General features: G+C 44.5%; 1 protein-coding gene and 1 pseudogene across 2 annotated transcripts; one reads left to right on the top strand and one right to left on the bottom strand.

The window, feature by feature from the left end:
* Positions 1-13513: 13513 nt before the first annotated feature.
* On the bottom strand, positions 13514-24067 carry ZFP37 (ZFP37 zinc finger protein). Of its 2 annotated transcripts, none has more exons than XM_058672723.1 (4): positions 23614-24067; positions 19154-19280; positions 18740-18874; positions 13514-15145 (listed from the first exon to the last, which is right to left on the bottom strand). In XM_058672723.1, the coding sequence occupies exons 1-4, from the start codon at positions 23962-23964 to the stop codon at positions 13596-13598; spliced, it is 2163 nt and encodes a 720-aa protein (XP_058528706.1). In that variant the 5' UTR covers positions 23965-24067; the 3' UTR covers positions 13514-13595. The 2 variants fall into 2 exon arrangements, with proteins under 2 accessions (XP_058528706.1, XP_058528707.1); XM_058672724.1 differs by having other exon boundaries at positions 23570-23687.
* A 2925-nt stretch (positions 24068-26992) lies between these two features.
* On the top strand, positions 26993-28229 carry LOC101526676 (coenzyme Q-binding protein COQ10 homolog B, mitochondrial-like; annotated as a pseudogene).
* Positions 28230-51670: the final 23441 nt, after the last annotated feature.

The following is a 51670-nucleotide window of genomic DNA, read 5'->3' as shown; positions in this document are numbered from 1 at the left end:
CCTGGAGCCTGGAGCCTCCTCCACACCAAAACCATTTACATTTCTCCCAGACAAAAATAATTCTCATGTTCTCAGTTTGTTACTACTTAGGAATTTCAGAGTCTGACCCTTCAACAACAGCAAATTGTAAAATCAACATAGTCACAGATGCCAGGAGAGTCTGGTGGCACAATGTGGGTTTGTTGGAGAGTGCTTTTGTGTAACTTGCAATGGACATATCTTTTTAAACTTTTCTCCCAATCCTTGTAACATTTTAAAGCCACTGGTTTCTGCGGTTGAACGTATGCTGGCAAGTGATAGCAAAAAAGATAGTTGGTTTTGGGTTTAGGGAAACCTAAGTACATTTTATGACTTCACAACCTTACCTCTGTGGGCCTCAGCTTCCTCAGAGGCATGACAATGATCATCTGAAAAGTTTAGAAAGTGCAAGAATACCCTGGGTCCCAGTAAATATTACTTTCTTTCTCTTTTCTGCTCAACAGTAGAGATGCACCTTGCACTTCTTGTGCCACCCTTTCTCTGGAGCTCCAGCAGGATGCCGGAGCTCTGTGTGACAATTCCTTCTGGTTTAGTTACCTTTGGCTTATGATTTTGGCAAAGTCCATCTTATTTCTGCATCTCAATTTAGCCTTTGCTACAAGTGAGATGGTACAGTGGTTCTTAACGATGGAGGGCAATAGTCCTTAGAGAAGGTTTGAAATTGGGGCAGAGAGAGCTTTTCTGCTTTTCATAGGACTTGGTGAGTGTTCTTGATACTTTATGTCTGGGCTCCAGGGAGGACAAAGATGCTCAGTGTGCAGTCCTGTCTCCTCAAGATGGGACTGTGCTGTCCAACAGGTCAGAAACACCGCCTTTGAGGTGTCCCTTTCTCCACGGGACTTCAGATGTCATTGTCTGAGAACAAGTTGATGCTTCACTGGTGCTTCCTTCAAAGCTTGGCAGATATACCAATGCACGAAAAAGCCTCTTAAGATACTTTACAATGTATTTTAAAATGTTATTCAAAAAACAGAGACTCAGAAAGACAGAAAATGTTATGGATAGAAGATAGATAGATGATAGATAGATAGATGATAGAGAGAGAGAGAGATAGATAGATAGATAGATAGATAGATAGATAGCAAGAACACTGCCAAAGTAGTGCTACGGGGTAAACTCATCGCAATTGGAGCTCATGTCAAGGCCCAAGAGAGGCGCCAAATACAGGAACTAAATACACACCTCCAGGAATTGGAAAAACAACAGCAGAAGAGCCCCACACACAATAGGAAGCAAGAAATCATCAAAACAAGGGAGGAAATTAATCAGATAGAAATAAAAAAAAACTATACGCAAAATCAATGAATCAAAAAGCTGGTTTTTTGAGAAGATAAACAAGATAGACACCCCACTGGCCCGACTGACAGGAAAAAACAAGAGAAAGCAAGAATTAACAGCATCAAACATGAAAAAGGCAACATAACAACAGACACCGCAACCATTAAGGACATAATTAGAAATTACTACAAAGCACTGTACTCCAACAAATCAGAAGACCACCAAGAAATGGAAAATTTCTTAGACCTCTACCACCTGCCCAAACTTAGCCCAGAGGCAACGAACGACCTGAACAAACCCGTAACTGAAGCAGAGATTGAATCAGTGATTAAAGACCTCCCAACAAAGAAAAGCCCAGGCCCAGATGGCTTCACTACAGAATTCTACAAAACATTCCGAACAGAACTAACCCAATCCTCTACAAACTCTTCAAAACAAAAGAAAAAGAAGCAACCCTTCCAAACTCATTCTATGAAGCCAACATTACCTTAATCCCAAAACCAGACAGAGATCTAACAGAGAAGGAAAACTACAGACCTATCTCTTTGATGAACATTGATGCTAAGATTCTCAACAAAATCCTAGCCAATAGAATTCAAAAACACATCAGACAGATCATTCATCCAGATCAAGTAGGATTCATCCCTGGAATGCAGGGATGGTTCAACATTCGGAAATCCATAAATGTGATACACCACATCCAAAAACTGAAAAACAAGAATCACATGATAGTATCAATAGATGCAGAAAAAGCTTTTGACAAAATCCAACACCACTTCCTGCTAAAAACCCTAACCAAGGTAGGCATAGATGGAAAAATCCACAACATAATTAAAGCCATATATGAAAAACCCAACGCCAGCATCATACTGAATGGAGAAAAACTGGAACCCTTCCCACTGAGATCTGGAACAAGACAGGGATGTCCACTTTCTCCACTACTATTCAACATAGTCCTAGAGGTACTCGCTGAGGCCATAAGATAAGAAAAAGAAATCAGAGGAATCCAAATGGGAAACGAAGAAGTCAAGCTCTCACTATACGCAGATGATATGATTCTTTATGTAGAAGAGCCAAGAGACTCAATACAGAGACTGCTAGAACTTATATGAGAGTTTGGTAGAGTGGCAGGGTACAAAATTAATGAACAAAAATCAACAGCCATAGTGTATGCGAACAGCCCCAAGATGGAAAAAGATTTAATCAGCAAGATACCATTCAAAATAACAGAGAAAAGTATGAAATATCTGGGAATAAATCTAACCAAAAATGTAAGAGACCTATTTGAAGAAAACTACAAACTACTTAAAAAAGAAATTGAACAAGACCTCGAAAGATGGAGTAACATCCCATGCTCCTGGATAGGTAAAATCAATATCATTAAAATGTCTATATGCCAAAAGCAATATATACATTCATATATACATTCAACGCGATCCCAATCAAATTGCCCAAAACATTCTTCATGGAACTGGAAACAATGATCCAAAGGTTCATCTGGAAACACAAAAAAACCACGGATAGCTAGAACCATCCTGAAGAACAGGAAGTTAGCAGGGGGAATCACAGTTCCGGACCTCTGGACATACTATAGGGCAGTGGTTATCAAAACAGCCTGGTACTGGCACAAAGATAGAGAGGAAGATCAACGGAGCAGAATAGAAACACCAGAAGGGAACCCAAACAGGTACAGCCAAATAATCTTTGACAAAAAGACAAATGACAATCCAGGCAAATGGGGAGGTCTGTTCAATAAATGCTGTTGGGACAACTGGTTAATAGCCTGCAGAAACAAAAAGATAGATCCACATCTTTCACCATACACTAAGATCAGATCTAAATGGATAACAGATCTAAACTTACATCCAGAAACCTTCAAACTTTTGGAAGAAAATGTTGGAAATACTCTGCAAGATCTAGGGGTAGGTCCCTACTTCCTAAGAAGGACACCAAAAACAATAGAAATCAAGACCAGAATAAACAAATGGGACCTCATCAAACTAAGAAGCTTCTGTACAGCAAGGGAAATAATCAATAAAGTAAAAAAGCAACCCACAGAATGGGAGAAGATCTTTGCACACTATGTAGGTGATAGAGGGCTAATCTCCAGAATATACAAAGAGCTACAAAACAGCCAAAACACCAAAACAAACAAGCCCCTCAAGAAATGGGCACGAGAAATGGGCAGACACTTCACAAAGGAACAAACCCAAATGGCAAATAAACATATGAAAAAATGCTGAAGTTCCCTGGCAATAAGGGAAATCCAAATTAAAACATCAATGAGGTACCACCTAACGCCAGTAAGACTGGCCCACATGAATAAAAGCACCAACAACACTTGTTGGCGAGGTTGCGGGGGGGGGGAAAAGGGAACCCTACTCCACTGCTGGTGGGGCTGCAGGCTGGTACAGCCTCTATGGAAATCAGTATGGAGAACATTTAAACAACTCAAAATCAACATACCATATGATCCAGCAATAGCACTCCTAGGAATATATCCAGAACACTTCTTTTATGAGAAACCAACATGCACCCCTATAATCATAGCAGCACAATCAATAATTGCAAAAACATGGAAGCAGCCAAAATGCCCTTCAGCAGAGGATTGGATAAGAAAGCTATGGTTCATCTACTCCATGGAATACTACTCAGCTATTAAAAAAAACAAAATGCAGTTCTTTGTGGCCAAATGGGCCAAACTGGAAACCATAATGCTAAGGGAAATGAGCCAATCCCAAAAGGTTAAATACCACATGTTTGCCTTAATTTAAGATGATATGATGTTATGTATAACATGTTATGTTATGTATGTTATATGTTGTGTATAAACTAAAATTGAAATGTGAATGGGGGGGTCACAGAAAGTGGTTAAGAACTCGCATTTATTTTTAACATATTGGTTACTCATTACTATGTCAATTAATTCCATAATGATGTAAATTTTTGCTGATGGTATGTTGGAGCTTTTAACTGACTGGGATGATACTCTGCTGGCTCTGTCTTCAGACCAGAGAGGGTATACCTAATAAGCCGTTGAACTTGACTGAACAATAAGATGTTGGACTCTATGTTTGGTATAGGCTTGCAATGGGGGAATCGCAACTGAACTTGAACTGTGGTTATGCAACAAGGTGGAGGAATCCACCATGGTGGGAGGGTTTGGGGAGGGGTGGGGAGAACCCAAGTACCTATGAAACTGTGTCACATAATACAATGTAATTAATGAATTAAAAATAATAATAAAAAAGATAGATAGCAAGATCTTCCATCTGTTGCTTCATTGCTCAACTGCCTGCCATATCCTGGAGATCGACCAATCTGAAACCACAAGCCAGAAACTCATTTTGGGTCTATCATGGGTTGGCAGGAACCCAGGAACTTGGATCCTCACTGTTTCCTGCCACAGAGTGTCTTAGAAGGAAGCTACGAATCAAAAGTAAAGTGTGGGACTTGAACCCAGGCACAGACATGGGATGTAGACTCCAGGCAGCATAATTACTGTGATAAACACTGGCACCAGGATGTCCTCTTTTGGTAAAAGAGAAGTATATTTTGAGGCTGGTGCCCTGGCACGGTACATGCAGCCTCTGCCTGGGATGCCAACATTTGGTATAGGCACTGGTTTGAGCTCTGGCTGCTCCATTTTTGATCCAGCTCCCTGCTAATGTATCTGGAAAAGCAGTGATAGATGACTAAAGTCCTTGGGATCTTGGACTCAAACGGGAGACTTGGAAGACACTCCAGGCTCCTGGCTTCAAACCAGTTCAGCTCCGGTTGTTGTAATTGTTTGAGGAGTGAACCAATGGATGAAAGATTGTCTGTCTGTCTCTGCCTGTCTCTCTCCCTCTCTCTCTCTGCCTGTCTGTCTCTACCTTTCAAATAAAAACAAATAAATCCTAAAAAAAACAAGACAAAAAGAAAAGAAAGTGCATTTTATCTCCTAACATTTTGGCAAGTGTCAGATAATTTTTTTTTCCTGAAACACAGCCCATTGGTGCTGACTCATTTTTGGCTAAAGGACAACTCTTTCTGCTCTGCCAGCCATACCAAGTAGATTCAGTTTTTACAGGAAGTACTCCAGGAAGCCTCTGGTCTTTATTGAGTGCCCAGACCTGGGGCAAAACAGGGCAGCCTTGAACTTACTGTGGGAAGACTTGGTTCCCTGTGCTAGTATGCTGTGTAGTTAAATGTTTGTCTTCCTCCAGCCTGATACAGTTTTCCTAATGATTGCCATTCCTTTGACTCATTCACTTAGGGAATTCTGCTTGGAGTGGGATTCTGCTCCTGGCTTTGGATCAGCTTAGCTCTGGCTGTTGCAGCCACTTGGGGAGTGAACCAAAGGATAGAAGATCTTCTCTGTCTCTTCTTCTCTCTGTAAATTCTGCCTTTCCAGCAAAAACAAATCTTGTTCAAAAAGGAAATACTAAATACAGTTATTATGACTTACTTATTCAACAAATATTTGCCAAGTATCTGTGTTTCTGGGTCACCCATTACTTAAGAGAAGTGTACAAAACATTTATAAGTCTTGCCTTTGTGGAGTTTGGATTGTGCATGGGGGTGGACAGTGCTGAACCAAAACAATACACTAACCATTGGAATCTGAGTGTCCTTATAATGGATGTAGTTAAGGATATTAAAGTGTAGCTATCATCTGGATATCTAGGTAGATCCTGAAGGCAGTCATCAGTATTGGTACAGGAGGGAAGCAAGAGGAGATATCTTTTTCTTTTCTTTTTAAAAATAATCTTACTTAGTTGATTAGGGCACAAAGGGTCAAGGGCTACAGGAAAGTGGTAATACCATTGTTGAGATATCTTTTTTAAAGATGTATTTGTTTTTATATGAAAGGCAGATTTACGGAAAGGAGAGACAGAAAGAAGTCTTCCACCTGCTGGTTCATTCCCCAAATAGCTGCAATAGCCAGAGCTAAGCCAATGTAAAACTGGAAGCCAGGAGCTTCTTCCAGGTCTCTCAGATTGGTGCAGGGTCGCAAGGCCTTGAGTCATCCTCTACTGCTTTCCCAGGCCATAGACAGTGAGCTGGATCAGAAGAGAAGCAAACGGGACATGAATCAGTACGCATATGGGATGCTGGTGCTTTAGGCAGAGGATTAGCCTGATACACAACCGTGCCAACCCAAAGGGAGATTTCATACATATGGAGGAGAAGAAAATGTGAAAATAGAGCTGAGAGAGTTTAGTAGATGCTGGCTTTCAAGACTGAAGGGCTGTGGCCACAATCCTAAGAATGTTGGCTGCCACCATTGTTGGATTAAGTCTTTCATAGATCTTCAGAGGAAGTGCAACCTTACCTACAGCTTGGTTTGGGCTCAGTGATACTGACTTTAGATGCCTGTCCCCCAAATAGTAGGAAAATAAATATGTTTGAAGCTACTGGGTTTGTGGTGATGTTACAGAAGCAACAGGGAGACAATTTAGAAGGAAATGAGAGCTTACAAGCTTACAATAATGGGAGAAATAAAAAAATGTCATAAAAACACTGAAATACAAGGATTTTCAACACAGCATTCCAGCTTAATTGGGGGAGAACAGTAACCCAACCTAGGGCAAAGACCATGCTTTGCTCATTGTTGCATGCTCTAGATTTAGTACTCAGTGCTCTAAATTTTAGTACTAGATTTAGCTACATAGATGCTAGTTGAGAGAATGTGGGTTACATGAACAAGTGAGGAATGAAACCAAGAGCAAAGGGAGGACCAAGAATTAATCAGATGAAGAAAATTGGCAAAGAGCTTTCCAGAAAGGGGCAAGAATGTAGGCACAAAGGTCTCACAATTAATAGGAGTATGAAATGGTCAGGAACTAGAGAAAGCCTGTATTGCTGGTACACAGAGGAGGAACGGCTAATAAAGTGAACTAGGGGTTAACAGCTTGCTGGGATGGTCATATTGAAGCCCCACAGACTGGGAAAGTTAAACAAAAGAAGCTCCCATTTACATAGTTCCAAGGGTTTCTCAGATCTTCGAAGCCCAAGATCCAGGTGTCCATGGGGTTGATTCCCCTCCAGTCTCTCTCCCAGGGATGGAATGGCCATCTTCTCCCTGTAGTCTTCCTTCTGTGCATGCCTGGGTCCTAATCTTTTCTCGTAAGGCCCACCTTCATGACCTCCTTATAACCCTAACTGTATCTTCAAGGACCTTATCTCCATATACAGTCACAGTGTTAGATGCTGGGCATTCGGGCTTGAACATATCCTTTGAGAGGCCGCCATGCAGAAGAGAACAGGCCAGAAGGTACTGGTCTCTGAGGGTGCTGTTGACGGTTTGGGTCTTTACAATGATGGGAAGCAGCTAGGAAGTTTTCAAAGCACAAGAGTAACACTAGAGGTGTGTCACTCATCTGGCAGCACTTGGAGAGCAGGTGTCAATGGGCACCCAGTGGGAACAAGGGAGAAGGTGCTGGGAGATAGCCCAGGAAGCTACTGCAATCTGCAGGCAGGAGATTTTGTTAGCCAGGGGAGAAGCGACTGGAGAAAAAGATTTCTAGATATAAATAAGATATGTGGAAATATATTAGCTATAGTGTTGAGAATCAGCTTGCTGTGGTGACAATCGAAACTGGGTTCACTTAGAATGCAAATGAAACTGAAGTAGTGTTAAAATTATTATAAAGAATGGATTTGTATGAAGCACATGCTTTGAAAAATATTGCAGTTTGTTCAAATACATTAGTTGTAAGCCTGAAATCTACATTTTGTTTACTATAAAACAGATATGTAGTCAGTTTTGTGCAAGGAAAAACACCGAGTTGTAAGATACTCACTGACTCAACATTCAGCGGCAGGTAGTGTAGCTCATCCAATTGCATGGTCTGAAAAGAATTTTTATTCAACAAATTTTTAATTTAACAAACTCAAAATTGAAAGAGACAGGAGATGGGCCAAACACTGTTGACAAATCCAACAAAATAAGCTCTAAAATACAGGACCATTGGTGTTGGTCTTACCTGGCTCCTACATGAGGACAGAACAGCAGCTGCCTCCCAGAGGCCTCTGTAACTATTCATGCTTGGATTTGTTCCAGCTCATCTGCAGGTGAAAAAGGAAGTTTGCTTCAACAGCTTGGAATGCACTTGAACTTGGAAGCGGGCAGGAGAACTTCATCCCTGTGCTTGGCTGACAGAATGCGATTCTTTTTTTATTTTTTATTAACTATTAATTATTTTGCATTATGTGGCAGATTCATAGGCTCTGGGGTTCCCCCCCACCCCTCCCCATGCCCCTCCCCCACGGTGGACCCCCCCCCACCCCGTTGCAGCTTTACAGTTCAAATTCAATCAAGATTCTTCCCTTGCAAACAGATGCTAAGCACATAGTCCGGCTGCTCATTGTCCAGATAGAATGTACAGCTTCTTGGGTAGACTATTTAGCTGCGATCGACCCCAAGTGGTTTTAATATTTCTCTAGATATGAATTACTACCAGTCTCGCCACTCCCATTTTGATGAGGTTGTTGTAGAGTTCACTGGTTGACACTGTCCATCATAGAGTCTTCATTCACCCGGTTTTCACTGCCAACATATGTCTGAGATGGTTGGTTGACCCGTTCTGTCCTCTGTCTTTTCTTGGCTAGAATGCGACTCTTTAAGATATTGGGAAAGTGCAGGGTTGCCCCCTACTGGCAGGTAAAGAGCTGCCTTGCGTTGCAACGGCACACGTAAAGTTTGGCAGGATCACTTTTGGTTTCCTTTTCTCCTTTGTGCATGGGAGGTGTGGGTTCTGTGATTTTCAACTGCTATCCTGGCTATAGCTGTCCACATAAATCTAATCTGCAATTATTAGCTGGAGAAACTGAGCAGAGTTCCTCATAGACCTGGTACACATGGCAGCTCATAAAAATGAAAGTCTGGCACTTCTATAATTTTGACAAACGGAGCCACAGGTATTGGCTCTAATTTTCATTTTATGGATTTCTGTACACAAGTGGGGCCTGTTTTTCTAGACAGCTCCCAGAGCACAAATATATAAATGGCAATGAATGAGATTCCTTCATTCTGCAGTTCAGAATCCTTAGTGTCTATCCCATACCCCGGACATATCCACTGCATTGACATCTCCAAGACCAGCCTTGGTACAAAAATGGAAAAGGAGTCACTGTCTTCATAGAGGCAGATGACATTGGTATCAACGGAAAGCTCACACAATGAGGGAAGGGAGCAAAATATGTGGCCTGCAGTGATCCACCAAGTACCCCTTGCCCAACTGTGTTGTAAATGTACAAGACCAGCAACTCCTGTGTGAAAAGGGCCTAAAATCCTGTTTCTGTGGTCAACAGACATGGGAGCTGAAGGAATACTGAAGAAAGAAGTTCCCTATTAAGACCCTGCTCATTCTAAGTGCCTAGGTTAGTTGTTTCTTTAATTGAAGTCACATTTTATTATTTGAATATTAAGTCTTTTTTTTTTTTTCTTTTTACTACATTCTAGATGTCAGGAATGATCAGTTGTGGAGGTTCTGGATGTTATAGGTTTCAGGAGAACATTAATCCTTTTTAAAAAAAATTAATCAATTAACTTCTGTAAACTAGAACCTCAAGACGGTCTCTGGGCAATAGCATACATGAAAGTTTAGCTCTTCTGTGCTTAGCTTGTGCTATGCATGTACAATTACATGCCAGCCAGAGACTTCAGCAGATTCCATGCACAGAATTTCAGTTACCCACTCTTATTTTAAAAATTATTTTATGCTTTTCTAACATTTTTTTTTTTATCAATTTGAAAGACAGAATTGTAGTGAGGAGAGACAGGGAGGTCTTTCATTCACCGTTTCACTCCTTTAATGTACGCAATGGCTAGAGCTGAACTGATCTGAATCTAGGAGCCTGAAGCTTCCTCTGGGTCTGCCACTTGGGTATAGGGACCCAAAGATTTGAGCCATCCTCTGCCACTCTTCTAAGCACATATAAGCAGGGAGTTGGTTCAGAAATGGAGCAGTGAGACAAACTGGAATCCATATGGGTTGCCAGTGCTGCAACCTACTATGCTAGGGTGCTGATCCCTTTAAAAGTATTGAGAGGACAGGAGGGAGGGGAAGAGTTAGAGGAGAGAGCAAATGAGGGAGCTAGCTTTCATCTGCTGACTCACTTCCCAAATGCTCACTGTGGCTAGGAGGTTGAAGCTGTGAGCTGCAAACGCAATTCAAGATTCCTCCCTGGCTGGGAGGAACCCAAGGCCTTGAGTCAAGACTTGCTGCCTCCCAAAATTCTTAGTTGCAAAAAGCTAGAATTAGGAACCAGAGCTGGGAGTCAAATTCCAATGTGAGATGTGAGCATCACAGCCGTTCTCTTCACTGTAAGGACAAATAATGCTCCCCATGTCCCCACCCCACCAAGAGGCCCACTCTGAGTCTCTCCTTTCCGGAATTCTTGATCTCCCTATCACCAACTTCCCAGTGGCTGTGATCGCCCTGAACTCCATCCTGTGATTTGTCATGTTTAAAAGGGTGCATATCCCTATCAAATGCTGCCTGTATTTCATACCAGCTTCAACCTTTCCTCAGGCCTAAAGCCATGAAAATGTGATATAACTTGCCATTCCCTTACTTCAAGTTTCAATTCTTTTTACTTAACTTGCCTGCCTTGTAAATTCTCTAATACCTTTTGGTAACAAAGATATGGGTGTAAGAGCAGGATTTTTTCCTTCTTGCTGACTATTTTCTATCTCTAACACTTAAAATAGTGCCTGGAAAAAAAAAAAATATATATATATATATATATATATATATATATATATATATATATATGATCAGATCATTTGGGGAAAAATGTGTTTCACATCTGTTAATATTTACACTATGAATATACATCCCTTTTATACTAAAACAATCAAAACAATTTGATAATTTATTAAATTCAAACTAATAGTGATGTAGAGCAATGATTATCACAAGTCTGGCTCCTTGGATCAGCAGTATCAATATTACCAGGGAACCTTAATAAAAATACAGTTGGGACATGGTGGGATAGCCTAGTGACTGAAGTCCTTGCCTTGCATGTACCAGGATCCCATATGGGCATCGGTTCGTGTTCCAGCTACTCCAGTTCCCTTCCAGCTCCCTCCTTGTGGCCTGGGAAAGAAGTTGAGGGTGGCCTAAAGCCTTGGGACCCTGCACCTTGGGACCACATGGGATATCCGGAAGAAGCTCTTTGCTCCTGGCTTCGGATTGGTTCAGCTCTAGCCACTGCAGCCACTTGGGGAGTGAACCAGCACATGGAGGATCATTCTGTTTCCCCATCTCTCTGTAACTATAACTTTCCAATAAAAATAAATAAAATTTTTAAAAGTTCCACAATTTAAAAAAATGCAAATGTTCAAATGCCACCCACAGGGTGTCTGATTCAGTGGGTGTGTGATTGGGCTCAGGAATAAAACTCCTACACTCTGTGTTCGAACAAATTCTTCATGCAAGCCTGAAGAAGCCTTTCTAGCATGCTGTTGGCAAGTATGTCACCTTTTCTATGATGTCCATGAGTTGATTTTTCAAAACACACAAGTACATTCATGTGTACAAACACACATGCCACTCCCAATATTTACTCAACAATTCTCTGAAATGAGGAAATCAGGAAGTAGAAACTTGAGAGGGAAACATTTGTAAAGATGTTGTATATTGCATAGTTGTTTAGTGCTCATCATTATTTTAAACTATGATCTAGGCAAAATATTTATTGAACAGAACTGAACAAGACTCAGCAAGTCCTGATGATGAAGCCATATATTTGTATCGAAGAATAAATAAGAACATGTAGTAAACTTGCTGTGAAAAATAGAAAAGGAAACATACATGCTAGATGACAAAATAAGCAAAACCATCTTTGTACTTATGTCTTTCTTTGTGGAGTAACAAGCATTTTAAAACAGTGAAGTATACTTCTTGTCTATAATTCAGGGACAGAAATAAAGTCCAGATAAACAATGTAAACAGGTTTAATGTGCAAATGTACAATGATTCATAGCATCTTACAGAATTCATGCTGAAGAATGTGTGACCAATTACGGGTTCACTCTAAAAGAATCCAGATTCGTTAGCAATGTAGGCTAATGAGCAAAAATGAAGAGTGGTGTTCACTCCTTGCAGTATACTTGAAACCTTTGATTAATGTGTTTTACCCTAGTCCTTTGTATATAAGATAAAATGAAGTAATTGTTCAGAATATCACTTTCATTCACCTCCAATCATAATTCATCTTTAATCTTTAAAAATGGGAAATAGAAACACATATTGTAGTTGGAACACATGGTGTGAATGAAAAAAGTGTTTGATAAAAGAGTCTTGGTAAATGAAGTACGAAGTTTAATATCACATAGTTCAAATTCACCATATCATTAACAAGCATGAAATAAGCATAGAAACCTTATTACCTTTTACTTTGTCACAACATTGTGGAGCAGGCTCAGTGACAACACTGAATAGTATTGAATTTATCAATATTAAAAAGTATTTTCAGTTGTGAAGCTAATACATGTGCACGAGTGTTTAAATTCCTAGACTCCCATCTTGTCCTCAACAAAAAACACCACTAAGTTTCTTTTGTACTTTTTCAAAATCTATTCATATACAAATGAGCACCACACATTTTGAAAACCTTCATGCTAAAATAAATGTATCTTTGAATCCCATTTCCTACCAACTTTCTGAAGTATTGAATGAAAGACAAATACACACATCCTTTTGTACACAAATGGCAATACACTGTATACACAATTCAGCAGTCAGCTTTTTCACACTTAATACATCTTGAACATCATTCTCTTAGCACATTTGCACCTTCAGCTCTGTTCATTTTCTTTCAATTTCACATCAATATTCCTACATAAATAATATTTTCATAATGTTTTCTGCTAATGCAGGAGGTAATATAGATACTAAGAAAGAGCTGGGTGATAATGTCAAAGACAGGACTTATATAAATGGCCATAGCCACTTATTCAAAGCAATAGACACACAAATTCAATTCCAAGACATGGTGTTTAAGTACACAACATCCAAGCAACTGAGGAATATGAATTTGCTTCATCATTGCTGTGATTACTCAGTCATAATTTTTTAAGTTTTATGGACAATTGCAATATGCAAATCACTTTAAGTATTTTAGAAAATATTTTCTATGAAAGGGCTGCAGAAATATCCATATTCAAATTCTCTCATGTAAGAGACAATCTGATTTTTTTGAAAAACTTTCTAATGCTCTTTACATTCAGATTATGTTTAAGGTTCAACAAAACTGTCAGCTCTAACAGTTTTATTGTATCAATGTCACTCAGGGGATTTCTCTCCCAAATGAGTTTTCACATGTTTGGTGAGTGATGCACTTTGTTTGAAGGCTTTCCCACACTCATTACATTCATAGGGCTTCTCCCCAGTGTGAGATCTCTGATGTATAACAAGTTGTGCCTTTGCACTGAAGGCTTTTCCACATTCATTACACTCAAAGGGTTTCTCCCCAGTGTGAGTTCTCTGGTGTACAATGAGGTGTGACTTCTGGCTGAAGGCTTTCCCACACTCTGTACACTCATAGGGCTTCTCCCCAGTATGAACTCGCTGATGCTGCGTAAGGCCTTCGATTTGCTTAAAGGCTTTCCCACATTGATTGCATTCAAAGGGACTTTCACCTGTATGCGTTCTCATATGGTAAGTGAGAGATGAGCTATGTCCAAAGGCTTTTCCACATTCATCACATTTGTAAGGCTTCTCCTTGGTATGAGTTCTTTGATGTATGATTAAGTGTGACTTCTTGCTGAAAGCTTTGCCACATTCACTGCATTCATGTGGTTTCTCACCTGTATGGATTCTCATGTGCTTCGTAAGAGATGAACTATACTTAAAGGCCTTTCCACATTCACTGCATTCATATGGTATTTCACCTGTGTGAGTTCTCACATGTTCAGTAAGAGAGGAGTTATACCTGAAGGATTTCCCACATTCCTTACATTCATAGGGCTTCTCACCTGTGTGAGATCTCACATGTTGGATGAGGTTTGAGCTATGTCTGAAGGTTTTCCCACACTCAGTGCACTCATAGGGCTTCTCTCCTGTGTGGATCCTCAGGTGGTCAGTTAGTGCATGTTTATGACCATGGGCTTTGCCACACTGGGTACACTCATATGGTTTTTCTCCAGTGTGTGTTCTCTGGTGTACAACAAGGTGTGATTTTTGGCTAAAGGCAATACCGCATTCATCACATTCATATGGTTTCTCTCCAGTGTGAATTCTCTGGTGATCAGTGAGTCCTTGTTTATGACTGAGAACCTTTCCACACTGGTCACATTCATAAAGCTTCACTGGAGTATCAGTTTTGTCATGCTTGGCAGATAGACTAAAGCTGGATAACTTCTCATGTTTCTTTCCAGCATGAATTTTGTCTCGCTTAGAATGGGATAAACTACGACTGCTTAATTTCTCATGTTTCTTACTAGGTTCAGGCTTGTCACATTTTTCAGATGGGTCATCATTGAGTACTTTCTCATGTTTCTTTCTAGACTGATTTTTGGGTTTTTTTGTATCACATATGCTATTGTTGAGTGATTTCTTGTGTTCTTTGGCCACAACAGGTTTCTTTTTTATACACTTTATTATATGACCAGGTAGGTCTAAATTCTGTTTTGAACTTTTTTCATGTGAATCAAGTTTATGCAGCCTCTTTTTCGAAGAAAGAAGTTTTGTGCTCATGTTCTTTAGTTCCACCAGTGAACCACATTCATTGCTTCTTTTTTTCAGGGTTTTCTTTTTCCGTGCAACTTCTCCATTGACTTTGTTATGAGATTCCTGGTTATTTTCTAGCTGATCATCATCTTGCTGGATTTCTTCTAAAATGAAATCCAATGAGACGCTCTAATTAATTTTTGTGCTCATATTTTGGAACAAAACTAAGAAAGAAATACCCTGTTGAGTCTTTAAGATTATTTTTGTTTTTAATTTTGAAAGGCAGAGTTACAGAGAGAATAAGAGATACAGAGAAAGATAGTTTTTAACCACTGGTTCTGTTCCCAAATGGCTGCAATGCCAGTGCTGGCCCGATCCAAGGCCAGGAGCCAGCAGCCAGGAGCCAGGAGCCAGGAGCCAGGAGCCAGAAACTTCCTCCAGGTCTCCCAATGGGAGCAGGAGTCTAAGGACTAGAGCCATCTTCTGCTGCTTTCCCAGGCCATAGTGGGGAGCTAGCTCAGAAGTAGGCAGCTAGGACATAAACTTGTGTCCATATACAATGCTAGCACCAGAGGCAGAAACTTAGTATACTATGTCCAGCCTCACGGTTGAATCTTTATTCAATCATAGTATCCCAAAGTAAAATATGCATCAAGGACAAATGTCCCTTATATTTTTGGACTTGGTGAAGGCAGGGGGTAAAATGTAGTAAAACAAGTAAAGGAAAATTGACAACAGCAATTAGAAACAGCTTTTATATGACCTTTCAATCTAGGATAGGAAATAAAACACAAATTTCAGTGAATAGGGAATGAGTGAAGTCAAAAGTCCTTATGGTTGTATCTGACACTTTTTGAGTTCTCCCTTCATCCCTGCCTGTTCCACTCTGGTAACTGGCTCCTACTGTACTATGTTACTCTAGCTCAAAGCATGATGTTCAATAAGATTCTTCATCCTAAAAATTTAGGTTCTAGCTAATCTCTACTTGGTGCTTACATTCAAAGATGATATAAGGCTGGTACCGATGAAGCCTTACCTTCTTTGTGCAAGCAGAAAGCTCACTACTACTAATATTGAAGCACATACAGAGAGAGAAGAATCTATTTACATAATTTCAGTTCTAATGGCTTCCTAATTTCTTGTCCTAGTCAGTGATGAAGTCTGCTTAAAATCTATGCTCTTTGGGCCCGGCACAGTGGCCTAGCGGCTAAAGTCCTCGCCTTGAACACCCCAGGATCCCATATGGGCACCGGTTCTAATCCCGGCAGCTCCACTTCCCATCCAGCTCCCTGCTTGTGGCCTGGGAAAGCAGTCGAGGACAGCCCAAAGATTTGGGACCCTGCATCCGCGTGGGAGATCCAGAAGAGGTTCCAGGTTCCCGGCTTCAGATCGGTGCAGCACCGGCAGTTGCGGCTCACTTGGGGAGTGAATCATTGGACGGAAGATCTTCCTCTCTGTCTCTCCTCTCTGTATATCTGACTTTGTAATAAAAATAAATAAATCTTTAAAAAAAATCTATGCTGTTTGGTTATAAAATACACACAAGTCCTTACCATAAGTTCCTCTTATTTACTTAAGTCAAAGTGAACTTTTACTATTGTATGTAAAAGAGCTGGGATAAATATATAGAGGAGCTAATAGGTGACTGTAGGAATCACCAGGAAAGGGTGTATCACTGCTACCACCCATGATCAACATCATAATGATATCCCTTTAGTTTAAAAAAAAAGTTTCTTTATGTTCCCTGATACTTTTCACAAGTGATAAAATTCATGGTAATTAGCTTCACAAACAATCTCTGCACTTACAGTACATGCATATGCTTTAATTTCCAACAGTTTGCTATGGGAATATAACTTTATTTTTATTAGGTCATTCCAATTGTCAATAATAAATTTTAAGCTTATTCCTAATTTCTCATTCTTTCCTCCACACATAACACAATTTTGAAATGTTTTCTCACAACCAATTTCCCTTTTCTGAGACACCATCCACACTGAAAGATGTAGGCAGCCATATTTGTACCATATGATCTGAACAATTGATTGGACAGTGATAAACACCAGGCCACAACTAGTCCAGTATTATTTCCCCCAAGAATTTGGAGTTGAAGTTCAAAAGGCTTTTTTTTTTAAGATATGTATGAATACTACATGAGTACAAGTCTATGAATTTTAAGAGTTAAGTCCGTCAGTTGGTGGGAGCCTGGCTCATTTACAAGGATGGAGAAACAGAAAAAAACTTCATAGTGAGATTCTAAAAGATGCAAAGAGAAAAACAGATCTAGAATTCCCTATGACACCATAAAGACAAAAAATGAGGCAAAAGAGAAACTAAAATGGAGAAACTAAATTATGGCATTTGAACAGAGAGCCAAAAAATAGTATTTTATGCAGGATAGTGGAGAGATCAGTTCTCATGTAGTAAAAGGTCAGTTTTTAGAAGTATGGGGGCCAGTGCCATGGTACAGCAGACTAAGCCTCAGCCAATGGAGCTGGCATTCTGTATGGGTACTGGTTCTTGTTCCGGCTGCTCCACTTCTGATCCAGATTACGACCTGGGGAAACCAACAGAGGATAGTCCAAGTCCTTGGTCCCCTACACCTACATAAGAGATCTGGAAGAAGTTCCTGGCTCCTAGATTTGGGCTGACTGAGCTCTGGCTGTGTGACCAGTTATGGAGTGAAACCCCAGATGGAATCTATCTTTCTCTCTCTCTTTTTTTTCATTCTCTCTATTACTCTGTCTTTCAAAAAAAAAGAAGCATGGCTATAGCAGGAAGCCTAAACAAGTAAAGTTGCTAGATGCATTTGGAAAAATGTAAGTGATGCAGCACCCTTAGAGAAGGAACATAGTAGGACCTGCTAGGCAGCATGACAAAGTTGGGTTTTCTAATACTCAAGGAAGGATCAGGGAAATTTTCTTTCTAGGGAAAACAAAGGGTATTTAGCTTAGCATTTAAGATGCCTATATCTGGGGTCTGAGTTCAATTCCCAGCTCTAGCTCATGACTTTAGCCTCCTGCCAGTGCAGATGCTAAAAGGCAACAGAGATATTTCAAATAATTGAGTTTCTGTTCCCAAATGAGGCACCTGGATTGAGTTCCCAGCTCGTGACTGTGACCTCCATCCAGTCTCAACCATTGCAGGTGTTTGAGGACTAAAATAGAAGATGGGGAACTCTGTGTGTCTGTGTGTGTGTATGTGTGAGACCCTAAAATACTGGATGTGTGATTTGCTCTTATTAATAAAGTTTGAACTGAGAAGGTATATACAACTTCTAAGTTATTCATGAGTTCTAATCACCCTCTCTTTGCTTTGCTATCAGACTAGAATCTTCTAGACAAGGAACACTATTTCAGTGTGGGTCCCCGGATGAAGATAATGTGGAACAGAGACACAGATCAAGCAAGAAATATGTCTTTCTTGTCATAAGACATTATGATGTAAGAGTAATTCCTTAATGGAACAAAACTTAGTCTATGCTGGTAGATACAACAGTTTAGCCAAACTCTCATGAACACTGGCTCCCTTCTATAATGAATCTCACATAAGAACCCCCAGTGTTGACAGGCTCAGATAAAGAAGAAAGATTGTAATCTCCTCTCCAAGACTAGAGAATCTTTCTCACAGGAGACCCTGATTATCTTCACTCCTACTTTCTGGCTAAGGAAGAAGGGCTTGCATTGGTTAAGAAGAATTTAACAGTAGATTATCCTTTGAAAAATCCCAAAGTTACCATCAAGAAACTAGGAACTTACTTCTGTCAGCTTTCGTTTTCTTGGATCTTGCTATTTTACTCAGACGATTTTGACTGGGTCTTTTCCCCCTTCCTAAACATGGCTCTTCTCCTTTTTCCAACTTGGAGATCATCTCTGGTTTGGAAGTTTGACACCCTGCTTAAGAAAAATAGTAGAAATTGGGTGTTAGAATAATCACCCTGAGAATCAAGCCCCAAGGCTTGTATTTCAGGGCCTTTAAAGGCTTACCTGTACAACACTTCTAAAGTTTCACAATGTGGATGCCCATGTCCCTCAACAGAATAGGTCTTATATTTTGGAAGTATGAAAAAGGTTAAATGTCTTTAATTCATGAAATCAAGGCGAGACTTTCAGGACTTCAGAGATGAGGTATAACAATGGACATATTTTATATTATGAAGTAGTTGTCCTCACCCATTGAAGTTAAGTTGCTATAATTCTCCAGCATTACATCCTTGTACAGGTTCTTCTGTGCAGGATTGAGCTGCTTCCATTCTTTCTGACTAAAGGCCATGGTGACATCTTTGAATGCTACTGATCCCTAGAACAAAAAAACTCTTGTTTAGTCTAATGTTTTCCACCTTCAGTGGATGTTTCAGACAAAGTAATGATTTGTTCTTACATCAATCATTCACTGTTGGTCATGATGCTTATTCTGTATTGAATTTCGCATGTTTTGAAAGAAACAATCCATATTATGGACTGTCCCTAATGTGAATTTGGTTACTTAAGAGGATAAAATCATACAGATATAAAATAGAAAGACAATAGCTCCCCAAAAAAAGAAACAAACAGATTAAATCTTTACTTTTGTGATAATAAATGGATGCTACAAGGCTGTATTTACAAAGTTCAGAGGTAGAATTGAAACCCTTAATTTTGACAGTAAGTTCTCCAAATCATTTATATTTGGAAGTAAAAAAAAAAAAGACATTTTAGGTATGTGAAACTGCAGAAAGTATACTGTGATATACATTTTTGCAAGGGTAGTTTCTGCCCATGGGCCCTTGCTCTTTTTAGCCCTAAGGTAGGCCATAGAAATTAGAATTTTTTCCTCCTCCACCTTTCCAAGAGAAACTAGCCATGAAAAAAAATTCTCTGGCCTACTTTGTATGATAATAGATAATACCCCTATTTCTCAGGGGGAAACGTGCTACAGAGAGAGAACAAGGAGAAACTGGATGGAGAGCCTTGCTGAGCACACACATGTAGAAAGGAAAACCAACTCAATCTGTTTCTTCCACTACAAATTCACAACACAGAGCACTTCCAGCATCCAATGTGTTGGGGCTTTTTTTGCTCTACGTCAGCAAGCATCAGGCAATGCTGCAGGTAGCAGGCCCCAAATGGACATCCTCTAATTCTACCTAGTGCTAACACAATCCTCCTGGAGATGTTGGTAGACTCCCCACAAGGTTGAAGGCTCACACCCCAGGATTGTACCTCTCCCGTTGGAAGCCAATAGTACCTCCTAGCTTGTTTTACTTGTCTTTCTGATTAACAAGCTATAAATTGTTCTTCCCACAATCCTCTCATCAGGTTTGATTAATTTGTCTGAGTGGCTCAAAGACTGTTTTACTGATTGATTATACAGGATATGAAGAGGAAGAAAAGCACTGAGTGAGATATAGGAGAAAGGGATGGAGCTTCCATACCTCCTCTCATGCCACCTTCCAGGAACCTCCGCATGCTCAGGTGTTCAAAAGCTCTCTGAACCCTACCCATTGGGATTTTTATAGGGCTTAGGCATGACTGAAACATGGCAGCTGTATAGAAATGCAAACGGACAACAGAAATTTGATCCAATGATCGTAGACTGGGTGGGAAAACCCAGCAAAGCCTGCATATTCAGGTTCTTTGTGGTCTAACTGTGGCATTTCTACCTTCCAAGTATGGAACAGAACCCATTCTGACACAGGTGGCTTGTCACCATCAGATATTTTCTGTATGACAGGCCCAAGACAGAAAGGGGAGCAAGCTTTGTCTACATGAACTGCCTTGAGGAAGACAAATTCTATTTTCTATAGCCCATCATGGGGAAAGAGTCACGAGTCAGGAGTCATGGGTGAAAACCAAAAAATGGAGGCCAGCTCAGCTGGCTAATCATCTGCCTGCAAGTGCTGGCATTCCATATGGGCGCTGGCTCATGTTCTTGCTGCTCTACTTTCCCTCCAGTTCTCAGCTTATGGCCTGCGAAGCAAAGGAGGATAACCCAAAGTCTTGGGACCCTGTACCCGCATGGGAGACCCAAAAGGACCACTTGATTCCTGGCTTCAAATTGGCTTAGCTCCAACCATTGTGGCCATTTTGAGAGTGAATCAGGAGATGGAATATCTTTCTCTCTGTAAATCTGAATTTCTAATAAAAACAAATCTTTTTTAATATTTTTTTTATTGCAAAGTCAGATATATAGAGAGGAGGAGAGACAGAGATGAAGATCTTCTATACAATGATTCACTCCCCAAGTGACCACAATGGCCGTTGCTGTGCCAATCCAAAGCCAGGAGCCCAGATCCTCCTCCGGGTCTCCTATGTGAGTGCAGGTTCCCAAAGCCTTGGGCCGTCCTCAACTGCTTTCCCAGGCCACAATCAGGGAGCTGGATGGGAAGTGGAGCTGCCAGGATTAGAACTGGTGCTTATATGGGATCCCAGTGCATTCAAGGCGAGGACTTTAGCTACTAGGCCACTGTGCCAGGCCCAAAAATAAATAAATCTTAAAATGGAAAAAAAACAAGAAAACCAAAAAATTTGTACCTTAATATCACATAGGATTTACTCATTCCATTTACTTCCATTAGGTCATATCCTTTTTGTCTAATCACATTTCTACACCATTGTTCGTGCTTCTGTCCTCCTATGCCATGAATTCTCCATAACTAGGAGGACGGGGTTCATTTTGGGTGGCTGACTGCACAGAGTTTTGCAGGAAGATGAAGAAAAACACTATCCAACTGGGTCCTCTGGTCAAAAGTCTAAATATAAATCTTGCTGCCTCATTTCCTTCATATTTACTATCAGTTGATCAGTAGGTCCTGTTGATTTACCTTCAATGTATTCTGAAATTGATTTTGTTTTAGTTTATGCTACAACCCTTTAATAAATTATTATCTGCTCCCTTCAGTTATTGCAATAAACCCCTAACTGACCTCCCTGTGCCTTGTGCCTTTGTAGTCTATCTTCCATAGAGCAGTCAGGGTGATCTTTTCAAGCATCAATTGGACCAGTCACTCCCTAGCTTAAACTCCAAGGTTTCTCACTGCAAGTAGAATAAAATCCAAATCCATATTTTAACCAATGAGATTCTACATGCTTTGGTCCCTTTTCATCACTCTGATTTCACATTCTTCTTTTCCTTTATTTTCTAATCACACCAATCCTGTTTACGGGGGGAATGTTAAAAATTATTTAAAGGGAGAGGAAAAAAATCAGAGGAAAGGGGGAGAGACATTCCCGTCTGCTGACACATCTCCCAAATGCCTGCATAGCCAGGGAGGGGACAGACTGAGGCTGTGAGCCTGAACTCAATCCAAGTCTCCCCCACGATTAGCAGGAACCCAATCACCTGAGACATCAGCTGCCACCTCCAAGAAGCTGCGTTAGGAACAAGCTGGAGTCGGGAGCCAGAGTCAGACACTGAACTCAGACACTACAACATGCAACGGGTATATCTTCCCCATGAGGCCAAATGCCCACTCCCCTTTCTAAAAGGGTATAGTTCACTCCCACTTCTGGACTTTTACAATTGACTTCCTTCTTCCTGGCACGCTCTGTCTTCGGATCTCTGTATGATTACCTCCCTGTCATGGTGTATGCCTCAACTCAACGGTCATTTTATTACTAAGATCTTTCCATGACTAAATTTCCCTGCCTACCGTCAGTCACTCTCTACTATATTCTTTTACTTTCTCCAAAAGCACATATTGGTGCTTATTTATTTTTATTAATTTTTTTCCTATTGCTAAAGCATAAAGACATTGAGGAATTGACTCTGACCCTGTTTTCTGGTATGCCCTTAGTTCTTAAAACACCTTCTGGCATAGAACAGCTACTCATTTTACTGTCAGGTCCTTTCGATTTATAATCACTGATACCCAAACATTCCTCAGTCAGTAACTTTTGCAAACTTCCCTCAATTACAGAACTCTAACAATTTCCTGATTACCATTTTCCACAGACTTCCAACCACGGATTCCTACAGAGCCCTGTCGCCAACCCCTGTAATCTCCCTCAAATCCTGATTTCCTCACGCTCCGAATCAAGAAATCATAGTAGATCCTTCATCATTAATCTCTATTAATCACTTAATCACTGAAAACACAGGACTCCTGGACACCACATCATCATCAATCTACAGCAGCCACCAATCACCTCTTCTCCTGTGATGACAAAATTACCCACCATCCCCAGAAACACCATAACTCTGCTAAGGGCACTTCCACAGACATCACTATCACTGACCCCATGTCTCAATCTGATCCCCACTCAAACTCTCAATCTGAGAACTCCCAATTCCAGCACTGCCCCTTTTTAACAATCCACTAATCACCAGACATCAGACGTTGGGCTCCCCTACAGACACTCAAGTCGCTTCTCAAAAGCCTCCATTTCTCCCCCGCAGCTTTCCAAACTCTCCACTCACTACATCACCGTCTCGGTAGGTTCTTTAAAGCCCCGATTTCCTACAGCTGCGTCAATCACCGATCCCACAGATCTCCCCGAACACCGACTCTCTCAGAGACATTCTCTCCCCAGCAGCGACTCCCCGCACCCGGTTCCTAGGTCGTTCTTCCACAGACTACGATAACTCTAACCACTAATCCCAATTAAAACCTTTGCTGAATGCCAGAATAGTCCCGCGCCATCATCATCCTTACAACATTGCTGTCCCCGGGCTCGGTCTCAGCCATCTCCTTCGGACGCAGGGCCTCTTCGACCATCCCCGGATTTCTCCTCAGGTCCACTGTCTTGGGCTTTGTCAAGAGCTGGTCGCAACACAGGCAGACATGGCGAACACCCGGGGCGCGACCGCAGAGGATCCCGCAACAGCAATGGCGGTACCCGTTAGTAATCGCCCCCTGGGCGCGGCCATTTTGAAGAAGGCCAGCCGTACAGCGGAGCCGAGGGGGCTTCTGGGACGCGATCTGGAGGCGGGGCTGACGGTGGTGGTCAGTCGCTGAGCAGTCCGAGCTTTGGTGGGCGCGAAGGGGCGGCGTGATGTTACACATGGCCGACAGGGGGCTGTACCTGATACCTCCACTACTGGAAAGATCGTTGACAGAATCTGGAATTGTGTGTGTTTGTTTTTTCCCTGAATAAGTCCGTGCGGTCAGCTGAATGCCTAACGATTGGAGGGAGAATGGGCGGAGTCTAGCCACAGGAAGTTAGTCTTGGAAATGCAGGATAATTCGTTTCTTTTATAGTATGAAGACAGTGAGAAAACATGAAGCAGCAAGATAAGCGAGCACACTCCACCTCGGTGAGAGCCTAGGTCTAAGGGAGAAGAGAATTTCAGTAGAATAATCACAGTTGCATCCAGTCATTTCCCCATATCCAAATTCACACGTTCACGAAATTCGCTGAACAATGAGTTGTTCAAACAGTGACACAAATAACCAACTAGTTATCTGTCAGTCTGCCGTGGTTGTGTCTGGTTGTTGTTTTTTTTTTTTTTTTTTTTTTTTTTCAATTTATTTTTTTAATGTATTTATGGGGTCCGGCAAAAGCCTAGTGGCTAAATTCTGGTTTGCATCTGCCAGGATCCCATATGGGTGCCAGTTTTTATCCCAGCTGTTTCACTTCCCATCCAGCTCCCTGTTTGTGGCCTGGAAAATCAGTAGAGGGTGACCCAAAGCTTTGGGACCCTTGAACCCACGTGAGAGACCTAGAAGAAGCTCCTTGCTCCCGCATTGCCGCAGCTCAGCTCTGGCCACTGTGGCCACTTGGGGAGTGAATCAGTGGACAGAAGATGTTTCTCTCCGTATATCTGACTTTCCAATAACAATAAATAAATCTTTTCTAAAAAATTCCTTTCGGGCCTGACACTATGGGTCAGTGGCTAAAGCCTCACTTTGCAAACACTAGGATTCCACAGAGATGCCAGTTCATGTCATGGCTGCTCCACTTCCCATCAGCTCTCTTCTTATGGCCTGGGAAAGCAGCAGATGATGGCCTAAAACCTTGGGACCCTTCACCCTGATAAGAGACCCGGAAGAAGCTCCTGGCTCCTGGCTTCAGATTGGCTCAGTTCTGGCCATTGTAGCAATCTGGGGAGTGAGCCAGCAGATAGAAGATCTTTCTCTGTTTCCCTTTCTCTCCATTAATATGATATGCCTTTCCAATAAAAAAAATAAGCAGAGAGATTTGTTTATTTGAAGAGCAGAAAGGGAGACAAAGAGATCTTCCGTCCTTTGGCTCTCTCTCCAAATGACTGTAACAGCACAGGCTGATCAGGCTGTAACAAGGAACCAGACGCTCTATATAGTCTTCTACATGTGTGACAGAGACCCTAGTATTTGGGCCATCAGCTACTGCTTTCTCAGATGCATTAACAGAGAGCTGGAATGGAACTGGAGCACTTGGGACTCAAGTTGACACTGCAATATGGATGCCAGTGTGGTAAGCAGTAGCTTATCGGGCTACACCACAATGCCGGTCCCTTGTCCCATGTGCCTGTTATTTTTGACCTCTCAACATTTTGTGTGATACAGTTCTTTTCTGAGCTCAGAGGAAAGATTTCCTTAGACTGCCTATCTGCAAGATAGTTTATAGTCCTGTTAATTGATTCTCTCCCTGCCCTCTACAATAATGCTTTCTTAGTCCCAAGGATAGCAATGACATGTTTTCCATTTATTCTAGCAATCCCAGGAATGCTTCTTCCTAGACCCTGACATCAACACCTAGCAAAATATGTTAGACATATCCTGGTACACAAAGTCCTAATATGACCCACATTCGGTCTACTCCCTGATTGGTTCTATATCCATTTGACTTGCCTCTTATTTGGCGAGTGGTGAGAATCTTAGATTATAGGATTATCACTTATGTGGGTAAATTCCAAATCAGTTGACTTTTACTTCATAAAAAAAATGTGGATTTTCCTGAATGTGTTTGAACTGATCAGGTAAGATTCTGAAAGAAACTAAACCTTCCCTAGAGTCAGAGATGTCAATGTGGGAAGGCCTGGGAAGAGGCTGCATGGAGGGGCCATGACAGCAGCCTCTGGGGGTTCACAGTGGGTTGGTTCTATGAAGTGACAAGAGCCTGAGTCCTACAGTTGCAAGAAAATGGCATCTGCCAACAAGCTGAGGGATAGTGGAAGCCTAAGTCTCCAGATTAGGCTGCAACTCAGCTAACATCTTGATTTTAAAATTCCTGAGACATGAACAGAGTACTCACCTGTACCTGTCAGCACTCTGTAGGAAAGCAGAGCCAGTGGGGTAAAGAGGTGTGAACACATGTATTGTGGGACTTGGCCCATTGGCCCATGAAACTGTAGAGGGCACAAAGTTCCTAACTGCAAAAATGGGAGGGATTACCTGCTACACCATAGCACCGGCCTTGTGTAATACTATTTTTAAAGGTGTCTGAAGTGTTTGAAAATTAGGATGAATTGTTGAGGGATTTTTCAGATTTTGTAGGCCATGGAAGTGGCAGAAAGCAAACCTGTGTCTCACAGGAGGAGATGGAATCACAGAGAGAAACTAGAGCAACTGGATAACAGCTCTAGCTCCACTTGCAAGCCCAGTTTTTCTGTTTTTCTTTTTTAAAGACTTATTTTTTAAAGACATTATTGGAAAGGCTGGTTTATACAGAGAAGGAGAGATAAAGTTCTTCCAATTGCTAGTTCACCTGCCAAATGGCTACAATGGCCAGAGCCGAGCAGATTTGAAGCCAGGAGCTTCTTCCAGATCTCCCATACAGGTGCCGGGTTCCAAGGTTTTAGGCCATCATCTGCTGCTTTCCCAGGCCATAAGTAGGGAGCTAGCTGGGACGTGGAGCAGCCGTGACATGAACTGGCATCCCTGTGGAGTCCTAGGGTTTGGAGGTAGATGATTAGTCAGTGAGTCATTGCACCGGGCCAAATTTCAGCTTTTCTCCTCCGGCTTTTCTAATTGTGGGCTCTAGTTGTGGGACCTGGATGGAGCTCCTAGATATTGGATTGAGTACTGTCACTGGGCTGTAGCAAAAACAGAACTTTTTTTTTCTGAGTAGGCACAACAAATTGAGATATTAAGCTCAATGGAGTTGTCAGAGCGAAGAGTCATAGATTGTTCAATGCAGGAAATGTATGATGTGGTGTCAGGAATGGAAGACTACCAACACTTTGTTCCTTGGTGCAAAAAATCGGATGTAATATCACGGAGATCTGGATAGTGTAAACCATGGTTAGAAACTGGGTTTCTACCTGTGCTGGAACGTTATACATCAGTTGTGACCTTGGTGAAACCACATTTGGTGAAGGCATCTTGTACTGATGGGAGACTTTTTAATCATTTGGAGACTTTTTAATCATTTGGAGACTAGTTGGCGATTCAGCCCAGGTCTTCCTGGATATCCAAGAACTTGTACCTTGGATTTTTCAATCTCTTTTGAATTTTGCTCACTCCTACACTCTCACCTTACCATGTTGTTTTTTGATGTAGTTGTAAAGCAGATGGTTGCTGCCTATGAAAGAAGAGCATGTAAGCTGTATCGTCCAGAAACAAATGTACCTCAGGAACTAATGCTTCATGAAGTTCATCACACATGAAGGAGCTCTGGTGTCACCTACTTGGACCTTTAGCCTGGGGGGTGCTTTTGTGAATGGTTTCCAGACGTCAGAAAGCATTTAGTACACCTAGCTTTGACTGTAAACTTGCGTGTAGAATACGACCCTACTTGTATATGGAATTATTTCTTCAATCATTATATAATTCGGAGTACTAAGTACAGCAGCATATTCTGCATTTAACTATGTTACTATTGCTAGAAAGATGTATCTCTTCTAAGCAGAAACTGAATAAGTAATTGTAATGAGTGAGTTGATATGCTCGGTCATTATGTATATATTAACCATATCATGTTTAAGTTATTAAATTCAGATTATTTATAACTTATATATGGAGCCTACCATATAGCTTAGGGGTTATCACCAAGTAAGTAAAAACTTTATCTTACAGTTACTGCTAATGAATTCTCCCTGGCACCTTTGGTATTTTAAATTATTATTATGGGTGTAGAAGATCATTTGGTGCTATAAGGAGATTGGCTCCAAATATGACAGTGAAAAAATTTTGGGGGGATGAGTGGTCCAGAGGTTTCAGCTGCTTTTCCAGTAGTCTGTAACCTTCTTCTGGGTATTTTGGTTGCTCTTTAGCAAATGCTAATATAGAACAGTAGGCAACAGATAAAGAAAAGTTGGTTGATGTGTTGCTGGCACTATGCATCCCTATTTTCTATTTATTGTGTGTATTCACTTTCAATAATGTATTTTCAAACTGGTATTTTTAAAGCAAATCAATGTAAGGACTGAAGTAGTCACCTAAAGTTAATTTGTTTATATATACTTAAAAAATGACTGATGTGGGGCCCAGTGCAGTGGCCTAGCGGCTAAAATCCTCACCCTGAACGTGCCAGGATCTCATGTAGGCGCCAGTTTTAATCCTGGCAGGTCCACTTCCCATCCAGCTCCCTGATTGTGGCCTGGGAAAGCAGTCAAGGACGGCCCAAGGCCTTGGGACCCTGCACTCGCATAGGAGACCCAGAGGAGGATCTGGGCTCCTGGCTTCGGATCAGCTCAGCTCTGATCATTGTGGCCACTTAGGGAGTGAATCATTGGATGGCAGATCGTCATCTCTCTCTCTCCTCCTCTCTGTATATCTGACTTTGTAATAAAAATCAATAAATCTTTAAAAAAAAAAAAAAGGACTGATACAGCATAGCAAGTTAAGCTTCTGCTGTAATACAGGCATCCAATGTGGGCACAAGTACAACTCCTGGATGTTCCCTCTCTGATTTAACTCTCAGAAAATAGGGAAAGTAAACAGAAGGTGACTGAACTTGGGCATAAGAATCCACATGGGGGCCCGGAAGAAGCCCCACTTTCCTAGCACACCTATCCCACAACTTGCCCTTGCAAGGATTTGGAAGTGTGAAAAATCAGAGACAACACTCTCCTCCTCTCTTGCTACCTAAATAACTTTGGCTTTCTTTTTTTTCCTAAGATTTATTTTTTTAATTGGAAAGTCAGATACACAGAGAGGAAGATCTTCTGTGGGCTGATTCACTCCCTGAGTGGCCACAATGACCAAAGCTGAGCTGATCCGAAGCCAGGAGCCAGGAACTTCTTCTGGGTTTCCCACACAAGTGCATGATACCAAGGCTTTGGGCTGTTCTCGACTGCTCTCCTAGGCCACAAGCAAGGAGGTGGATGGGCAGTGGGGCTGCTGGGACATAAACTGGTGCTGATGTGGGACCCCAGTATGTGCAACATGAGGACTTTCACCAGTAGGCTGCCGTGCCAGGGCCTAAAAGTTTGTTTTTCAAGTGAAAAAGTAAACAATTTTTAATGCCATGGGCCAAAACATACATGTTGTGGCTGGTAAACTTGCTGACTGTTGTAACACAAATGCGTCATCTAATAGCAGTGCAGGCTCCATGAGTGCAAATGTGTGCTCACTGGTGGTTTTTTTTTTTTCATAGATTTATTTTTTATTGGAAAATCAAATTCACAGAGAGAAGGAGAAGGAAAAAGAAAGCTCTTTCACCTGCTGTTTCACTCCAAAGTGACCACAACAGAGCTGAGCCAAACTGACGCCAGGAGTCTGTTGCAAGTCTCCCACATAGGTACAGGGTCCCAAAGCCTTGGGAAGTCCTCTACTGCTTTCCTAGGCCACAAATGGAACTGGAAGGGAAGTGGAACAGCTGGGATACGAACAGGCACCCGTATGGGATCATGGCACATGAAAGGCTAGGATTTTAGCCTCTAGGGTACCATGCCATGCCCATGTGTTCTCAGTGCTAAATGAATGTGTGAATAGACATAGTATATATGACACCCAAGCCAAGCAAATTGCAACAAAGAGAAGAATGCTGAAGCCATGTTAAAGAAGGGTTCAAATAAGAAAGATGCGATCAGGAAAAGGAATTGATGTACAGGGTCACACATTGGAATGTTAAGAATATTAATTGTTCCGGGCCCGGCGGCATGGCCCAGCGGCTAAAGTCCTCGCCTTGAAAGCCCTGGGATCCCATATGGGCGCCGGTTCTAATCCCGGCAGCTCCACTTCCCATCCAGCTCCCTGCTTGTGGCCTGGGAAAGCAGGAGAGGACGGCCCAATGCATTGGGACCCTGCACCCGCGTGGGAGACCCGGAAGAGGTTCCAGGTTCCCGGCTTCAGATCGGCGCGCACCGGCCCGTTGCGGCTCACTTGGGGAGTGAATCATCGGATGGAAGATCTTCCTCTCTGTCTCTCCTCCTCTCTGTATATCTGACTTTGTAACAAACTGAATAAATCTTTAAAAAAAAAAAGAATATTAATTGTTCCACATGGAGGAATAATGACCATGGAATAAAGGAACATGCTACATTTTGAACATTAAAATTTTCCCCCAAATAATCTTGTGTGTTCCATGGACATCACAGTGGACATCAGGTAGGTTCCAGATGGTCAAATAAATAAATTACCCGCAAGAGGAGAATCAAGATGGTAGAATAGGGTAAAGGCACCACGTTTAAACAGATGGAGAAACATTACCCAACTAGTGTGAAGCAGACAGGGCAGATTCCAGGAAATAAGAGAGGACAGAACAACAACAGAGGGGTACCTGGAGACTGACAGACAGAGGAAAGCAGCAGACACAACGGTGTGGTGTTGCACTGACTGATACTCCAGCGGCATTCAGCTAATGAGCAATCTGAACTCCAGCAGCAGCCTGAACTCCACCAACAACAAGGTGGGAAGGGACTTTGACCAGGAGCTCAGGAGGTAAACCCAGACAAAGAACTGCCCATTCTGCTGGTATGTTTGATTTGACCAAGAACAGAAACAGAGCAACAGAACCAAGACAGGCAGAGGGGAACAGGATGGATCTCACAGAGCAGTCCAGCCTCTAGAGCTGTTATCAGGAGCTATTTTGTTTAAGGAGTTAAAGTATTGCGCATGTGCTCAGCTGGGAGTGAACTCCTTTCTGGCTCAGTGAACTGCAAAAACGTGACATTCTACAGATTCTGCCCAAGACAGGTTCTGGTAGCCCTCAGATCTGATGGCCAGCAGATCAAGAGCTCTAGCAGTGGCAGATCAGGTGCCATTTCATAGAGTGTGGCAAAGACTTTAAGACTACAGGAATGGTCCCAGCGCGATAGCATAATGGTTAAGGTCCTCACCTTGAACGCCCCAGGATCTCATATAGGCGCCGGTTCTAATCCCGGCAGCTCCACTTCCCATCTAGCTCCCTACTTGTGGCCTGGGAAAGCAGTTGAGGACGGCCTAAAGCCTTGGGACCCTGCAACCGTGTGGGAGACCTGAAAGAAATTCCTGGCTTCAGATCGGCACAGCACCAGCCGTTGCGGCCACTTGAGGAGGGAATCATCGGATGAAGATCTTCCTCTCTGTCTCTGCTCTCTGTACATCTGCCTTTCCAATAAAATAAATAAATCTTAAAAAAAAAAAAAAAAGAAGAAGACTACAGGGACACCAGTGAGCTGCACATGTGCTGAGCTTGGGGAGAACTCACTGAGCTAATTGCATTGCACTGGTCCCACAGGATAATAATACTGACTATGGCATCATAAGGGTCAAAATAGACCCATGTGACCCTCAGACCTAAGGGCCAGTAGGTTCCGGCACGATCACCACTACCAACAACGCAGCTATATAGGATCCCTGGTGTCTCCCTAATCCTGGGACCTGCTCCAACCAGAAACAGAAGAAAGGTTGTACAGACAGTGGTGTACAGCCTCAGCATGGCACCACAAGAGATGGAGAGTGCTGAGTCAAAAGTTGGGGTCACCAGAACCATGGTGCAAATCTGACGTAAGAAGCCAGACATGGAACTCGCTGGAGGGAGTGGCACAATTGGCTGCAAGCAAAGAAACATGTACAAACTGCAAGAAGTAAAATCCAGCTGTAGACCTGTGGGTGACAGAGCTTAGAAACCTACCCCAAGGAGAAAACTCTGCTACCCAAAAGTACAATGACCAAGAGCAAAAGAAGAGACAAAGGCACCATGAATATTCCTGAAAACTCCCCTGCAAAGGAACAAAAGCCTTTGCCAACCTCAGAGTTCAGTGGAAGATATTGAGCAAATGGGGGACACAGAATTCAAAACATTTGTTTTAAAGCTCCTGATCAACAATGAGAAGCACATGCAAAGCAAGAGTTCAAGGAATTTAAGGGGTAAGTTACACATGAATTAGCAGAAATGAATAAAATGAAAGCTGATATATCAGAAATGAAGAATACTGTGGAGCAAATTAAAAGTACAATGGAGAGTCTCCAAAGTAGAATGATGAAGCAAGCAGAAGAATCTGAAAGATTAGAAGATATTTCCTGTCATCAGGGGGAAACAAACAAAAAACTGGAAGCAGAGTTAGATCGAGCTAAAAAAAGCATTCAAGAATTGAAAGACACTATGAAGAGGCCAAATATAAGAGTTATGGGAGTCCCAGAAGGTGCAAAAAGAGAAACTGGTTTTACAAATATATTTAATGAAGTAATAAAGGAAAATTCCCCTTATCTAGAGAAAGAATTGGGAAACAACATCCAGGAGGGGCACAGAACTCCCAACAGGCTTGACCAAAAATGATCTTCAGCACGACATATGATCTTCAAACTCTCTTCAATTGAACATAAGGAAAAGATCCTTAAAAGTGCTTTAGTGTATTTACTTGCATTAATGCATGACTTAAACTCACTAGTTGGGACACAATTTTCCTTGTTCTTTTGCCTCTCTCTCCTGGTTCTCTCTTACTCATTCCGTTTATTTGCAGTGTTTAGTGTCTACTTGCCTAAGTCGACACCTGCAGACTCGGAGAGAGCCTCCCACTGCCCGTGCTTCCTCTCAAGCATGGGGTGTGGCTTTCTGCACCTACCTCCCCTTCATCAACATCTTTCCAAACTTAGCGAGTCTTCTTAAGAAATTATTATTGAAAAGTGCATAAATGGGAGAGGCCAGATGGTGGCACTATAGAACATCATGGCTGAAGGTGCCCAGAGATGAAGACTGCTTATTTATGTACACATGTAATGCAAATTTCAATATTCTATAGTCTAAAAATGATCATGCAATGGAACTAAACAGAATGCTTAAAAACAAAAACAAAAACAAAAGAAACCTTAAATTTTAGGTGTTTTTTTAAATCCCTGTTTATAGGAATTTTTGTAGAATATTTGTCAGTGATTAATATCTCTATTTATAGCCTTGAAAAAATTGTGTTACATATTATATTACTATAGGACAACAGAGTGATTCAAGTGAGATAATTCAAAAGGCTTAAACTCCAAAATTATTTAATCTTTGTTGCCAAATTGTTTAATTTTGATTTAAGAAAATCAGAGACCTTCTTTGCCTTAAAAGTATGCACCAATAAGCAGATAATACAAACAAGAAAAAGATGCCAGCTGGAGAGTTAGCGACAGGGAACCCCAAGATCCAGATGCGGGTGGATCCACTGTCTGCCGAGGACCCTTCATAGTCTTCAACTTCTCTCACTTTGCGTGATGGTAGTGAATAGTAAGCTTCCCGTTTTTTCAAGAGCATTGACCCATTCAGAAGGACTCTGTTTTTAATCACTGGGAGACATCACCTCTTTTTTTATTATTATTTTCATTTGATTTACACACCAGTGCTGAATGTCAGTGCCCTTACAATGATTTCATAAAGACTCGTCACATGTTTGCTTGAAGTTCATTTTAAAAAATCAGTGTTGTTTTACGAAAGAATAACAAACATGAAATATCCATGTTCATAATCTTATGGGAAGAATAAAGACAACCAACATTCCAGTCATTTCCAAGAAGCCACAGTCATTCTGCCTTTGTTTACCAGGGCAGCTCTGTCAGGACTGGATATCCCTGAATTCTCAAATCCTACTCTTAACCTTCTGCTGTGCTGTTTCTGTCTGGGAGGGGTAATACCACTGAGTGCTGAGACATTGTGTTGAGGTGGCTTTAGAAAACAATGTGGCAATACTAGCCTGTAGGCTTGAGTGTTTTCACCAACCTCTGCACAAGTCAGCCAGTCCTGCTATTGCCTCCACCAGGGGGCGGCCTTTAGAGGCTTGTCTGGCATTGAAGTGTCCTAAGAACTATCATTTCTTTTGGATGCCCTCGGAGGCCAAGTACTCTGAGGTCACCCACCCCCAACCGGAGCTTCCGCAGGGGATGGAAGAAGTCCAAACACTACCGTGCAGAAACCAACGTCATCAGAAAGACAACCAGAAGCCCTGAGCGGTCCGCAGAAACAGAAGAACAATAAACATCCTTCGGGACCAGGGAGGAGAGCTTTCTCTGGTCCGAGCCTGGATCCACCGCTGGACCCCCACTCTCCCTCGCAATGACCATCGGGATCGCTCCGAAAACCCCTCATAGCAAACAAACAATCAGACAAACTAAAAAAACCTAAAATAGATAGACAAACAACAAAAAGTAGAGCTTGGAATCTGACAAGAAAGAGCTGGCGCGGATTGGCTCATGCCTCGCTGGGTGGGACACAAAGATTAGTCACTCCTCACCATGGTGTTGAGGATTTTCCTGCACCACCCCCCCAAGAAAATGTTCTGCACCTTAATTGTGGACAAATGTCTTGTTAGAGTTACAAGCCAGTCTAGATTATCCTAAAATCTGCCAAGATCAGCAAAATTATACTATAACACAACAAATGGCTAAATACTAAAATGAAATAGACACGAGACAGCTGAATGGTACCTTAGAGCCATTTTAAGGTATATAGCAGCCGGTCCTGTATATAAACTAAAATTGAAATGTCAATGAGCTAATCATAGGTTGTGGTTAAGAACTTGCTTTTTTTTTTTTTTAACATACTGGTACTCAAAACCATGTCAATTCCATAATGTTGCAAATTGCTCTTGATGTTATATTGGGACTCTTAATTGACTGGGATGATATTCTACCAGCTCTAACTTCGGACCAGAAATGGTCTCCCCAAGAAACTGTTCAACCCATCTGGACAATAAGTAGCTGGACTCTATGCTTGGTATATGTTTGCAAGGAAAGAATCTTGATTGAATTTGAACTGTAATACCGCATCAAGGTGGAGGAATCCACCGGGGGGAAGGGGCGTGGGGAGGGGTGGCAGGATTCCCAGAGCCTATGAAACTGTCACATAATGCAAAATCATTAATGAAAAAAAAAGAGAAAAAAAGTGCACGTGAAAAAAAATCAATTGACATATAAAGGAATGCCAATTAAACTCCCAGGAGATCTCTCACAGCAAACTCTACAGGCAGGAAGAGAATAGAGCAACATACTACAGATTCTAAAAGCAAAAATTGTCAGCCCAGGAAAACTAACACTCAAATATTTCATTTGTGTTTGAAATGAAAGAAAATTCTTCCACAGCCAGGAAAAGTGAAAAGAATTTGCCTCTTCCAAGCCTGCCCTACAAATGATACGTCAAGATGTTCTCTTGACAGAGAAGAGGAATAGCACCCACCAAAACCAAAGGCAAGTGGGAAGAACATCCCAGTAAAATAACAAAAGACTAAATGAATAACCCATTGCTAAAATGACAGTACTAAATTACCACACATTCATGTTAACCCTGAATATAAATGGCTTAAACTCATCAATCAAATATCATAGAGTAGTAGAATAGATTGAAATAATAAAACCCATCTATTTCTTGTCTACAGGAGACATAGCTCAGAAACAAATATCAGGGAAAATATGGTCATGGATTTTGATTTTTTTTGATGGCTTCATCTCTTCAAAACACTTTCTTATTAAATTCTTCACTGGCTCATAGCTCATACAGTAGTATCACTTTTTTTCAAGAAGGTTCTTGATTTTCTTTTTCATATCTTTCGTGAAACATTAGCCATCCAGTAGCATGATATTTAAATCCATGGTGCTGTCAATTTCTTTTTTCTTCCTGTAGTTCATTTTATTTTGTGGCTTTTCATTTAAAGGGATGTATAGTAACTGTGAAGGGAGACGACCATATTGAGAAACATGTTGTTTAACTTCATGGTGTTTTAAAGGAATGCCTATTTTTCTTACTGTTTTAAAGAAATGTCTATGTTCCATATTGTTGTTGATTTTGTATTGTGGCTATTCATTAAAGGGGAGGTATAATAACTGTGTAACAGAGACTATCATATCCAGATGTAAGGATACAATGCAGTATGCAGCTCTACCTCAACACCAAAGAAGGACTCGCAACAAAAATGTTTACAGTATCTTGACGATAAGAAGCTGGACTATGCCTTTGTCCAGGTCTACAATAATGGATATATGACTGTGCATGAAGAACTATACTATACTAATGATATAGGACAACTCAGTAAGAGAAGAGGAAATTGGGAAGGTAATAAGGAAAAGTACAGGGCCTAGGGAATTGTATCATTAAATTATACTAATGAAAAGAATAACATTTTTAAATAATATTTTATTTTATTTTTGAATTGTGTGGTACAATTATGCACAAACTGAGATTACCCCCGAAACAAACACCAACGACAAATTTTCCCCAAATTATTGCAATGATGTATGTCATCATAAAAAACAAACAAACAAACAAAAAAACTTCCTTATGGTTACACAGCATCTCCCTGCATTGGGCGCTCGCCACCCTCGACAGCCTAATGCAGTGGCAGGCCTGGTCTGCTCCCGCGGCTCCTGCGTGGCCTTAGGGGCACGCGGGAGGCAACTCACAGTCACTCTGACCTTTGCAAGGCGCATGGAATGCAAAGAAGTGGAGGGCGCCAAGCCGCCTGGAGAAGCCAATGCCCGCGGCCCCTCCACCACTCAGAACCAGTCACATTCTGGAAGATGCAACCAGAGGCTGCTATCTAGGTCGATCCATGCAAGAGATCCTTGGTTGCACTGTGATGACTTTGTCTGTGTGGGAATGTCTTCCTGTGATGCACCCTGAGACCTTCTGCAGGTTAACTGGGATGTGCATGGCGCCAACAACGCTGTTGGGGGGGTCAGTTGCACTGTTGAGAGGGAAACATGTTCCTTTATTCCACGAGCCAATAAATGTGCTGAACCTTCCAATGTGTCACTCTGTGCATCCATTTCTTTTCCTAATCCCACCTTCCTCACTTGAAGCCCTCTTTCGTATGACCTGAGCATTCGTGACTCTGTGCCAAGTTGCTTGGCTTGGGTGCCATGCACATGCTGGCTGATCATACATTCACTGCGATGGAGTGCCTGCCTGCACACACACACACACACACACACACACACACACACACACGTATACACACACACACACACACACACACACACACACAGGTGCCCCTGCACCACAATCAGATGGGCTACTTCCATCATAGATCTGGAAAGCTCATCTCTGAGATAGCATTATCACACACAGATTCCCAAAGCATCTTTCCCAACTCAGGAGGGAGGACATTTGGTACTTGAGGAAGGAGTCCAAGATTTGTTGAGACCTGGTTGCTCTCCAAGGCAACTAGCTTTGCTAGGGTTCCAGAATCTTCCCGCAGCAGGTGGCTTCCACTTCCATTTCAGTTGCTGGTCTCTCAGTCATGGGTCAGACGTTCATCCAAACCGTCCTTCCTTCAGGAAAACTTGCTGAGTTTCTAAGGCTAGCTTGCTCTCCTAGGACCACGTCTTTTTTTTTATTCTCTTTTTTCCTTCCAAGCTCCAGCCCTCTTTCTCCTCTTACATTCATCAGGTGCTGTCCTTTGAACTCGATTTGGGTGTCCCAATCAGGGAGACTCGAAATCCCACAGGGATTTCTTATAGAACTGCCTGCCTGGGCTCGCCACCTTTTCCTTTCCGGCCCTTGCATGTGTTGTACACCTCTCGGAAGAACAAGGCCGATGTCCTAGGAATGGATGGAGACCGTTTCTGTCTTTTACTTTATCCTTTGAGGCTTTTTTGACATTTTATTATTATTATCATTTTATGATACAGTTCCATAGGCTCCTGGTATTTCCTTATCCCAGCCCCAATTGCCCCCTCCCCCGCCTAGTTCCTCTATATCATTACTGAAGTATAGTTCTTCATATATGGTCATATGTCCATCATTGCGGGCATGGACAATCACAGAGAGTCCAGCGTCCTCTTGTGAAGATAGAGTAAACAGTTTCATTGAGAGTCCATCTTTGTCTGGAAGTAAGAATGCATACTGCATCGTATGCTCACATCTAGTGTGTTAGTCTCCGTTTCACAGCTACTATACATCCCCTTAAATGAAAAGTCACAAAACAAAATCAACAACAGGAAGGAAAAAGAAATTAGCAACACCATGAAGTTAAATAACATGCTACTAAATGACTAACGTGTAGCTGAAGAAATGAAAATCAAGAACCTTCTTGAAGAAAATGATGCTGCTGTATGAGCTATGAGTCATTGAGTGATTTAATCAGAAGAGAGTGTTTTGAAGAGATGAAACTAAGGGAAAACATCAAATCCCATGTGATACAGTTTCCACTGATTTTTGTTGGTGAAGTGTGTCTCTTCTAGACAACCGATAGATGAGGTTTGTTTTTTAATCCAGTCTACTAATCTATGACGTTTGATTGAGCTTAAGCCATTTACATTCAGGGTTAATAGGTATGGGTGGTACTTTGGTCCTGTCATTTTAGGAATGGGGTGTTCACTGGTTTAGTCTTGTGTTGTCATTTTACTGGGATGTTCTTCCCACTTGCCTTTGGTTTGGTTGAGTGCCATTCCTCTTCTCTGTCAAGAGAACTTCTTGACGTATCATTTGTAGGGCAGGTTTGGAAGAGGCAAATTCTTTTCACTTTTCCTGGCTGTGGAAGAGTTTTCTTTCATTTTCGAAGACAAAAGAAAACTTTGCTGGATATGTTATCCTAGGCCGACAATTTTTTCTTTTAGAATCTGGAATACGTCACTCCATTCTCTTCTTGCCTGTAGAGTTTGCTGTGAGAGATCTCCTGTGAGCTTCATTGGTATTCCTTTATATGTCAACTGATTTTTTTTTCACGTGCACATTTCAGGATCTTTTCCTTATGTTCAATTGAAGAGAGCTTGATGATCATGTGTCTTGGTGGTGAAGATCGCTTTCGGTCAAGCCTGTTGGGAGTTCTGTGCCCCTCCTGGATGATGTTTCCCAATTCTTTCTCTAGATTAGGGGAATTTTCCTTTATTACTTCATTAAATATATTTGTAAAGCCAGTTTCTCTTTCTGCACCTTCTGGGACTCCCATAACTCTTATATTTGGCCTCTTCATAGTGTCTTTCAATTCCTGAATGCTTTTGTTGGCCTGATCCAGCTCTGCTTCCAGCTTCTCCGTGTTTGCTTCTCCCTGATGACGGGAAATATCTGCCAGTCCTGAGATTCTTTCTTCTGCTTGCTTCACTCTACTTTGGAGACTCTCCACTGTACTTTTAATTTGCTCTACTGTGTTCTTCATTTCTGATTTGCTTTACTGCTTCCTTAAATTCTTTGAACTTTAGTATGTGCTTCTCATTGTTGATCCGAAGCTTTAAAATGAGTTTTCTGAATTCTGTGTCCCCCATTTTCTCGATGTCTTCCTCAGTGAACTGTGAGGTTGGCAAAGGTTTCTGCTCCTTTGCAGGGGAGTTTTCAGGGATATTCTTGGTGCCTTCGTCTCTTCTTTTGCTCTTGGTCATTGTGCTTCTGGGTAGCAGAGTCTTCTCCTTGGGGTAGGTTTCTAAGCTCTGTCACCCACAGGTCTACAGTTGGATTTTACTTCTTGCAGTTGGTACACAACTCTTTGCTTGCAGCCAATTGTGCCACTCCCTCCAGCGAGTTCCAGGTCTGGGTTTTCCAGGAAGAACTGCGTAGCCCCAACTCCTGGCTCACCACTCTCCACCTCCTGTGATACCGAGCTGAGGTCGTACCGTTGTCTCTGCAATCTTTCTCGCACTCTCAGTTGGAGCAGGTCCCAGGATTAGGGAGACGCCAGGTGTCCTATGTAGCTAGGTTGTTGGTGGCGCTGATCTTGCTGGAACCTGTTGGACTTTAGGTCTGGGTGCCACACGGACCTATTTTGACCGGTACAATGCCACAGTCAGTATTATTTTGCTGCAAGACCAGTGCAATCCACAGAACTCAGTGAGTTCTCATGGGCTCAGCACATGCGCAATTCACTGTAGTCCCCTGCGGTCCTAAAGCGTTTGCCACAGTGTACAAAATGGCGCCTGACGTACCAGTACTAGAGTGCTTGATCTGCTGGCCGTCAGATCTGAGGGCTCCCCAGACCTGTCTTGGGTAGAACCTGTAGAATGCCACGTTGATGCAGTTCACTGAGTCAGAAATGAGTTCACTCCCACCTCAGCGAATGCTCAGTCCTTTCCCTTGCCTTTGTCTGCTTATGCGAAATGGCGCCCAATTCGGCTCCAGGGGGCTGACTGGGCTGTGAAATCCACGCTGTTCTGTCACACTGCCCGTCTGGGATCTGCTGCTCTGTCTCTGCTCCTGGTCAAATCAAACGGACCAGCAGGATGGACGGTTCTTTGTCTGGGTTCACCTCCCAAGCTCCCAGTGAAAGTCCCTTCCCACCTGGTGGTTGGTGAAGTTCCAGCTGCTCATGGAGATCAGATAGCCCATTAGCTGAATGCCGTTGGAGTATCAGTCACTGCAACACCACACCGTTGTGTCCACTGCGTCCCTGCGTCTGTCAGTCTCCAGGTACCCCTCTGCTGTTGCTCTGTCCTCTCCTATTTCCTAGAATGTGTTCTCTCTGCTTCATCCTGATTAAATGCTTCTCCGTCCGTTTAAACATGTCCTTATCCTATTCCGCCATCTTGATTCTCCCCTATCCTTCGAGATTTAAATGCTTGTTTGTAAATGGTTATAAACATCAACATATAGACAGATTTAAATACGCAAGTAACTACATATGTGTACACAAACACACATACGGAAGAGTTGCCGAGGGAGATAAGAGGAAGGGAGAGGGATTGGTTGATTGATCGACTTGGTCTGCTGGCACACCTCCAAGAAACTTGCGTGAGCCAGAAATGTCTTCATTCCCTTGACCAAAGAGCTCTCTGGTCCCCAGCAGAGAGTTCTCAGGTGCACTGACCAGAAGCACGCACACACAGAGACCAGTCAAACCAAGAGCCACCAAGGCACCCCCTACCTCCCCCACGCAGACTCCAGAGCAATGCTCTTCTGGCACATGCACACAGCCTAGAGCACACTGTCCCTTGCTTCAGCACCCAGGAGTCACCAAGGCTTAGACAACAAGAAGAAATGCCCCAGAGCAAGGCTTAGACTCACACACACAGACAAGCCCAATGTAATCCCTTCTCTCTGCCTCTCTGCCTCTCTGCCTCTCTGAAGAAGGCGGTGCCCTCCTCAGCAATCCCAGGATGCATACCACAAGAGGGCGGGCCCAGCACCTATATAATCCTGCTCTGCTCCCTGTTCAGGTCACTCACTCCCAGGCAGCTGGAGCCCTGCTGTCGACATGCTGGAAGCACAGGGAGCTCCAACAGGCAGGAGCCCTGGCCAGGGGCACTCACACGGGACCAGTGGCCCCTGCACAGGCTCGGAAAGCCTCACTGCAAAGGGACATCCATCCATGCAAGAGAAGGGAGAAGATGGGTCTCCCTTGGAAACACAAATGAATGCCGCCAAACCTGAACCTGAACCCGAAATTCAGCCCGGGGCCAGCTCTCAGAGAAGAACAGGTGGGATTCTAGCTGCTTGTGGCCAACCCTTGGAGGTGGCGTTTGGTTGTGTGGCCAGGGAACACAGCCTTCTACAGGGATGGTGAGGGTGGAGGGGTGAAGGGATGGGGTGGGGGAGGGGATGGGGGGGTGGGGGGAGGGGATGGGGGGGTGGGAGGCACTTTCCAAAAGGGCTTTGGAAAGGGACCTCAAAGATCACCTGGTTGGCTCCCCGAAGCTTTGGCAAGGCGCTGGTTGAATGTTTGGGCCATGTCATTTGCACGAACTTTCTGCAGGATTCTCACAGGCATGGAAGTCAAACACTTGTGAGCAGCTCCAAGAGCTCTCTTGAATGCCATTGGCCACAGGCTTTGGGACACCCTGCTGAGGGAGGGCTGAGGCAGGCAAGCAGGCAGCAGGTGTCTTGGCCTGAGAAAGGGGAGAGGAGAAGCCAAGGCACAGAGGAAAGCTGGCGGAGGCAGCTGAAGGCGTGTTTGCTGGAGCTTGCCCGTGGCCCTGGAAGCTGACCACAAGTCCCCTCCTCACCCTCCTGGTCCCCAAGGAAGGCTGAGCCTTGGGGAGCTGAGCCTGGCCTGTGGAGCCCTGGAGAGCGGGTGGGGGTAGGGGTGGGGGCAACTGGGGTGGAGCCAGCTCTGACTGCAGTGGCTGCTGGAACAGGACCTTTGCCTTCCCTCCCTCAGAGACGGCCAGACCAGACAGCCGGGGAACCAGGATGCCAGGGAGCCAGCGAGCAGGGTTAGGGTGCAGGCGGGCACTCGCACTCACTGCTACCTCATCTCCCCCACAGCCACTTCTAAGCAGCCTGAGAAGGTCACAGCCCTCCGGAGCGAGGCCAGGGGCAGGAAACGCAGGAGAAGCCCCAGTGGTTGCTCTGGGCACCAGCAGGACCAACCAAGTGGTGCCCGCCGCCAAGACCGCCAGCAGGGAGCGCAACCCGCGGCCTCAGGGCGAGGCAAGCACCTGTGGCGGTTTCCCTGCAGAGGAGGTAGGTTTCGCGCTGGGCTGCACTGGGCAGGCGTTTGGAGACTTGGGACTCCCGGGCTGGGGAGTCCTCAGGGGGAGAGTCTGATCCTGGTGGAGGGGCTCCCGCCATGCGGGGCCCAGCAGAGGACTCCAGGGCTTGAAGGGGACGCCAGAGCTGGACGCCAGAGGATTGCTGCGGGGATCCGCGGGAGGCGGTTGAGTCCGGCGGGCAGGGCGTGCCCTGGGAAATGAACGCGCTGGTGCGCACGAACTCCCTGGACTGACCGCTTGCCATGCGCACACATTCCCTTGTGCGCAGTGTCTGCACGCAGGCATTGGCCGCTCCGCGACCACGACACTCAGAGCAGATCGCCGCCGCCAGAGAAGATTCCCGGCTCGGCACGCCGCCCCCGCCGCCACCACTACCGAAGCCACAGAGATCACCCCGAGGAGCGGCTGTCGTCGTCCCCAAAGCGTCTCCGCCACTGCCACCCATACCAGCCACCAAGAGCCGGCTCGCCTCCGCAGTGCCCGGTGCTTGCAGGGCTCTCCGAACACCTGGGCGCGCTCCAGGTGGCTCTGGAGGAACTGCAGGTTCCAGGCGGCGCCTTCCTGCAGCTGCCCGGCCGCCCCGGAGCCCAGGCCAGCGCCCAGCCCAGTGCAGAGCCCAGCCCCTCGCAGCGCGCCTGGCTCTCCTGGCAGCTGGCACATGCCGGAGCCTCCCTGCATTGGGCGCTGGCCACCCTCGACAGCCTAATGCAGTGGCAGGCCTGGTCTGCTCCCGCGGCTCCTGCGTGGCCTTAGGGGCACGCGGGAGGCAACTCACGTCATGCCAGGGCCCAGAGACCAGCTGCAGTCACTCTGACCTTTGCAAGGCGCATGGAATGCAAAGAAATGGAGGGCGCCAAGCCGCCTGGAGAAGCCAATGCCCGCGGCCCCTCCACCACTCAGAACCAGTCACATTCTGGAAGATGCAACCAGAGGCTGCTATCTAGGTCGATCCATGCAAGAGATCCTTGGTTGCACTGTGATGACTTTGTCTGTGTGGGAATGTCTTCCTGTGATGCACCCTGAGACCTTCTGCAGGTTAACTGGGATGTGCATGGCGCCAACAACGCTCTTGGGGGGTCAGTTGCACTGTTGAGAGGGAAACATGTTCCTTTATTCCACGAGCCAATAAATGTCCTGAACCTTCCAATGTGTCACTCTGTGCATCCATTTCTTTTCCTAATCCCACCTTCCTCACTTGAAGCCCTCTTTCGTATGACCTGAGCATTCGTGACTCTGTGCCAAGCTGCTTGGCTTGGGTGCCATGCACATGCTGGCTGACCATACATTCACTGCGATTGAGTGCCTGCCTGCCTGAACACACACACACACACACACACACGTACACACACACACACACACACACACACACACACACACACACACAGGTGCCCCTGCACCACAATCAGATGGGCTACTTCCATCATAGATCTGGAAAGCTCATCTCTGAGATGGCATTATCACACACAGATTCCCAAAGCATCTTTCCCAACTCAGGAGGGAGGACATTTGGTACCTGAGGAAGGAGTCCAAGGTTTGTTGAGACCTGGTTGCTCTCCAAGGCAACTAGCTTTGCTAGGGTTCCAGAATCTTCCCGCAGCAGGTGGCTTCCACTTCCATTTCAGTTGCTGGTCTCTCAGTCATGGGTCAGACGTTCATCCAAACCGTCTTTCCTTCAGGAAAACTTGCTGAGTTTCTAAGGCTAGCTTGCTCTCCTAGGACCACGTCTTTTTTTTTATTCTCTTTTTTCCTTCCAAGCTCCAGCCCTCTTTCTCCTCTTACATTCATCAGGTGCTGTCCTTTGAACTCGATTTGGGTGTCCCAATCAGGGAGACTCGAAATCCCACAGGGATTTCTTATAGAACTGCCTGCCTGGGCTCGCCACCTTTTCCTTTCCGGCCCTTGCATGTGTTGTACACCTCTCGGAAGAACAAGGCCGATGTCCTAGGAATGGATGGAGACCGTTTCTGTCTTTTACTTTATCCTTTGAGGCTTTTTTTTGACATTTTATTATTATTACTATCATTTTATGATACAGTTCCATAGGCTCCTGGTATTTCCTTATCCCAGCCCCAATTGCCCCCTCCCCCGCCTAGTTCCTCTATATCATTACTGAAGTATAGTTCTTCATATATGGTCATATGTCCATCATTGCGGGCATTGACAATCACAGAGAGTCCAGCGTCCTCTTGTGAAGATAGAGTAAACAGTTTCATTGAGAGTCCATCTTTGTCTGGAAGTAAGAATGCATACTGCATCGTATGCTCACATCTAGTGTGTTAGTCTCCGTTTCACAGTTACCGTACATCCCCTTGAGTGAAAAGTCATAATACAAAATCAACAAGAGGAAGGAAAATAGAAATTTACAATGCCATGAAGTTAAATAACATGTCAGTAGATGTAACAGTCTCCATTACACAGCTACTATACATCCCCTTAAATGAAAAGTCACAAAACAAAATCAACAACAGGAAGGAAAAAGAAATTAGCAACACCATGAAGTTAAATAACATGCTACTAAATGACTAACGTGTAGCTGAAGAAATGAAAATCAAGAACCTTCTTGAAGAAAATGATGCTGCTGTATGAGCTATGAGTCATTGAATGATTTAATCAGAAGAGAGTGTTTTGAAGAGATGAAACTAAGGGAAAACATCAAATCCCATGTGATACAGTTTCCACTGATTTTTGTTGGTGAAGTGTGTCTCTTCTAGACAACCGATAGATGAGGTTTGTTTTTTAATCCAGTCTACTAATCTATGACGTTTGATTGAGCTTAAGCCATTTACATTCAGGGTTAATAGGTATGGGTGGTACTTTGGTCCTGTCATTTTAGGAATGGGGTGTTCACTGGTTTAGTCTTGTGTTGTCATTTTACTGGGATGTTCTTCCCACTTGCCTTTGGTTTGGTTGAGTGCCATTCCTCTTCTCTGTCAAGAGAACTTCTTGACGTATCATTTGTAGGGCAGGTTTGGAAGAGGCAAATTCTTTTCACTTTTCCTGGCTGTGGAAGAGTTTTCTTTCATTTTCGAAGACAAAAGAAAACTTTGCTGGATATGTTATCCTAGGCCGACAATTTTTTTCCTTTTAGAATCTGGAATACGTCACTCCATTCTCTTCTTGCCTGTAGAGTTTGCTGTGAGAGATCTCCTGTGAGCTTCATTGGTATTCCTTTATATGTCAACTGATTTTTTTTTCACGTGCACATTTCAGGATCTTTTCCTTATGTTCAGTTGAAGAGAGCTTGATGATCATGTGTCTTGGTGGTGAAGATCGCTTTTGGTCAAGCTTGTTGGGAGTTCTGTGCCCCTCCTGGATGATGTTTCCCAATTCTTTCTCTAGATTAGGGGAATTTTCCTTTATTACTTCATTAAATATATTTGTAAAGCCAGTTTCTCTTTCTGCACCTTCTGGGACTCCCATAACTCTTATATTTGGCCTCTTCATAGTGTCTTTCAATTCCTGAATGCTTTTGTTGGCCTGATCCAGCTCTGCTTCCAGCTTCTCCGTGTTTGCTTCTCCCTGATGACGGGAAATATCTGCCAGTCCTGAGATTCTTTCTTCTGCTTGCTTCACTCTACTTTGGAGACTCTCCACTGTACTTTTAATTTGCTCTACTGTGTTCTTCATTTCTGATTTGCTTTACTGCTTCCTTAAATTCTTTGAACTTTTGTATGTGCTTCTCATTGTTGATCAGAAGCTTTAAAATGAGTTTTCTGAATTCTGTGTCCCCCATTTTCTCGATGTCTTCCTCAGTGAACTGTGAGGTTGGCAAAGGTTTCTGCTCCTTTGCAGGGGAGTTTTCAGGGATATTCATGGTGCCTTTGTCTCTTCTTTTGCTCTTGGTCATTGTGCTTCTGGGTAGCAGAGTCTTCTCCTTGGGGTAGGTTTCTAAGCTCTGTCACCCACAGGTCTACAGTTGGATTTTACTTCTTGCAGTTGGTACACAACTCTTTGCTTGCAGCCAATTGTGCCACTCCCTCCAGCGAGTTCCAGGTCTGGGTTTTCCAGGAAGAACTGCGTAGCCCCAACTCCTGGCTCACCACTCTCCACCTCCTGTGATACCGAGCTGAGGTCGTACCGTTGTCTCTGCAATCTTTCTCGCACTCTCAGTTGGAGCAGGTCCCAGGATTAGGGAGACGCCAGGTGTCCTATGTAGCTAGGTTGTTGGTGGCGCTGATCTTGCTGGAACCTGTTGGACTTTAGGTCTGGGTGCCACACGGACCTATTTTGACCGGTACAATGCCACAGTCAGTATTATTTTGCTGCAAGACCAGTGCAATCCACAGAACTCAGTGAGTTCTCATGGGCTCAGCACATGCGCAATTCACTGTAGTCCCCTGCGGTCCTAAAGCGTTTGCCACAGTGTACAAAATGGCGCCTGACGTACCAGTACTAGAGTGCTTGATCTGCTGGCCGTCAGATCTGAGGGCTCCCCAGACCTGTCTTGGGTAGAACCTGTAGAATGCCACGTTGATGCAGTTCACTGAGTCAGAAATGAGTTCACTCCCACCTCAGCGAATGCTCAGTCCTTTCCCTTGCCTTTGTCTGCTTATGCGAAATGGCGCCCAATTCGGCTCCAGGGAGCTGACTGGGCTGTGAAATCCACGCTGTTCTCTCACACTGCCCGCCTGGGATCTGCTGCTCTGTCTCTGCTCCTGGTCAAATCAAACGGACCAGCAGGATGGACGGTTCTTTGTCTGGGTTCACCTCCCAAGCTCCCAGTGAAAGTCCCTTCCCACCTGGTGGTTGGTGAAGTTCCAGCTGCTCATGGAGATCAGATCGCCCATTAGCTGAATGCCGTTGGAGTATCAGTCACTGTAACACCACACCGTTGTGTCCACTGCATCCCTGCGTCTGTCAGTCTCCAGGTACCCCTCTGCTGTTGCTCTGTCCTCTCCTATTTCCTAGAATGTGTTCTCTCTGCTTCATCCTGATTAAATGCTTCTCCGTCCGTTTAAACATGTCCTTATCCTATTCCGCCATCTTGATTCTCCCCTATCCTTCGAGATTTAAATGCTTGTTTGTAAATGGTTATAAACATCAACATATAGACAGATTTAAATACGCAAGTAACTACATATGTGTACACAAACACACATACGGAAGAGTTGCCGAGGGAGATAAGAGGAAGGGAGAGGGATTGGTTGATTGATCGACTTGGTCTGCTGACACACCTCCAAGAAACTTGCGTGAGCCAGAAATGTCTTCATTCCCTTGACCAAAGAGCTCTCTGGTCCCCAGCAGAGAGTTCTCAGGTGCACTGACCAGAAGCACGCACACACAGAGACCAGTCAAACCAAGAGCCACCAAGGCACCCCCTACCTCCCCCACGCAGACTCCAGAGCAATGCTCTTCTGGCACATGCACACAGCCTAGAGCACACTGTCCCTTGCTTCAGCACCCAGGAGTCACCAAGGCTTAGACAACAAGAAGAAATGCCCCAGAGCAAGGCTTAGACTCACACACACAGACAAGCCCAATGTAATCCCTTCTCTCTGCCTCTCTGCCTCTCTGCCTCTCTGAAGAAGGCGGTGCCCTCCTCAGCAATCCCAGGATGCATACCACAAGAGGGCGGGCCCAGCACCTATATAATCCTGCTCTGCTCCCTGTTCAGGTCACTCACTCCCAGGCAGCTGGAGCCCTGCTGTCGACATGCTGGAAGCACAGGGAGCTCCAACAGGCAGGAGCCCTGGCCAGGGGCACTCACACGGGACCAGTGGCCCCTGCACAGGCTCGGAAAGCCTCACTGCAAATGGACATCCATCCATGCAAGAGAAGGGAGAAGATGGGTCTCCCTTGGAAACACAAATGAATGCCGCCAAACCTGAACCTGAACCCGAAATTCAGCCCGGGGCCAGCTCTCAGAGAAGAACAGGTGGGATTCTAGCTGCTTGTGGCCAACCCTTGGAGGTGGCGTTTGGTTGTGTGGCCAGGGAACACAGCCTTCTACAGGGATGGTGAGGGTGGAGGGGTGAAGGGATGGGGTGGGGGAGGGGATGGGGGGGTGGGGGGAGAGGATGGGGGGGTGGGAGGCACTTTCCAAAAGGGCTTTGGAAAGGGACCTCAAAGATCACCTGGTTGGCTCCCCGAAGCTTTGGCAAGGCGCTGGTTGAATGTTTGGGCCATGTCATTTGCACGAACTTTCTGCAGGATTCTCACAGGCATGGAAGTCAAACACTTGTGAGCAGCTCCAAGAGCTCTCTTGAATGCCATTGGCCACAGGCTTTGGGACACCCTGCTGAGGGAGGGCTGAGGCAGGCAAGCAGGCAGCAGGTGTCTTGGCCTGAGAAAGGGGAGAGGAGAAGCCAAGGCACAGAGGAAAGCTGGCGGAGGCAGCTGAAGGCGTGTTTGCTGGAGCTTGCCCGTGGCCCTGGAAGCTGACCACAAGTCCCCTCCTCACCCTCCTGGTCCCCAAGGAAGGCTGAGCCTTGGGGAGCTGAGCCTGGCCTGTGGAGCCCTGGAGAGCGGGTGGGGGTAGGGGTGGGGGCAACTGGGGTGGAGCCAGCTCTGACTGCAGTGGCTGCTGGAACAGGACCTTTGCCTTCCCTCCCTCAGAGACGGCCAGACCAGACAGCCGGGGAACCAGGATGCCAGGGAGCCAGCGAGCAGGGTTAGGGTGCAGGCGGGCACTCGCACTCACTGCTACCTCATCTCCCCCACAGCCACTTCTAAGCAGCCTGAGAAGGTCACAGCCCTCCGGAGCGAGGCCAGGGGCAGGAAACGCAGGAGAAGCCCCAGTGGTTGCTCTGGGCACCAGCAGGACCAACCAAGTGGTGCCCGCCGCCAAGACCGCCAGCAGGGAGCGCAACCCGCGGCCTCAGGGCGAGGCAAGCACCTGTGGCGGTTTCCCTGCAGAGGAGGTAGGTTTCGCGCTGGGCTGCACTGGGCAGGCGTTTGGAGACTTGGGACTCCCGGGCTGGGGAGTCCTCAGGGGGAGAGTCTGATCCTGGTGGAGGGGCTCCCGCCATGCGGGGCCCAGCAGAGGACTCCAGGGCTTGAAGGGGACGCCAGAGCTGGACGCCAGAGGATTGCTGCGGGGATCCGCGGGAGGCGGTTGAGTCCGGCGGGCAGGGCGTGCCCTGGGAAATGAACGCGCTGGTGCGCACGAACTCCCTGGACTGACCGCTTGCCATGCGCACACATTCCCTTGTGCGCAGTGTCTGCACGCAGGCATTGGCCGCTCCGCGACCACGACACTCAGAGCAGATCGCCGCCGCCAGAGAAGATTCCCGGCTCGGCACGCCGCCCCCGCCGCCACCACTACCGAAGCCACAGAGATCACCCCGAGGAGCGGCTGTCGTCGTCCCCAAAGCGTCTCCGCCACTGCCACCCATACCAGCCACCAAGAGCCGGCTCGCCTCCGCAGTGCCCGGTGCTTGCAGGGCTCTCCGAACACCTGGGCGCGCTCCAGGTGGCTCTGGAGGAACTGCAGGTTCCAGGCGGCGCCTTCCTGCAGCTGCCCGGCCGCCCCGGAGCCCAGGCCAGCGCCCAGCCCAGTGCAGAGCCCAGCCCCTCGCAGCGCGCCTGGCTCTCCTGGCAGCTGGCACATGCCGGAGCCTCCCTGCATTGGGCGCTGGCCACCCTCGACAGCCTAATGCAGTGGCAGGCCTGGTCTGCTCCCGCGGCTCCTGCGTGGCCTTAGGGGCACGCGGGAGGCAACTCACGTCATGCCAGGGCCCAGAGACCAGCTGCAGTCACTCTGACCTTTGCAAGGCGCATGGAATGCAAAGAAATGGAGGGCGCCAAGCCGCCTGGAGAAGCCAATGCCCGCGGCCCCTCCACCACTCAGAACCAGTCACATTCTGGAAGATGCAACCAGAGGCTGCTATCTAGGTCGATCCATGCAAGAGATCCTTGGTTGCACTGTGATGACTTTGTCTGTGTGGGAATGTCTTCCTGTGATGCACCCTGAGACCTTCTGCAGGTTAACTGGGATGTGCATGGCGCCAACAACGCTCTTGGGGGGTCAGTTGCACTGTTGAGAGGGAAACATGTTCCTTTATTCCACGAGCCAATAAATGTCCTGAACCTTCCAATGTGTCACTCTGTGCATCCATTTCTTTTCCTAATCCCACCTTCCTCACTTGAAGCCCTCTTTCGTATGACCTGAGCATTCGTGACTCTGTGCCAAGTTGCTTGGCTTGGGTGCCATGCACATGCTGGCTGATCATACATTCACTGCGATTGAGTGCCTGCCTGCCTGCACACACACACACACACACACACACACACACACACGTATACACACACACACACACACACACACACACACACACACAGGTGCCCCTGCACCACAATCAGATGGGCTACTTCCATCATAGATCTGGAAAGCTCATCTCTGAGATGGCATTATCACACACAGATTCCCAAAGCATCTTTCCCAACTCAGGAGGGAGGACATTTGGTACCTGAGGAAGGAGTCCAAGGTTTGTTGAGACCTGGTTGCTCTCCAAGGCAACTAGCTTTGCTAGGGTTCCAGAATCTTCCCGCAGCAGGTGGCTTCCACTTCCATTTCAGTTGCTGGTCTCTCAGTCATGGGTCAGACGTTCATCCAAACTGTCCTTCCTTCAGGAAAACTTGCTGAGTTTCTAAGGCTAGCTTGCTCTCCTAGGACCACGTCTTTTTTTTTATTCTCTTTTTTCCTTCCAAGCTCCAGCCCTCTTTCTCCTCTTACATTCATCAGGTGCTGTCCTTTGAACTCGATTTGGGTGTCCCAATCAGGGAGACTCGAAATCCCACAGGGATTTCTTATAGAACTGCCTGCCTGGGCTCGCCACCTTTTCCTTTCCGGCCCTTGCATGTGTTGTACACCTCTCGGAAGAACAAGGCCGATGTCCTAGGAATGGATGGAGACTGTTCCTGTCTTTTACTTTATCCTTCGAGATTTAATTGCTTGTTTGTAAATGGTTATAAACATCAATATATAGACAGATTTAAATTCGCAAGTAACTACATATGTGTACACAAACACACATACGGAAGAGTTGCCGAGGGAGATAAGAGGAAGGGAGAGGGATTGGTTGATTGATCAACTTGGTCTGCTGGCACACCTCCAAGAAACTTGCGTGAGTCAGAAATGTCTTCATTCCCTTGACCAAAG

This window comes from Ochotona princeps, chromosome 14 (assembly GCF_030435755.1).
Source record: "Ochotona princeps isolate mOchPri1 chromosome 14, mOchPri1.hap1, whole genome shotgun sequence".
NCBI lineage: Eukaryota > Metazoa > Chordata > Mammalia > Lagomorpha > Ochotonidae > Ochotona > Ochotona princeps.
Note: the sequence above shows the minus strand (reverse complement) of the source record. Positions and strands in the feature narration are given on the sequence as shown.

Excerpts from the sequence above, each read along its gene's own strand:
- ZFP37 (XM_058672723.1), bottom strand. The coding sequence starts at position 23,964 with ATGTGTAACATCACGCCGCCCCTTCGCGCCCACCAAAGCTCGGACTGC. Across the intron at positions 19,281-23,613 it reads AGCCCGGGGACAGCAATGTT|GGATCAGTAGCATTCAAAGA; the intron begins GTAAGGATGATG and ends TTTTTGTTCTAG. Across the intron at positions 15,146-18,739 it reads GAAAACGAAAGCTGACAGAA|AAGAAATCCAGCAAGATGAT; the intron begins GTAAGTTCCTAG and ends ATTTCATTTTAG.